The following is a 72,089-nucleotide window of genomic DNA, read 5'->3' on the forward strand; positions in this document are numbered from 1 at the left end:
GTGTAAGGTTTCAAATGGATAGTGGAGCTGATGTAAATACCATCCAGGAAAAATACGTAAATAAGAATCAGATAGAAAAGGCAACGCAAAGATTACTAATGTGGAATAAGACTGAAATGAGACCCATAGGGAAAGCCACTCTAACGACGAGAAATGAGAAAACTAACGAAACATTTGAGGTGGAATATATAGTTGTACCAAATAATCTAGCATGCCTTCTAGGTCATGAAACTTTAACAAGAATGAAGTTAATCAAAGTCAATAAAGATAGGTTCATAGCATCAGTAGTGAATAACCAAGAAGAAGACTATAGTCCAAAGTTTACTGGTGATTTGGGTGACTTAGGAGAAGTGTCTTTAAAAATTGATAGCAGCATTAAGCCCAAGGTTCTGCCGTGTAGAAAGATCCCTATTGCTTTACAAGAAAGAGTTAAGGAGGAGTTAAAGACCCTAGTGCAGAGAGGAATCATAGAACCAGTGATAGAGCCTACAGAGTGGGTGAGTCAGATGGCAATTGTGGAAAAAGCTAATGGAAAAATTAGGATCTGCATTTAATTTAATTTAGAGTCTATTTCTTCCTTTTTTTTCGAGAGAGATATAGAGAGTAAGGAATCATATTTTGAAGTATTCTCGTTTAGCTAACATTAAAAAGTGATCAAATAAACGATTACAATTAATAAAACTATAAGAATTAACAAGTCTATGTTAAAAAAACAAGTTACATGGCAAGATGAAATAATAGTTTTCGAGATCTGAGTGTGACAGACGGACAGACGGACATTTTGCACAAACTTAATAGCGGCTTTTCCCCTTACGGAGGCCACTAAAAAGACTAAACCAATTTTTTTAAATAGAACTCACTGTAAGCTAATATATTGCCTATTTCCTTCCTATGTCCTTGACATTGTGAACGTTTTCTTGCGTTTGGAAAGACTGTGTGCAGCTAATGACGTAAGCACATTTCTCATATTGTTGACAAGTGGGCGTGACCAACCTCTCAGCCCGTAGGGAAATTTGAGTCGAAGCTGCGCAGTGGTACAGAAGACAAGCGGACACGGTGCTTGAAAGAGCTATCTGTTAGAGAATACTTCGTTATGTTAAAGATTATTGTGAAATCGTCAAGAGGTGAAAGAAACTGAGGGAAACAGGGAGTGGGGAGTTGTGACATCGGAGGAGGGGCGTAAAACTTGGACATTCTACCCTCCTGCCCCCCCCCCCCCAACCGTAACTCCTAACCAGGGAACCTTTTCTTTTTATTCCACTCCCACCTACATCTCCAGAGAGAAAATGTTTTGTTCGCGCCCTAGGGCCCCCACTGACCATTGTGATGCGGTGATCATGTCCAGCCAGTGCCATTGTTGCGCAGTGACCTGATGAAAAGAGACCAGGCTCGGGTATCGCGGTCCAAATATCGGTCCGCTGACACACATCACAGATACACACACACACACACACACACACACAGAAGGCAAGACGGTGCGCAGCCGTGGGAACCTGTCCTCCCGATGACGCCACATCACCGTACAGTTTGGCATGAATGACGACCTTCAATGTCCCCCCCCCTTGCTTTTTTTTTTTCATTCATAGATTTGATTGAATGGGATTCGTCCCCCCCCTCCTCCTCTATCGTTACAAGTTTACGAGTTTCCTCTTCTTAAATCTCTTAATGGATGAGGGGGAGGGACATGTCCTCACAAGATGGCCACATTTACTGGAAGTTATTCCCGCCCCCGTACATGTACCTAGAAGTAAGACAAGGAGAACGCTCCTTCTCAATTTAAAAAATTATTAAATCATTACTAGTTTTGGCTTTTTTCTCAAACTTACAAGTCAAACGTTGGGATTAGGTTTAGGGTGAGGCCCGGTTAGGGTTAAGCTTTGTGTATATTCTGTTATTTTGTATATTGTTTCTTTAATCAGAAATAATTGAGTATTGAAACACTTCGTTACCACTTTTAAAACTGTGATTCTATTATCACTATAAATGGTTGTTTCTGATTTTAAATAAACAAGCGAAACATTAAATTCACATCATTTATCTAGCGAAACCGGAAAGGGGAATAGACGATATTAGTTTTGTGTGGTCTGTCCGTCCGTCCGTCCTTCCCGTTTAGATCTCGTAAACTAGAAAAGATATTGAAAATCCGACATCATTATATTTTAGACCATTCGAAGTACTGATGCTACAGTTACTTTTTTCCTTTCTGAAAGCGAAAAATTGAATTTTTAAAATTAAATATGCAAGCAGTTTTTCATAAAAATACACTATTTTTACAACTATTGACTATTAAAAGTAACAAACACGGGAGGCTATTTAGTAAGGGAGATGACTATTTACCATATTTTAACACATTAATGCAAACGGTTTTAAATTTTTTGTCAAAAAAAAAAAAAGAATTTTTTAAAATTGTAGAGTTAAGTTAAGTAAGTTCTGTCATAATAACATTTATTTTTTAAAAGAAAAAATCTATTTAGTATTCATATAAGTGAAGCATGATTTAAAACAACAATTAATAAGTAGTTTTTCATATTATCACGTGAACTACAATAGTGGACTAGAGGCATAGAACACTGAACTAAAAGCAAGGGGATATTTTTTACGGAAATTTTGTTTTCTTAAGGCTTTGAATAAGAGATTGACCCTTTACAGAACAATCAATCAGATAATCATTATGTAACGTCAGTCAGGCTAGGTTCACATCAGACTTCCTCATTATCACCTATCCCTTGGTCCGCTGGACTGTTGGGGCCACAACAAAAGATAGAATTTCATTATGATATTCTTTCTGAAAATATTGAAACCTTCCATTTTACCTGCCTGGGTAGACCACTTCGGGGGCCGATTAAGAGTTTTTTTTTTCCACACAAACTGTCTTTGTAACCTTGTTTTACAATCAATGTAAGAACTACAATTGCATTGATTTGTCAAATAAAGTTATCTCATAACTGTTCTGTCTATTCGCCATACATATTATCAAATAAATCAGGTCAGTAAGAGAGTATTTCTGTCAAATAACTTGCTGGTAGATGTATGCTTGTTGTCAAATAATAATAATAATAATGCAGCTAAACAAAATATCTAGTGTGAAGAAAAAAGAATTGTCGTCGGCTTAACTTTTTATTTTGTTCGTTTGTTTGTTTAGCTCCTTAAAAAATGAAGATGTTTAGATTGTTTGCTATGCAAGCCACCCGCAGGACGGAAGAGGCAGGTCTCGAGCTGCCTGGTCCTATGGTATGTGCTCTTGACTGTCGTCCTGATGGCCCCGGGTTCGAACCTTCAATGAGAAACGTGTAAAATGAAAACCAGAACATTGTAAAACATTTCGTTCTCATTTTTGTTTTATTTTGTTTCCTTTATTCTGAATATCAAAATCAATGATGTGGTTTATCTTTGCACCACAGACAAGGGAAGTAAGTGATGTTAAGATGTTTGTGTCTGTGATGGTCTCCCTTGCAGTATCCCTTTTTAACTCTACTGTTTAGTTAAAAAAAAACAACTCTTTTACATGTCCTTTGTGTAAAGTTTTATGCAGCATTAGGGCCACTGCATCTTCTCATTACCTTGATTTGCTTAGGATCTTGGTATCTAGATAACACCACAGGGTATCTACCAATAGAAGATATCAAATACAGAGCTGTAGGCTTATTAGGCAGACGGATATATATCATTTATATACGATCACTATCTCGAACACACTCGGACGCACCAACATCTAAACATGCACAGACACACGTTTAAATATAAACAGACATACGCCTAAACATACACACACACACGCTTAAGCATAAACAAACATACACAAGAACATACACACAAACACGCGCAGACATGTCAAGGATAATGAAAACAAATTGATAAAAAATTATAAATTTTTATTATCATACAACAGAAGTAATAATGTGAAATATCTAAATTGTTATAAATAATGAATTTTTTTTTGTTACATCGTGAATCTTATAAGCTCACAAAACAACAGATCAATCTTTGTGAATATTTAAAAGGTATCACGTGACCTTGGAGGCGAGGTGGATGAGTGTTAAAGCGCTTGGCTACCGACGTAGGTGTCCGGGGTTTGAATTCTGATGAAGTGGGATTTTTTTTATTCCGGGATCTTCATGGCGCCCACAACACAGTCACAGACGGCACCACTATCCCCAGCGCCTCCATCACCCAGCTCTGACAATAGCTGGGGAAAAGTAAAGCTGGTTGGTCGTGGTGCTGGCCACAAGACACCTTCGTTAACAGTGGTCCACAGAAACAGATGACCTTTACATCACCTGCCCTGTACATCACAAGGTCTAAAAGGGTAACGTTACTTTATCACGTGACCTTAAGCTGAGTTACATGACCAAAATGCTGATATTTGATGAAATAAGAAACATTTTTGTTAGATTAAAAAGTATGCTGTAAACTAAGCCATTACACATCAAAGCACATGGCCAGTTTTATTTCTTATAGAGATAGAGATGCAATGGTCTGTAGCACAGACTCAGAACATTTAGGCTAAAAGCCTAGATCTAACAGATATTCTATTTTTATTCTAAGAAACGAACGAGTTATCATTCTCTGTCACTGCCAGATGTTATTTGTATAATTATTATATTTTAAGTGAATGATGTTATTTAAATGACTTGAATATTAAAGAGAATTTCTGAAATTTTCCCCTCCTAGCTTTAGGTTTAAAATTAGTCACTAACTCCTAGATGCCATTTTAAAAGAGTTGCTATTCTTAATTTCTAAGTGAGTTGTTTTTTTTTTTTAGTTTTATTGTTTCCTTTATTTGAAATTAAAGTAAAAGTGAACATAAATGATTAGTATTCAAGATTAAATGAGGTCACGAACTTTAAACTCTTAAAGTAATTATAATATGCCTAATGAATTGTTTATCGTAAAAGTCAAGACATTCAATTATTTACAACTTAATGTATTTATGAAGAAAAAAAAAGTATTCGCGACAATTTTCGGAATTGCTGTACTGTAAATATTGTACAACTGCCCTCGGAGAGCTCTGGCTTACTTCAACACATCCTTCCATCTAGATCTCTCCTGAGATTTTCAAATTGGAATGTGTGGCTAAGTTGTCATAAACCGCTTGGGCTAACTATCACAGAGCATGGAGCTCGCATCCCTCCTCGAGCAGAGCTGTGGTTGCTAGGTGACAGATATCCCCCCCCCCCCTTTCTACCCACATCTAAAAAAAAACAACAACAACTGAATCCTAGCGAACTTGAAAGATGCACTAATTAAAAGCTTTTAAAAAAATTACGACTTTATAAACTGTGAGTCATGAAATGTGACAATACAGTCCAAAAAAAAAAAAAGCCCATTTGGATAGCAACTGGCATAACTATGTAGGACAAGTCAAGATCAAAAGCCTCTAGTTAGTAATAAGACCTTTAGGCTACTTGTCTCAAGAAATGATTTGTACAATAGAATCTCTAGTGCCAATTATAAGTGCTCCAACGAATACCAGCTTTACCTTATTTAGGTAAATAAACCCAGCTCGCAGAGACTACTGAATTAAATTATAAATGCAGATCACGCGAATTTATTTATACATTTATATTTACAACATATAAAAATACCAGATATGTCAACATTCCAGTGATCGGTATTTAGGCCTGATTTAACAAAAAGGAAAAGAAAACAACTGGTCAACTGCCAAGTCAAAATAATTTCTGCAACTATGACTCACAATGTTTATCAATTTAAATACGAAGAAACAAGAAGAGTAACTGATGTAAACATGACATTGTCTGTGATTATGTCCCTTGCGATATTTTTTTGCCTTTCTTTCATAGCTGTAGATGTGAGATAGATGAGATCAATTTAAAATGTTTCATTACTATCTACTAGGTTGCAGTGATAGTTTAGTTGTTCATAGTTGTTTATAGCAATAAGACCTATAAATATATAAAAATCAAAGACAAATTTGAGTTGTTCATATGTTTTCTATCTGTAGGTCACGCTTCCTGGAATAAAAATAGATAAAGGGAATGAATCCATATTTCAAGGCTTGGAAGAGTTCTTTCTTTTTTCGTTCAGAACTAAAAGTAAGTTTTGTGCCCGTGTCAAAGGTCAGTTGTATAAATTAGCTCCTGTTACTTTAGGTCTTGGAATGTATCCTAACCTGGAGAAAAAAAAAAGTTGACATTTCAAAGACATGGCTGACATTAGTTGTTTCTTTGGTTTGAAAAATTGTTGACTTGTGTCAAGATGAAATTTTTCAGTTACGTAAATATCTTGACCTTTTTTGACCTTTGTCCGTTTCTCTCTGTCTCTAGATCACTATCTTCCTCATCCTATGTCTTTTTATCTATCTCTATGCTTTGAATATCTCTAATCCCTTTCTCGTATTTTCTTGCTCTCTCTCTCTCTCTCTCTCCTCGTATCTCTCTCTCTGTATATATATATATATATCCAGACTTGGGCGGAACTTGTTCTCTTCTTCCTAATGTCGACATCATTCTCAGTCGTCTCTAACAGTGCGCACCTTCTCAGTCTAGTCTCTAACAGTGCGCACCTTCTCAGTCTAGTCTCTAACAGTGCGCACCTTCTCAGTCTAGTCTCTAACAGTGCGCACCTTCTCAGTCGTCTCTAACAGTGCGCACCTTCCTAGTCTAGTCTCTAACAGTGCGCACCTTCTCAGTCTAGTCTCTAACAGTGCGCACCTTCTCAGTCTAGTCTCTAACAGTGCGCACCTTCTCAGTCTAGTTTCTAACAGTGCGCACCTTCTCAGTCTAGTCTCTAACAGTGCGCACCTTCTCAGTCGTCTCTAACAGTGCGCACCTTCCTAGTCTAGTCTCTAACAGTGCGCACCTTCTCAGTCTAGTTTCTAACAGTGCGCACCTTCTCAGTCTAGTTTCTAACAGTGCGCACCTTCTCAGTCTAGTATCTAACAGTGCGCACCTTCTCAGTCTAGTTTCTAACAGTGCGCACCTTCTCAGTCTAGTTTCTAACAGTGCGCACCTTCTCAGTCTAGTATCTAACAGTGCGCACCTTCTCAGTCTAGTTTCTAACAGTGCGCACCTTCCTAGTCTAGTCTCTAACAGTGCGCACCTTCTCAGTCTAGTCTCTAACAGTGCGCACCTTCTCAGTCTAGTTTCTAACAGTGCGCACCTTCCTAGTCTAGTCTCTAACAGTGCGCACCTTCCTAGTCTAGTCTCTAACAGTGCGCACCTTCCTAGTCTAGTCTCTAACAGTGCGCACCTTCCTAGTCTAGTCTCTAACAGTGAGCACCTTCCTAGTCTAGTCTCTAACAGTGCGCACCTTTTCAGTCTAGTCTCTAACAGTGCGCACCTTTTCAGTCTAGTCTCTAACAGTGCGCACCTTCCTACTCTAGTCTCTAACAGTGTGCACCTTCCTAGTCTAGTCTCTAACAGTGCGCACCTTCCTAGTCTAGTCTCTAACAGTGCGCACCTTCTCAGTCTAGTCTCTAACAGTGCGCACCTTCTCAGTCTAGTCTCTAACAGTGCGCACCTTCTCAGTCTAGTCTCTAACAGTGCGCACCTTCTCAGTCTAGTCTCTAACAGTGCGCACCTTTTCAGTCTAGTCTCTAACAGTGCGCACCTTTCTACTCTATTCTCTAACAGTGTGCACCTTCCTAGTCTAGTCTCTAACAGTGCGCACCTTCCTAGTCTATTCTCTAACAGTGCGCACCTTCTCAGTGCGAACCTTCTCAGTCTAGTCTCTAACAGTGCGCACCTTCCTAGTCTAGTCTCTAACAGTGCGCACCTTCTCAGTCTAGTCTCTAACAGTGCGCACCTTCTCAGTCTAGTCTCTAACAGTGCGCACCTTCCTAGTCTAGTCTCTAACAGTGCGCACCTTCCTAGTCTAGTCTCTAACAGTGCGCACCTTCTCAGTCTAGTTTCTAACAGTGCGCACCTTCCTTGTCTAGTCACTAACAGTTCGCACCTTCTCAGTCTAGTCTCTAACAGTGCGCACCTTCTCAGTCTAGTCTCTAACAGTGCGCACCTTCTCAGTCTAGTCTCTAACAGTGCGCACCTTCTCAGTCTAGTCTCTAACAGTGCGCACCTTCTCAGTCTAGTCTCTAACAGTGCGCACCTTCTCAGTCTAGTCTCTAACAGTGCGCACCTTCTCAGTCTAGTCTCTAACAGTGCGCACCTTCTCAGTCTAGTCTCTAACAGTGCGCACCTTCTCAGTCTAGTCTCTAACAGTGCGCACCTTCCTAGTCTAGTCTCTAACAGTGCGCACCTCCTGCATGGCAGGGTTATAACAATAGATATATATATATATAAATATATATGCATCTCTCTCTCTGTGTATCTTTCTATTTATACCTCTCTCTCTCTCTCTCCCTCTCTCTCTCTCTGTACATATGTCTTTCTTTCTCTCTGTATCTCTTTCCCTCCCTCTTTTTCTCTCTCTCTGTATCTCTCTTTTTCTCTTTATCTCACTCACTCTCTCTCTATCCTCTCTATCTATCTATTTATCTATCTTTCTGTATTTCTCTCTCCCCCCTCTCTGTATCTATATCTCTCTCTCTATCTCCGTATCTCTCTCTCTCTCTCACTCTCTAATACTTCTTTAGATCGCATTTCAAATGTCTTGCCACACTAATGATAGTTGAAAAGTACCCCAGTTTTTTGTTAGACTAGATAGCATCAGTAGATCTACTTATAAATGTACATATGTACTAAAATGAAGTGCTTTTGGCTGAGTAGTGTGTTCTTTTCTTTTTACTGCTCCTTACAAATGTACAGTCCGTGAGAAGTTATTTGGCCTGGTGCAATTAAAAAAAAAAAGAGCTCGCCTTTGGAACCTTTAGGTAAAGCATACACAAACATTCATGACGACTACTGTTGATGGGCTCACGAACGGGCTGGATAGTAGGTCAATAATGTTGTCCTCGTCACGATCTTCGTTTATGCAAAGAAGGTATTTGTGCCATGGACTGAAAAGGCATCTCTTTTTTTTTATATTTGTCAGGATTTGTTTTGGAGACCAGTTTTATCTCTCAAACTATTATAGAATGTTGGAGACCAGTTTTATATCTCAAACTATTATAGAATGTTGGAGACCAGTTTTATCTCTCAAACTATTATAGAATGTTGGAGACCAGTTTTATCTCTCAAACTATTATAGAATGTTGGAGACCAGTTTTATCTCTCAAACTATTATAGAATGTTGGAGACCAGTTTTATCTCTCAAACTATTATAGAATGTTGGAGAGCAGTTTTATCTCTCAAACTATTATAGAATGTTGGAGAGCAGTTTTATCTCTTAAACTATTATAGAATGTTGGAGAGCAGTTTTATCTCTCAAACTATTATAGAATGTTGGAGAGCAGTTTTATCTCTTAAACTATTATAGAATGTTGGAGAGCAGTTTTATCTCTCAAACTATTATAGAATGTTGGAGACCAGTTTTATCTCTCAAACTATTATAGAATGTTGGAGAGCAGTTTTATCTCTCAAACTATTATAGAATGTTGGAGAGCAGTTTTATCTCTCAAACTATTATAGAATGTTGGAGAGCAGTTTTATCTCTCAAACTATTATAGAATGTTGGAGACCAGTTTTATCTCTCAAACTATTATAGAATGTTGGAGAGCAGTTTTATCTCTTAAACTATTATAGAATGTTGGAGAGCAGTTTTATCTCTCAAACTATTATAGAATGTTGGAGAGCAGTTTTATCTCTTAAACTATCTTACATAAACTGGCACCTCTGACGGCTATTAGCAGCAATAACAGCAAGCATGTATGTATCATTTGTCGCTCTACATCTGATAGTATGTCACCACATTTAAACTTAGTGACATTGATTTACCTTTCAAATAGTTGGTTATTAGTGTGTTCACAAAACTTGGCGTAATTTAAGTTTTAATTTCTGAGATAGCATTCATAACTAGAACATTACTTTTGTATATAGTGAATCTCTTATAAACCAGATTTCAACAAGTTATGTCACACAGAGAGAGAGAGAGAGAGAGAGAGAGAGAGAGAGAGAGAGAGAGAGAGAGAGATGCCAATAGAAGAATGTTTTTTAAAGATTCCTTACCAAGGCTTGTCCAAAGTGCCCGTGTTGACATAGCCGTCATACTTCCCGTCATTGATGCTGTAAAGAAGTTACAAGTTATTTATCTATTTATTTATTTATAAAATTAATAATAGGGTGTTGTCACAATATCACACACACACACACAGATAACTATCTATGAAACAGTCTAGAAATAGATATACATAAATATTAAAACACTTTTTTTTCAAATCTATTTAATTAGTCTTCATTTGTGTGTGTGTGTGTGTGTGTGGGGGTGCCACTTCCACTATACCCGTCTATTGACACTCACTGCTCTAGTCTACTGTCTTGTAGCTAGGGATGTTATTCTAAGTTGAGGTTTTAAAATAGAAGGCCAACACAAAAAAAAAAAAAATCAACTAAAAGCAATCACAATGTTAGGAAATCTCACTTTAGATGAATTTGGAGGAGACATCACTCTCTACACATACATACACACACTCTCTCTCTCTCTCATTGTTATGACCACACACTAAACACTAACATCGTATATAGCAAGCACACATACATTTTAATCTAATTAAATTGTATTGCATTACATACATATACACATACATACTAGCTGCACATTGTTCATAACATACACACATTAAAGCACACATTCCCATTACACATATACACCTTACATTATATGCATACAGACTCACACACTAGGCTATATTTGCAAACGCACCACATACATAAGTACAACACTCATGCACTACAAACAACGAACAAACTAAAACAAAACACTACATTCCCGTTACGTGTTACATACATACCAGCACTCTGTACACACACACACACACACAAAACCTAACCTAGAACTTAATAAGGCGGATTCAATGTCCACGTGTCAGGCTAAAAACAAAACACAGGTAAGGGTGACATTCAACCTGGTCAGAGGAGATTGTAATCTTGAAGTTTTGAAATTTCACGCAGGTAAAATGTTGGGGTAGGGGAAGCCTTAAAGTGTTTTTCTTTTTCAGAATCCCAAAACTTACAACACACTAGGACTTGTTTAACTCAGACTTGGGAAGTCTAAAAATATAATTACATACAGAATGAGACATAAACACAGAAAAATGGCATATTTATATCGCTTATCATTGTAGGAAAATCTGGCCAGTTGAGTGAAGACAGATCATCACTGAGGATGGTACAATGCCAGCTTGTTACTATTGACTATATAGACTAAGAGAACAACACTACGCCAGATTGTCAAACGATTGAGCTATTGAAATTCATATGAGTCAACAAAATAGTTTTTTTTTGCTCTGTTTTAGCCTAGTGTTATTTTGAATTGTGTAGCAAGACCAAGATCTCTAGTTGTGAGGATAGATTTAGCGGATTCTTTATCTTCACAGTAACACAACACATTCCGACATTAATTTAAACACATTTAAGTCAGCCACACGTTAAAATAGGATCACTTTTTGGGACGAATTGGGTGTCCACATAGGCCATGACACGATTCGGCTCACGATCTGCGTGGGCGTCCATCCATACACGCCTCATACTACACTGACACCAAAAGGAGTGCCGGTCCATCAGATAAACTCTGTGTATGTCTGTTTAGGCGAGTGTGTTTATTGGATTGCGTAAGTGCATGAGTGAAGTACTAATAAACAGTGTGGCCAAGTCAATGCACTTCTTCGATAAAACATTTACGGTAGATACATGTAATGTCAATGACTGTCGTCGACTTTTTAAAAATTCAGTTGTTTTTTTTACAAGATCACAACTTGAGGCAGAAGGAACTCGGTTCAAACCTAGGACGACCACGTGTCGACCAATACAACATAGTGAGCAGCCCAACGAGTCCTTCACATTTCAACTGAGATCTACTCACGTAATCTTATTAGCTAGTTTATCGAACGTTGCGATGTCAATCAATGCAATTAAATCCTTCGTATTCATAGCAAGAGGTCAGCGAGTACAGTGACGTCATCACGTTACAGTTGACTGACTGACATACTAATTGGTTCCGTTATTGAGTTTTAAGTGTAAAATGTTATAGCCTACACATGGTATATTTGCAAATTTATATTAGCCAGACCTAGCTTTAGCCTACATATTTAGTCACAATTTAAATAGACAAAGCCGTTATCCTTCCGTTCTGGCGACTGTCTTTGACCGTAGAGTCTCTCGGCCTCTAAGCAAACCCCACGGACTACCGGCTTATCTGCCCATGAGGCGAAAATATTGCCATATTTCTACAACATAGTCTCTCATTGTTTCCATAATATGGCTAGTCAATTTTTTTTTTACTTTTAAGACAGACTAGTCAAGTCTTTTTCAAATACCTATAGGTCTAATCAAAGTAAAGCTTTACATAAAGTGACTACTTTGTGATTGTATGTAGCCACAGCGTGGCAAGGACTGATCATATTGACTCTGTTCAACGAACCTTGACGCCTTTCCATTTACACCCAAAAGTATACTCCACACTGAGTCCACACGATAATCAGTTTAAAAGTAAAAACTACCAATACTAATTTTTTTTTTAAATATATTAAATGTAAACATTACTTCATGAGAGAACACAAACTCAAAATCGTCCCCCCCAAGTGGTCCACGCAGGCAGGCAAAAAGGCAGGTTTTAATATTTTCAGAAAGAATATCAGAATGAAATTATATCAAAGGCAGAGAAGAATGGAGAAAGAAGGTTGACAGATCTTGTGTGGTGCCCCAACGGTCCAGCAGACCAAAGGATAGGTGAAAGTGAATGTGAAATTAGAGCCTGGCCTAACTGATGTCTTATAATGATTATCTAAGTGATCTAATTATTGTTTTGTAAAGGTCCTTCTCTTATTCAAAGCTTTAGCTAGTTTTGTATTTCTGTAAATATGTGGCTTGTGTCCTTTCGGTAGTACTGTAGTTCTCGCGATAATATGAAAAACGACTTATTAATTGTTGTTTTCAATCATGCTTCACTTATATGAATACTAAATAGATTTTTTGTTTTTAAAAATAAAAGGAAACATTTTTTTGTAATTGTAGTAGTCAGTTTGACAGAACTTACTTAACTTAGTAATACAATTTCAAAAATATTTTTTTTTTCACACAAAAACTAAAACCGTTTGCATAAATGTGTTAAAAATATGGTAAATAGTCATCTCCCTTACTAAATAGCCTCCCGTGTTTGTTACTTTTAATAGTGAATAGTTGTTAAAAATTATGTAAATAGTCTTGTCCCCTAATAAAGAGCCTCCAGTGTTTGTTACTATCAATAGCGAATAGTTGTAAAAGGATCATCCTCACCTCAAAACTGTCACACAAAAAAAAGTGATTAATCTGCCCGTGACATCTCCCAGATGAAAGAGTATGAATGGAGATAAAAGACTCAAGTAAGCGCAGTAGAGCAAGAACGTTTCCATCGAAATTGAAATAGAATTGAAATTTTTAACATTCCATTTGGATGTCACTTGCTAGTCGCCAAATGTTTTTAAATACATAAGTATAACACTTCTAGTGTCCACCTTATCATTACTTTGGCGTTATAATATTTGTTACTTCCCTCAATAATGTTTTTGTGTTGCACTTATTTCACTAAGACACAGCCACAGCCACAGCCACAGCCACAGCCACAGAGCACAAGTTCAGTGCTCCTCCTAACAAAGAGTTGATACTTCAATGTGTGAAACAATTTTAAGATAAGTTTTTGGAATTGTTAGAAGGTCATTCATAAACATTATATTATCGCAGACTTACTCTTGGTACGCTAAATACGTGACGGGATACGAGTCTCTCTCGCTGTACGGACCATCATAGCCGTTACGTGGACTTGACCCATGGTAGCTGGACTCATACAGCCTGGACACAAAACAGGAAAAGAATGAGATGGTGAAATTTTTTTTTTCTTGGTGACCTGAAATTTTTTTTTTGTTTTCAAGTTTGTAAGTTTATTATGCAGAGTAGTGCTAAAAATATTCCACCTTTGTTGTCCAGGCAAAAAAAACTAATATTCTAAATGGAAGATAATTTTAAAATTTTAAAATAAAACTAGACTTATTTAAAGTACTTTCTTTCTGTGACACTCTAGGGCAGATCAATGCGAACTAAACATTCTATAGGTTTCATTTCATTCGCTTAGGAAGTTTAAAAAACAATTCAAAATTAACAAGTCTGGTAGGTAAACAAACCAAGATGCAGTAATTAGAAATACTTTTTGTTTTAAAGTATTATTTTTTTAAAACGAAGCACGCATGAACTAATTAACCTTATCGAGAGAGAGAGAGAGAGAGAGAGAGAGAGAGAGAGAGAGAGAGAGAGAGTTCTATTACTTTACAAATAAATTACAGAATTACAAAATAATAGAAGTAGTGCTTTCTACAATATGGATAATAGAAGTAGTCACTTGCTACAGTATGGATAATAGATGTAGTGACTTGCTACAGTATGGATAATAGAAGTAGTGACTTGCTACAGTATGGATAATAGAAGTAGTGCGTAGTATGATCGAGTGTGGTATTTCCACATTCTATTTTATAAAGAAACAAAAATTTCGATCTAGAAAGTCTCTAAGAAACAAGAAAAATATCTTTTTAAACTTTAAACAAAAAAGAGTGCACCAATAGGGCAAAAACTATATCTACCAATATGTACAAGTTATTTCACTTACTGGATATCAAGCAAAATAATGAACTACCAATAATTATTTGACTAATTGAGTATTTTGTTTATTGATTCATGTTTTGTTAGGTACACTAAATAAGTGTTTAAAGTATCAACTTGATCGGAGAATGTGTGAGGGAGAAATAGCGCTAACAATTATTTATTGGGAATAAATCCAACAAATTCAGCCATATATCTGAATACTGAAGTATTAGTTTCCCTTGTTATATTAAACAAAATAACTAATTACCACTTATTAATTGAATAATTAGTTACTTTTTTATTGATTCATGTCTTATCTATGTTAATAGACAGACAGACAGATAGACAGACAGAGTGAGTTGATAAAACTTTGTAATAAAAACAAGCGATGACCTACTTTTCTTCGTTGTTGTTCAGTTTCTTTTTATAGCAGCAAAAGTAGGCCACCAAGATGGCCACCAATATAACAATAATGAAAGCACCTGCAGCAACGGACGTTCCGAAGATAACCTTCTCGTTCGTGTTCAAGTCCCAGGACCCTGCAAGAGGAGTTGGAGATTGTTAGCATTGAGAACGAAATCGTTGGCGAATTAATGCCCTATAGGTCTATTCTAACACTAGTAGTGTCCCTTAGATGCAGTATGAAGTGAATCCTGCCAAAGCCATACAGTCTTAAGACAGGACATTATGTCCAAAACGTTTATAAGGACTTACTTAACTTAATCATGTGCACTCCCAGGGGAGCATAGGGCCGCAACCACACCTCTCCACCGAGATCGGTTCTGAGCAGCTTTCTTCATCTGCTCCCATGTCATTCCAGTACCCTCAGCTTCACTGATGACTGACCTCTTCCAGGTTTGCTTGGTTCTGCCCACTTTCCTCTTTCCTTGTGGGTTCCAGTCAAGTGTCAGCCTTACAACATTGGTAGCTGGTTTTCGCAGGGTGTGTCCTATCCAGCTCCTTTTTCGTTTTGTGATGTCTTGGGCTATGGGCTTTTGTCTAGTTCTCTCCCACAAATCGATAGTAGTTAATTCTTAATATCCGGCCTAGGCATCTGTTAACAAAGGTATGGAGCTTTTCTATATTTGTTTTAGTGACTCTCCAAGTTTCTGAACCGTATAGAAGGACAGACTTAACGTTTGTATTATAGATTCGTGTCTTGTTGTGTAGAGATAATGCCTTAGCGCGCCAGATACTTTGAAGAGTTGAAAAGGCAAACTTAGCTTTATTGATCCGAATTAGTATATCATTATCAGCTCCGCCGTCTTTACCAACTCTACTTCCCAGATAAGTGAAGTGGTCCGTATCAAGGATGTTCTCTCCCTGTAGCATGATTGGGTTTTCTTGTCTGTTGTTGATCCTCATAACTTCTGTTTTCTTTTTGTTTATTAGAAGTCCAGTCTTTATCGCTATTTCTGAGAGTCTGGTGAGTTTGGTCTGAGCATTTTGTTTATAAGGAACTCTTCTGTATTTCCCCAGTCAATAAACCTAATAAATATAAATATATCTCTCTCTGTATTTCCCCAGTCAATAAACCTAATATATATATATATATATATATATCTGTAATATCGTTTGGCCTCTCTTTTTTTTGTCTTGTGCCGTGACCTATTATTAGCGCACATCAAATAGAAATCTATTTTTTAATGAATGCACAAGGAAGTGCAATGTTATTTTCTTATTGTGTAATGAAACAAAATTGGAAATTAAAAAAAAAAAAAAAAAAAAAGATTTTTTTTATATCCTATGTATATTGTCGGTCTTATGTTTGGTTACTAGTTCAGGGGTCGGCAACCTTTTGAGTCGGTAGAGCCAAAAATTACAATTTACTAAATTTCAAAGTTTTTAAAGAGCCACAAAGTTTTTTCTTGCCAATCATAAATAGTACTCGGATAAATAAAATTGTTTGATGAATAAAAACGAATCTATTTAGTCATATGAAAAAAAAATCTACTTAATTATATATGACTAGCATTTTTCACAACAAATTAGATTATATATATATATATATATGGGATTATTAGATAATTACTTATTATGAGTGTAAATAAATTAAAAGAATTAAACATTTACATACAACACTAACTTGTACTTCAATAACAAAACAATTGAGCCAACAAATTCAATGGGGGCGATGGCTTTGGTTTTATAAAGTTTGTATACATTTGGCTCATAACTTGTTTTTAGTTTCAAACACGACTCAAGATTTTCAATTGTTACTTGGCTATTCACGCAAGAGAACGCTTGCTCGCATGAATATGTCGATCCGAATATAGTTAATACTCCAATTGCCAACCTTTTCGCTGCACTGTAGCAATCTGAAAGACAATGCCATGTGTCGAATACAAGTGCTTCATCTCGCAGCATTTCTTTGAAAGCTGTCCACTTTTGTTGCGTTATGTACATACATTTCTGGACCTCCAACTCTTGCAACTTGCTTTTCTAATCTGTAAATTCTCCACTCCAGAAAGCTTTACTTTTTAAAGTCCAATATAAATTCCAAATGGCTCAATATGTATTTCTTTACTATTTGTGTTCAGGATATTTACTATGAATGCTAGAATGGTTTTGATGGTTTTGAAATGCTCAAATCTCTCAACAAATTCATCTGTAATTTTTAAAAAATAATTGTGATAAAGTAATTCCTGTCAACAGTTGCACTGGTTTTATCGCGATATTGATTTAGAAAGTGAAAATGAAGTCATTTATCGCTCTGATTAAGTAAAGTAAAGTTCTCCTTTCAGACCTTGCGATCTTTAGGGCAGATGATGTAGAGGTCATCTCCACATTTACTTTCTCCAACTAATGTCAGGTAATTATTAAAACTGGGTGAATTTAGAAGCGCTAAAAAATATCCAGAGATTAAAAATTCCCAAGTCTTCACCACGATTTTAATTCGGGACCCCGGTTCGGAAGCAAAGCTCTTTACTGCTAAGCCACCGCTTTTATCTCTACCAATACATCGGCTGGGTTTTCATTTTCGTGTAGTTTTAGATTCATCCCATTTACTTTTCCTGATATATCCATCATAAAGTAAAATTTTAGCAACCATTTGTCGTTCTCTAATTCAGGGTGATTAATACCATCCTCATTTAGGAGTTGCTATTGAAACGAGTTTATTTAAATCGATCTTATTGTCTTCAAGGCATTTTTGCACGGCATTCGCTAAATCTTCTCCCTAGTTTGTCACGAGAGCGCTAGCATTTCTTGGGAAGACATTTACCTGACAGAAAGCCAGCTTGTGCCATGTCTTTTATGTCGCAAAGACGTATCTATATCATTGATAAGGCGGAAGAAAGTTGAGTTCTTCCACCTGCAAATATGTTACATTTGAAGACATGGGGAGGGGTGCTGTGAAAATCAAGTACAAGTGGCTGAGAGATTGAATCGGTGCCTAATTTTAGTTAATCGATTTAATTTTTTTCGATAAAATAAATAATATTTGTGTATGGAACTAAAGATCCGCAGCTTAACATCCAAAGAGCCGCATGTGGCTCGCTAGCCGCAGGTCGCCGACCCCTGAACTAGTTGAAATTATATAATTTTTATATGTAGCGTATATTTCTTTCCTAATACAATGGATTAACAGTTTCCGAATACCGAGTTAATAGTGTCTGTCAAGCCCGTCAAAACCTCTAAATACTTCAAAAACTTTTTATTGTTTGTATTTCTAAATGTAAAAAAAAATTATTAATAACATTCTAATTATTATTTATTTTGAATTTTTAAAAAAGTACTTAAAATAATAGTTGTTTAATTTTTTTCAACTTAAAAAAACAAACTTAAATTTCAGGCAGAGACATTTTGTAGTTTAGATTTGCCTTTTATTGGGGTGGCTCCCTTTATCTTAAGATTGGAAAAAAAAAAACAACTTATAATTATTATAGCAATTTGTTGCAGCACCTTATCTATGACATGAATCGCCAATGTAATGAAACATTCAATTCATCTTAATGGCACTGCCCTATACAATCTAGCCTCCTTCAGCACATCTTTCCATTCAGATTGTCTCCATGCCTGAACTCTTAGCTGCTGTAGATCTGCCTCTATATAACCGAATCATTGTAGTCGTGGTCTGCCTTTGGGCCAACGTGAGGTCACGCTTTGGGTCGCCTGTCTTTTGGTTTTCGCCGGTACAGTATTTTTTAGCTTCTCTGTTCTCTAGCACTCTTTCAATGAGATGTAGACAAAAGAGAAATAGGCAAAAGAGAAGTAGGCAAAAGAGAAATAGGCAAAGAGAAATAGGCAAAAGATACGTAGACAAAAGAGAAGTACACAAGAGAGAAATAGAAAAAAGAGAAATAAGCAAAACGAGAAATAGGCAAAAGAGAAATAGGCAAAAGACAAATAGGCAAAAGAGAAATAGGCAAAAGAGAAATAGACAAAAGAGAAATAGACAAAAGAGAAATAGGCAAAAAAGAAATAGGCAAAAGATAAGTAGGCAAAAGTAGGCAAAAGAGAAATACACAAGAGAGAAATAGACAAAAGAGAAATAGGCAAAAGAGAAATAGGCAAAAGAGAAGTAGACAAAAGAGAAATAGGCAAAAAAGAAGTAGACAAAAGAGAAATAGACAAAAGAGAAATAGGCAAAAAAGAAGTAGACAAAAGAGAAATAGGCAAAAAAGAAGTCAACAAAAGAGAAATAGACAAAAAAGAAATAGACAAAAGAGAAATAGGCAAAAGAGAAATATACAAAAGAGAAATAGGCATAAGAAAAGAAGACAAAAGAGAAATAGACAAAAGAGAAATAGGCAAAAGATAAATAGACATAAGAGAAATAGGCAAAAGAGAAATAGCCAAAGAGAAATAGACAAAAGAGAAATAGGCATAAGAAAAGAAGACAAAAGAGAAATGGACAAAAGGGACACAAGATGCTTAAAAAGATGTTTTGTCAGTTCTCAATTATCAGGCGACCAAACCAGATTGTGGTGTTCAAGTTATCGACACCACACACGCAACTATAATGATTCAAAGCTAGGACTTACATTCACATGTAGGTATCGAGTGGCTCCAGTTTCCTGTACTAAGGCATGTCAGCTCCACTATCGAATCTGTCGGTCGATTACCAAATTTGCTACAGCCAAGTTTGACCGTTGTGTTAACAGTCGTATTTAATGTGGACAGCTCCAGGCCTGTGTCCTTCAGAGACGGACATCCTACAACAGTTAAATAGTATACAACAATTAAATAGTATACAACAGTTAAATAGTATACAAAAATTAAATAGTATACAACAGTTACAATCAGATTCGGTGAGGTGGGGAGGGGGTGATTGCTTCAACTGCCCTCCCCACTCTGGCCCTCTGAATAAGGAAGGGGGAGCGGTTCTATTTTTATGGAGATATCATAATTTGTGAACAAAATTAGTTGAATATCTATATAATATAAGCTACCTATTGATATTTGAACCTATTTGTATATTATGTCGCACATACACTCTAATCTCAAATTTAAACATTAGTAATTTTAAATGAAAAAGGTGGGAGGGGCGATACATGCAATTGCCCTTCGCCCATCGGACAAACCAATACTTTTTTCTGTTTGTATTTTAGTTAAGAAATTACAAAATTTAAAAATCTGTCACTAATATAATTTATATATGCTATAAATTAAATTCTTTTATCGAGTCGCCCCACCCCTATTCTTTCATGCCAAATGCAATCATTAGCAGAAATTATAAAAAGGAGCTAGGATTAATCGTATTCACTCTACTGCCCCCTACCCTTTCCAGACGAAAACATGACGTTTTAAAACAGAATAGTCAAATATGGCGACAGAGTTTATGTAATTACACATTATTTACATAATTATTTTAGAAATACTTTATTTTGGAAAATTTAGAATTCATTCGAAATTTTTAGTATAAGAGTAACAATGGAGATGAGTTCTGAACCCAAATATTATTTTCCTAAACACTATTTCCAACCTTTACTCATACTGATATTTTTCTATTGTATAAATAAATTTGAATCATAAAAATTGAAAAGAATTTAGAGTAAAATCTAATTGGTCCACTTAATTTCTCCTACCACTTCCGAAATTGTTTGTTTAGAGCTTTGAATTATAGTTCTGTAACAAAACAAAGTTACAAACATGACTATTGAACAAAATGTAGGAATTAATCGGTTGTTTTGCAATGTAATAAGAACAGTAAATTCATATTAGAATATTTTTCAAAAAAAAATTTATTCAATGGGTCCCTTTTTAATATGATGAATAATGAGCTGTAGACGTCAAGAAAATGCGTTTCTGCAGTGAAGAATAACAAAAAAACGCTTGGCGTCGGGGCTTCGCCCCAAACTCCACTTGGAGAGCTTACAGCGATCCCCAAGACCCCCTAGCTGTCAAGAGAAGATCATCTAATCAAGTCTTTTTGTTTTGTCTTTGGAAGTGTCTTGAATGTCCTAGCAGCGGTGAGAACTCGCATGAACAATAGAGCTTAGTTAGAACAAGTATTTCTCTAGTTCTCATCTGACTTTAATCCAGATCTACTGAAACATGATTTACTTAGACTTTACTCAATAAAAAAAAATTAAGAAAGAAACTAACCTAAAGTAGTCATTGTGGCTATTGTGGTCAGAGTGGCTGGACAATGGCTATTCCATGAAATGCTTCAATGTGTCAACTGTCCATTAAGAACAAGTGCGTGGCATCACAATTATTACATCTGAGGAGAGAATACAAAACTCCATTATTGCCTACTTACATTGAAATGTACTTACATTATACACTGTTGCAATGTGTACTTATTTCTTGACAAGGACACTAATCGGGCAACAACCGTAGTGATAATGCTGTCTACAACATATTTAAATAGCGCCAATATTGGACCACGTCCCCCATTACTTTTTGGTGGGTCGGGTACTGTGTATTAATGTAGCGCTCACATTGTGTCATTGTTATTTCCCTTTGACGGTAGAAACATTTTCTTTAAACATTGTTTCTAAACCCTATCTTTTCTTTCCTATCACAAAAATTTGATTTTGTCCTTAGTGTTCGACTAGCTACACAAATAGGTGCCATCATATGTACCATCATACCATCACCGTTTTTACTTGTTTTTTTAGTTAGTGCTTCCTCTTCAAACGACGTTCTAAATTAAACTCTCTACAGTAGAGAGTGCAGTACAGTAAGTCATGTAAAAAAATCATTTAATTTGCTCTTTAAAAAAAAAGTTTCCCCTTTCAGACCTTGCGATCTATGGGGCAGTACTGTACTTGTGGCCTACCGTTAACGAGGGTGTCATGTGACCAGCACAATGACCAACCGCCTTTACTTTTCCCTGACTTATGTCAGGTACCCATTAGAGCTGGACTCAAGGCGCACTAATATCGCGTACTTAAAAATCCCAGTCTTTAATAGGATTCGAACCCTGCACTCCCAGTTCGGTAGCCAAGCGCTTTACCGCTCAGCCACCGCGCCTCCAATTAGCTCTATAATGTATTTTAAACAGCTAATGAACCAATGATTTTGTTTTAAATTCTACATTAGTTTTTAAAGTGTTGATTCTGATTGGATTCACCGGAGAACATCCAAATGTTAAAGAGCCGTCTCTTCAAAAATAGCGACTGCTCATCAGCCAACACAACACTGCACACACACACAAGATGTATTATCGGCTTGAGTAGACCAAACGCTAGAGAGTAAAGGCTGAAGTTTTCATTAGAGACAAATCTACAGCAGTGTCAACAGCAAGTAGCCGTTCAATGATGTGTTAGTGATCTAAATAAATAAAGAGAGGAGAGACTGACAAGTGTATAGAGTGACTAGGTAATAGTCTGTCAAGTAGAGGGACTTAGGCCTATGTATAGAGTGGCTAGTTGAATCAAATATGTACCTATCAACTCATTACGATTCAATCAAAGGTGTTCACCTAAGGTCAAACACCTGTACCACATGCGCCGCTACATAAGAGAACAAAAAATGAAACCTACAAAGAAAACAAAAGTCACAACGGAAAGGGAGTGACTTGGTATACGCTATGTATTTTATACAGAAATGACTCGAAAAAAAACTCTTCAATAATTCGTATAGTTAGTGGAAAGGGAAGAGTCGAATGTTATATACATGCCTATCTCCCTATTTATCCTGGTAATGTACCCAGTAGAATGATCATTGCAAATGCTAACAAATTTGACAGGATTTTAAATCCAATGATAGTGTTACTTTTTTGTTTAATCGTCCAGCAAACTGTTACTCCACTGCATAATTTTATCTTATGTATTATTTGAGTTGGTCAGACAAAGGTCAGAGTGTTCTCTATGGTGAGATATCTTGTAGTTTTGACGATGTAAACAGGAAAGGCGAGGGCGAGGTCTAGAATCATGCCTGATAACACAATCAATAATGCCCTCCAAGGCTTTCGCTCGATACTAGATCAAGCTTTGTTTGTTTTCGATAATTGCGTGTGTCAGTATGAGTGACTTGCAACTATTTTTGTTTTTATTATTATTAGTATTAATTGGGTAATGAATGACGAGACGTGGGCCACAGCAGAACACAAGAGAAAACAAGGTTCTAGCAAAGCAACACCATCACGCAGACATCAACACCATCACAATAAGATGACTCAATAATAAGTAGGTGTAAAATATGTAGCCCCCATGCAGACATAGCTATGGCCATGACTACAAGAATAGACAGGCAATAAGAACAACACATCACACATACATCAACACATCATCAGAAATCAACACCACATTAATAGACAACAAAAATGCCACCTTGCCAAATAATATCACATCAATCGACAATCGACATCGACTTCACATCACCAGTCTAACATCACATCACCAGTCCAAGAACATCACATCAACAGATAGACAACACCACATCACTAGTCAAACAACACCACATCACCATTTAAACAGCATCACATCACTATATAAACAACACTAGGTCACCAGAACCAGAAGACAACAGCACGTCACCAGTACATTAAATGCACCTAGTTAAATGAGGTTTCAAAAGTGAGCACTATCTCCTTTCTTGTGTAGCAGAAAATAATTGTAAAGACTAACAATAACTTTTCAAAGTGAATAGATTAAAGTTGAGGAGAGCATGAAGAGGACTAAGGCAGCTGTATAAGCGAATGTTCTGTGATACTTTGCATTTCTTTTAGATTTCATCAACAACCTCTATACCCAGACTGCAACACTTAGAAAAACTATCTTAAGAACAATTGTTTTTATGTAAAAGCAGTCACGATACAGAATTATGTTTTAGTGTCACGTTCGTTCAGAAATATGTTTTAGTGTCACGTTCGTTCAGAAATATGTTTTAGTGTCACGTTCGTTCAGAAACATGTTTTAGTGTCACGTTCGTTCAGAAATATGTTTTAGTGTCACGTTCATTCAGAAATGTGTTTTAGTGTCACGTTCATTCAGAAATATGTTTTAGTGTCACGTTCGTTCAGAAATATGTTTTACTGTATCTTGGTATCTCACGTGCTTTCCGCGGCTAATCCTCGAGTTACTCTCTTGTTAAAGAAATCAAATTTCAACTTTCTGGTCTGCACTTTTAAGCCCAAGGAATTTTGTATTTCGAATCTCGGTGAAGACTTTTTTGTTAACTTTAGCATTTTGAAGACGTCCATGAGTCTGTTGTCTGTTAAAGAAAGTAAAGGCGGTTGAATTTCGCTAGCTGACATCCTTGTGACCTATGAAACAAATGAGCTGTACACTTTGCATCAACTGCTTCAAGGACCACAAGGACTTATAGAGGAAATCAGGATTCAGCTAGTCTAGAGACATTTCCAGTGTTCCTATGTGCGTGTTGGCTTCCTTCAGTTGTAGAACGACTATGGTTCATCTCAAACACTTCTTCATGTGACTGTGGAGCCCTATTTTGGAGAGACACTCCCGTCCACATATATCGCAGGTTAAGGTGGCTTTCGCTTTGGTAGTTGAGGAGCCGCCCATTTTTTTCATATGGCATAGCATATATACTGCCAATATGCCCTGGCAATATCTTATTATGGTATGTAATCTTATCTTATAAATTGCAGACATGTCTTCAATGAAAAGAAGATAATAACGTCATACACGAATCCATGTGTCAGTCTAGTCGTGCATGTTAATTAGAGACTCTATCGAATCATTAACTTTCTTGGCTGACACAGCCTGAACATGACATGCTCGAATGGTACTAGAGAAGAAAATGCACTTGTAGTAATTGAGTTATAAATGTGCCAAGTGGTTTTGGTTATAGGAAATTAGCAGCTTGATATAAGTGTCTGAAGCAAGCAGTATAGTCGAGTTACCAACTTTATAAGGTACTTTAAAAACTAAACGAAGTCTGTTTTAGTTAGTGTTCCTAATCTCTCGCTCTTACGTCTCACCTCCGCTCCACAGGTGTACATGAATCTACCAGGCAAAGGGTTAATTAAGATGTCATCACGCATTCCTACGGTACGGTTGGTGTATGACTAATTTATTCAGAACTCATTCATTACAAGGGGAGGATGTTGTTGCTAAGAAACCAAAGCTTGCTGATGTGGTGGTTTAGTCCACGGGAAGTAACAACTCAGGATTTGTATAGACATGGACATTTACATCTACTTAACCATGGACATTTAGATCTCTTTAACCATGGACATTTAGATCTCTTTAACCGTGGACATTTAAATCTCTTTAACCATGGACATTTACATCTACTTAACCATGGACATTTAGATCTCTTTAACCATGGACATTTAAATCTCTTTAACCATGGACATTTAGATCTATTTAACCATGGACATTTAGATCTATTTAAACGTGGACATTTAGATCTATTTAACCGTGGACATTTAGATCTATTTAACCGTGGACATTTAGATCTATTTAACCATGGACATTTAGACCTATTTAACCTAACCATGGCTGTTTAGATATATTTAACCAAGGACATTTGAGCTAATTGGTCACGTAACCTTCCTCCCAAAAAACTTTTAATGCAGATTAAAAAGATTACAAAACAAATACAAATTGTGTAACACACACACACACACACACACTGAAAACCACATGACCAGACTAACAGGATTTAGTTTTTATCAAATTTTTTAAAAAGCTATATGGCTATTTAGGAAAAACGTTAATATGTGATAGTTAGAATTAACACTGGAGACTGAAGTACTTATGAAAACTTTGTACTGATCAAAAGTCAAATCAAAAGTAAATGTACAAGGAGACCACAGTCCAGAGCGCATACCACTTGACTAGGCAGTCCACTTTTTATTTAGAATATTAGGTTGACATTTTATCAAATAATAATATTTTAAAACTGTTCGTAGTAAAAACCAAGTCTCATATGTAGATGATTTAACTTTGTTTAGACTGGTATAAAATGGAAAATAAGTTTTATAACAGCAAGTTGCTATATATTACATCAGTAGAAAATGACACTGCATTAAGTAAGTGTGTGTGTGTGTTTGTTTTTCTGCTTATATGTTTACCTTTAGGTTCCCAGTATATCGAGAAGAACTTAACAAGGCTGTTTGTCCATTTCAAACACAAAACTCAAGTCAAGAAAGTCTCCAACATGTCTACAATGTGTTTCTCGAGATCTAAACTTGTAAGACTGTGTCCTGTTGGCCCAAGCACACACTGATACATTCAAGACTGATTCAATCAATAACACACCATTCAATGATCAGCATTCAAAGCGCTCAACGATTTCCAAAGGCGGGTAATGATGAGCTCTAGCAGACGTGGAGTTGAGTGAATGGTGAAATGTCACTTAGAATGTGCACACAGGTTACCGTGGGCTTGTGGGGCGGTACTGAAGTAGCTGGGGTCAGACCTGATCGTAATAGAAATTATGTTCTTTTTTTTTCTGTACCCTGTCGATCTGACTGCTACAAAAACGCAAGTCTTTAAGATCAATAATCGCGTCATGACTTCGTTAGAGTGATTGCAAGTGTGTATGTAAAAGTGTGTGTGTGAGAGAGAGAGACAGAGACAGAGAAATGGCTTTGGGGAGGTCCACTTGACCAAGTTAAGTAGTCAAGTACTCATGGCGCTGTCAATGATCCATGAACGATGTTTGAATTCTGTTACGCCTGTAACAAAACATAAGTTAAATCCTGGATGGCCGTGTGGCATGCGTTCTGGACTGTCATTAGATGGCCACGATCATTGCACGATGGCCCCTGGATGGAACCCTGCCTGGCGCCATTACCCGCTTTCCTGTTGAAAGTTTTGGGCTAGAATGTAATTATCCTTAACTCTGAAGTAACATCTGTAACATATATAATATATTTATATCATTCACCTAATTGTTGAATGTTCTCTTCCTGACATCAACGATTGGTGACTATCTCAATAGTATAATTTATTGACAGCGTACTGATGAACAGCTTACCTCTTGTAAGTCAGTTTCTAAAGCTAAAGGCTTCCCTCACTTTCAGATTTCAGAACACTTCATAAGTCTTAAGGCGTCTCCTGGTTTTTGTAGGTAGGCCCGCCGCCATAATAATTGGGGCCCCATAACAATGGGTACGTGTTGTCCCTTCTGCCTCCCCCCCCCCCCCATGTTAGAAACATTCAAATACGTACACAAGGTGCATAAAAAAAGGTAAGCCCCTCCCCCCCCCCCCATTCTTTTGAAGCCCTGGATTAGAGTCCCGTTTTTTCTTCGTCCCCCCCTCCCCTGCGGAGGGCTACGTTCATGTTGTCATCCCTAACAGAGGTGCTACATTCAGAGCGCCCTTCATCCAAATCTTATTGCCGATGTGGACAGTCTAAACATTCTTCTGCACAAGTCGCTGGAGATCTCAAATCGAGGCTTCCTTTCAACAGTATCAACAGTCATTCAATTTATAAAATGCAAATATTCCTCACCCAAACTTTAAAAAAACAACAACAAGAGAATAACAACTAAAAATGATCACGTGACCAGCTTGGAAATCAACACGCGTCCACTTTCTCCGTTTCATTTCTCTACTAGCTAGATAAAACAAAACAAAAATCAAATATTCATTTTCTTTCAAGTGATTCAAGTTGCAAGTTAAAAATTCTATCATCAAAACAACCTATTTATCAATTCATCTGGAGACTCTGACCAACTTAGATTCTCATCTTCCCTCCCTATGTACTAAGTGGCTGCACTCCTGTAATACCTTCACGGTGTCATGCACTTATGTCAGGGGTTCTCAAGTATTACAGTAGCATGACCTCTTTTGATTTTCAATTACAATGAAACCTGTTTCCCGAATACTCAATGCATTAACTTTGAGTGATCATACTCGGTGAACTTTGGGCCATTATGGCCAATGACATTACAGTTTACCTAGGACAGCGATCTTCGGATCTTGTTGGCAGTGAAGTGCCATTGCGCTTTGGCTCACTGTAGCCAGTGAACTTTGGGCCATTATGGCCAATGACATTACAGTTTACCTAGGTCAGCGATCTTCGGATCTTGTTGTCAGTGAAGTGCCATTGCGCTTTGGCTCACTGTAGCCAGTGAACTTTGGGCCATTATGGCCAATGACATTACAGTTTACCTAGGTCAGCGATCTTCGGATCTTGTTGTCAGTGAAGTGCCATTGCGCTTTGGCTCACTGTAGCCAGTGAACTTTGGGCCATTATGGCCAATGACATTACAGTTTACCTAGGTCAGCGATCTTCGGATCTTGTTGTCAGTGAAGTGCCATTGCGCTTTGGCTCACTGTAGCCAGTGAACTTTGGGCCATTATGGCCAATGACATTACAGTTTACCTAGGTCAGCGATCTTCGGATCTTGTTGTCAGTGAAGTGCCATTGCGCTTTGGCTCACTGTAGCCAGTGAACTTTGGGCCATTATGGCCAATGACATTACAGTTTACCTAGGTCAGCGATCTTCGGATCTTGTTGTCAGTGAAGTGCCATTGCGCTTTGGCTCACTGTAGCCAGTGAACTTTGGGCCATTATGGCCAATGACATTACAGTTTACCTAGGCCCAGCGATCTTCGGATCTTGTTGTCAGTGAAGTGCCATTGCGCTTTGGCTCACTGTAGCCAGTGAACTTTGGGCCATTATGGCCAATGACATTACAGTTTACCTAGGTCAGCGATCTTCGGATCTTGTTGTCAGTGAAGTGCCATTGCGCTTTGGCTCACTGTAGCCAGTGAACTTTGTGTTTCCGTAGTTTTTACAAAACCTTTATTTTCAGCTCGTACCTTCGTGGAAACTAAAACATTCAGGGTGAAAAACTTAAGAACCTCTCTGGGCACGGATCTCGAAAATGGCTCTAACGATTTTCCTAGAAATTTGATAGTTAATGTATATTGTTTGGAAAAGAATTACTAGCTTGCTGGCCACACTGGGAAAACTCCAGTTTGACCGTTATAATTTTTCAAAGTTAAAAAAGAAATACATTTAAATTTGACTAGAGAACTAAAAAATATTGACCTTGAACGGACTAAACGTCTTCGAGTATTTTTGTATTGTCCATTATAGTATTCAAGAGTTTAATAAATGAATGCTCAAGAACATTTTACGCGTATTTATCATTCGAATATTATCAAGTGTAGTAGATTTATATTGTCGCTTTTACTTGGATTTTTCACGAGAGTAGGGTGGGAGGGTAATGGGGCTAGGTACATGGCTGCCTGGTCGTGCGGTTTGCGCGCTGGACTGTCGTTCAGATTTATCGATGGTCCAGGGTTCAAACCCTGCCCGCTCCCATCCCCCGTCGTCCTCATAGAGGGAGGTTTGGAATAGGAAGTAATTATCTTCAACTCTGAAGGAACATCCGAAACATGTAAAACAAAACAAACAAACAAATCTTACATTAATTAGTTAGTAAAAGCAAAATACTCGCTCTAAAAGTCGTATACAAGAGGTATTGTCTTTTTTTAAAAAGTATTTTTTCAAATGTTTTTATTGCTAAACTCTTTTTCCCCCGATCATTCAAACTCCCCCCCCTTCTCCCAAGAGATTGGTGGCTTGATTTTGGGGCCTTGAAAATGACCGATTCTAAAGTATTAAAGAAAATCACCGGAAGGCTTAGAACTAGGTCATGACAAGAGATTGTCTCTTTTTTTTAACACACCTGTTAGATTGACGCTCACTCTATTGTAATGTTAATGTTTTTTCACAGCAAAACTGAAAGTGAGATTTTCCTAAAAAGAGTATAAATGTGTTGTTATATTTTATAAATATGTTGTTATATTTTATAAATATGTTGTTATATTTTATAAATGTGTTGTTATATTTTATAAATGTGTTGTTATATTTTATAAATATGTTGTTATATTTTATAAATGTGTTGTTATATTTTATAAATATGCCCTTATAAATAATAAATGAATTTTTACATTTTTTAAAATGTATTTTTATTATATTATGTAATTGACGTTCATGCTATTTTTGAAAAGCTATTTTAAATAGAATGGTTCAATCTCATTAGTGGGCATTTAAAAGACGAATATACGTCCGCACTGCATACAGTTCCTTGATACGCACAGAAATCACAACCAAATTGAATCCATACCCTCAGGTATCAAAGTAGATTTCGACACTGAACCACAACCCCCATTTCTAATTAGACTGAAAACAAAGACCCAGGGATCACTGTCGTGGTGGAATATGATTTAAAACATAAGAAGTAAACATCCTGATTCGACGCTCTCCATACAAACACTACACAGAAACTGGAAAGACCAATGACGAAGTCACAATGGGAGGATTCCTACCAATGACATCAAAGAGAAGACCACTCTCAAAAACAACTGATAATTTGAATATTGTTTTTGTTGTTGACGCCTGATCTTTCTACCCAGTACTGTCCCTTACATATAAGGCCGTTAAGACTTTATAAGCTCGCAGCCCAACGGGAAATTATCATTCCGGTTGTCTTGGAGCCGAGAAAAGACATACAACAAAATATCATTGATCACGTTTAATCAAAATTAAGGTGAGTCAGATTGTATTACAAATCATAAAATTAAAAATTCTGTTTTTCATCTGCTGGGTGTGATCTGTATTTCAACCCCGATTATTGACCAAACTCTTGTAATAAAAGTCAGTACTTTGTAGTTCATAGTTCACATTAAAATGTTCATATGACTTCAATTCTGAAGGAACACCCGAAACATGTAAAACAAAACCAACAGCCAGAGCCGGCCCTAACAATGGCGGGGCCCCATGCCAAACGGATTGCGCGGGGCCCAGTCTGGGAAGTGATAAGGACAGTAAGAGAAATAAATTCGTCATTGTATTTCATTCATTCTTGACTAAGTGAACTATTAAAGTAAATAAAGTATTGCAACTTCTGGTGTAGGTTCAAATTGGCCTATTATTACATTTTTCTTAAATGAAAGCTGACAATGCCTTTTTTTTTTAATTCGTCTGTATGATTGGTGTTTTCCATATTGAATGACACCCCAAAATGACAATTTTGCCTATTTTTTAGGAGATTTTAGTCATTTCAGGAGATTCCCAGGACTTGTTCGTTTATTTTGCAATTTAAGGAGATTTCCAGTTATACAATTTAATTTAATAATTTACACCCAGAATTAGCGCGTGTCCTATGAAAGTGCGGAGCCCACTGCGGCCGCATAGGTTGCAGTGGCCTAAGTCCGGCCCTGCCAACAGTTACTTGTACCAAAATAGTCACTGTACGCGCCTGTTCACTACCCGCCTCCTTTCGTGGTGCTGAGAATATCGAAATGAAACCAGACTTTTATTTTACCTACATTGTTTAATGAACAGCGGACCCACAGGGGCGAGAACAAGTTTGTGAAAGCACATTCCGGATCCCATCTAGGAAGCCTACGGCGATCCTCCCGTCCACCCCCCCCCCTTGCGTGGTCTGCAACTGGGTAAAGAGGCTCGAACTTGACTAGAGTAGCCCCATGAGTGAACTCACTTAATTCAGAGACATTGCAAGACAAGAAATGAATTATTAAAGGTAACAATAATACAAACAAACAAAAAGACAATGAAAAATTACTCGTAAATACGGTAAAAGAAAATATTGAGAAAGATAAAAGCACATTTTTATTCCATCGATTAGGACATATTCGTACAAGTTCTTAGTCTTCTCTAGTGCCATTAGAGCATGTAACGGGTTGCCTGAATCAGCCAGGAAAACCGATGACTTACAAGAGTTTAACATGCGTTTTAAAATCTTTTCTTTTCAAGGAACTTCTATAAATTATATAAAAAAAATAAGCAATAGAAAAAAAAAGATTACTTTAAAAACAAAACAAAGCTTTGTAAGGGAGGGAACCGATAAGTCACTGCCATTTATCTGAACATTACGTTCTTTATCTTTACCTTTCTGTTATCTAACACAGACAGAGTGAGTTGATATACCAGACAGACAGAGTGAGTTGATATACCAGACAGACAGAGTGAGTTGATATACCAGACAGACAGAGTGAGTTGATATACCAGACAGACAGAGTGAGTTGATATACCAGACAGACAGAGTGAGTTGATATACCAGACAGACAGAGTGAGTTGATATACCAGACAGACAGAGTGAGTTGATATACCAGACAGACAGAGTGAGTTGATATACCAGACAGACAGAGTGAGTTGATATACCAGACAGACAGAGTGAGTTGATATACCAGACAGACAGAGTGAGTTGATATACCAGACAGACAGAGTGAGTTGATATACCAGACAGACAGAGTGAGTTGATATACCAGACAGACAGAGTGAGTTGATATACCAGACAGACAGAGTGAGTTGATATACCAGACAGACAGAGTGAGTTGATATACCAGACAGACAGAGTGAGTTGATATACCAGACAGACAGAGTGAGTTGATATACCAGACAGACAGAGTGAGTTGATATACCAGACAGACAGAGTGAGTTGATATACCAGACAGACAGAGTGAGTTGATATACCAGACAGACAGAGTGAGTTGATATACCAGACAGACAGAGTGAGTTGATATACCAGACAGACAGAGTGAGTTGATATACCAGACAGACAGAGTGAGTTGATATACCAGACAGACAGAGTGAGTTGATATACCAGACAGACAGAGTGAGTTGATATACCAGACAGACAGAGTGAGTTGATATAAAGCCTTGTACTAAGAGGATTAGCCATCTCAACCGTTCCCTATTGGTCTCATCGTCTCCTGTAACGACCGTTTCCACACGAGCGCCACTGTGAGGCCGAGAAGCCTTGTCCAGGTAAAAAAAACTTAATAAACACACACACATACATATTTAAGTTCTACTTCTCGTGTGTATCTTTTGTGAGTGATTTTGAACTCAAATTGCCAAGTCTTTCGTAATTGAGTCTCATTAATAATAAGCAAGCATGTGTCAGATTAAGACTTAAGATTTACTTTGACATAAAAATCCAGATGTGACCTACACAGATTTCATATGACACTGCAAATAATTCAATTCTAATTTCTCTCACTCCGCAGGTTTTAGCAAACAAAACAAAAAGGAATTGAATCAGAATGAACACGTTGGTATCGTCCATCTTGCTGGCTGCTATCCTGTTTGCATTCGCTTTTTCTTTGCTATCCGCCCAATTGTTAGATTCATCCGAGTCATTGGATTCAGACTCAAGACAAAGTTCAGAAATGGAATGTTTTAACCAGTGTGTCACAACCAGGGCCTGCGGTACGAACCTTACCTGTTTGTTCAACTGTGGCAATCTTTGTGATTAATTAATTGAGCTTGTACATTCCTAAACCATGAGACATTTTATTAAAATTTTAATTGTATATAGAAATTAATGTTTATTAAAACACTTTGTACTTTGTTGTAATTATATCAGAACTTCTGGCGCCTAAATGGCTCGCGCCTAATAAGGCCCTCGCCAAAACGGCTCAATACTTCCAAGAGTTTAAATAGATTGATCAATCAGATTGCAGGTTGTATAGTAATTAGTTTAATGGACTAAGTGGGACAGTAACACAGATACTTTTGAGAGTGTGTACTTATGTCACTGAGTCTGTTATTTGTGGGATTTCATGCTCGCATGCAAATTTTTGTCCATGATGTCTATCGACATTGGGTGAGTGGTAAAGCGCTTGGCTTCAGAACCGAGGGTCACGGGTTCAAATCCTGGTAAAGACTGGGATTTTGAATTTCGGGATCTTAGGCTCCTCGGAGTCCACCCAGCTCTAATGGGTACATGGCACTAGAAGGGGAAAAGTAAAGGCAGTTGGTCGTTGTGCTGGCCACATGACACCCTCGTTAACCGTGAGCCACAGAAACAGATGACCTTTACATCATCTGCCCTATAGACGGCAAGGTCTGAAAGGAAAACTTTACTTTTTACCTATTGACTTACGTTAATAACACAAATTTATTTTTTTTGAAAGGGAATAAAAAAAAATATTAAAAAGTACTTTTAAAAATAAAGCGTATATAAAGGAAAGAACTTACACGTACAGTCGTATTTCTGAATACTGTAAGATTTATTTCCATTTTTTCATAATTCAAAAATAATTACCACAAGTTAATAAACCTATTGGTTAATTTTTTTAAATTAATTTTATGTGTTGTTTGGGAGAGTAAATAATTGTGTAAGTTTCCACTTGATCCGAGAATGTGTGTGGGAGAAATAACGTGTTGAGCCAGACAGACCAAGTCACATGATAGAAGCTTTCTAAATATGTGTTGCGAAAAAAAAATATTTCTAAAACTAAACATTTTAAGTATGAATTCTTGCATGGTGGCTGTGTAGTGGCTGTGTGCAAACAAACAATACACATAAAGTACTTCACACCTATATCAAACAAACAATAAACATAAAGTACTTGACACCTATATCAAACAAACAATACACATAAAGTACTTCACACCTATATCAAACAAACAATAAACATAAAGTATTTGACACCTATATCAAACAAACAATACACATAAAGTACTTCACACCTATATCAAACAAACAATAAACATAAATGTACTTCACACCTATATCAAACAAACAATAAACATAAAGTACTTCACACCTATATCAAACAAACAATACACATAAAGTACTTCTTACCTATATCAAACAAACAATAAACATAAAGTACTTGACACCTATATCAAACAAACAATAAACATAAAGTACTTGACACCTATATCAAACTAACAATAAACATAAAGTACTTGACACCAATATCAAACAAACAATAAACATAAAGTACTTGACACCAATATCAAACAAACAATACACATAAAGTACTTCACACCTATATCAAACAAACAATAAACATAAAGTACTTGACTCCTATATCAAACAAACAATACACATAAAGTACTTCACACCTATATCAAACAAACAATAAACATAAAGTACTTGACACCTATATCAAACAAACAATACACATAAAGTACTTCACACCTATATCAAACAAACAATAAACATAAATGTACTTCACACCTATATCAAACAAACAATAAACATAAAGTACTTTACACCTATATCAAACAAACAATACACATAAAGTACTTCACACCTATATCAAACAAACAATAAACATAAAGTACTTGACACCTATATCAAACAAACAATAAACATAAAGTACTTGACACCTATATCAAACTAACAATAAACATAAAGTACTTGACACCAATATCAAACAAACAATAAACATAAAGTACTTGACACCAATATCAAACAAACAATAAACATAAAGTACTTGACACCTATATCAAACAAACAATAAACATAATGTACTTCACGCCTATATCAAACAAACAATACACATAAAGTACTTCACACCAATATCAAACAAACAATAAACATAATGTACTTCACACCTATATCAAACAAACAATACACATAAAGTACTTGACACCTATATCAAACAAACAATAAACATAAAGTACTTCACGCCTATATCAAACAAACAATACACATAAAGTACTTCACACCTATATCAAACAAACAATACACATAAAGTACTTCACATCAATATCAAACAAACAATAAACATAAAGTACTTCACACCTATATCAAACAAACAATACACATAAAGTACTTCACACCAATATCAAACAAACAATAAACATAAAGTACTTCACACCTATATCAAACAAACAATACACATAAAGTACTTCACACCAATATCAAACAAACAATAAACATAAAGTACTTGACACCTATATCAAACAAACAATACACATAAAGTACTTGACACCTATATCAAAGAAACAATAAACATAAATGTACTTCACACCTATATCAAACAAACAATAAACATAAAGTACTTCACATTTATATCAAACAAACAATACACATAAAGTACTTCACACCTATATCAAACAAACAATAAACATAATGTACTTCACACCTATATCAAACAAACAATAAACATAATGTACTTCACACCTATATCAAACAAACAATAAACATAAAGTACTTCACATTTATATCAAACAAACAATACACATAAAGTACTTCACACCTATATCAAACAAACAATAAACATAATGTACTTCACACCTATATCAAACAAACAATACACATAAAGTACTTCACACCTATATCAAACAAACAATAAACATAAAGTACTTGACACCTATATCAAACAAACAATACACATAAAGTACTTCACACCTATATCAAACAAACAATAAACATAAAGTACTTGACACCTATATCAAACAAACAATAAACATAAAGTACTTGACACCTATATCAAACAAACAATACACATAAAGTACTTGACACCTATATCAAACAAACAATAAGCATAAAGTACTTGACACCTATATCAAACAAACAATACACATAAAGTACTTGACACCTGTATCAAACAAACACTAAACAAACTCTATAAACATATCCTATTATTTGAGCAGACGAGATGTGAAAGAAGTGAACAGACTTGACACACTTTTAGATTTCAACTTACCGAAGCTCGAACATAACAAAATGTCCTCGCCTTCGCACACTAAGTCAAACTAACAATATCACCTAGAGACCCTGGTCAACGGACACACATGAAGGAAGCCTGAGACTTCGGTCGGAACATTATCTCTGATACTGACCAGTCACTAATGACTTAATGAAACCTTTCGCCACGACGGCACGTTTCGCCCGCCCCGCCTTATCGTCTGCTAACTTCTCTGTGTGAATATTTATGACGTCGAGATTGCTCTACGCTGCAAGAACTTACATAGACTGACAAGGCAAGAACCTACATAGACTGACAAGGCAAGAACTTACATAGACTGACAAGGCAAGAACCTACATAGACTGACAAGGCAAGAACTTACATAGACTGACAAGGCAAGAACCTACATAGACTGACAAGGCAAGAACTTACATAGACTGACAAGGCAAGAACCTACATAGACTGACAAGGCAAGAACCTACATAGACTGACAAGGCAAGAACCTACATAGACTGACAAGGCAAGAACCTACATAGACTGACAAGGCAAGAACCTACATAGACTGACAAGGCAAGAACTTTTATAGACTGACAAGGCAAGAACTTACATAGACTGACAAGGCAAGAACCTACATAGACTGACAAGGCAAGAACTTACATAGACTGACAAGGCAAGAACTTACATAGACTGACAAGGCAAGAACCTACATAGACTGACAAGGCAAGAACTTACATAGACTGACAAGGCAAGAACCTACATAGACTGACAAGGCAAGAACCTACATAGACTGACAAGGCAAGAACCTACATAGACTGACAAGGCAAGAACCTACATAGACTGACAAGGCAAGAACCTACATAGACTGACAAGTCAAGAACCTACATAGACTTACAAGGCAAGAACTTTTATAGACTGACAAGGCAAGAACTTACATAGACTGACAAGGCAAGAACCTACATAGACTGACAAGGCAAGAACTTACATAGACTGACAAGGCAAGAACTTACATAGACTGACAAGGCAAGAACCTACATAGACTGACAAGGCAAGAACCTACATTGACTGACAAGGCAAGAACTTACATAGACTGACAAGGCAAGAACTTACATAGACTGACAAGGCAAGAACTTACATAGACTGACAAGGCAAGAACCTACATAGACTGACAAGGCAAGAACTTACTTAGACTGACAAGGGCCCTTAAACGTACTTGATTCATTGATGATATGAAGTCTTTTCTTAAAATGGCTCACAATCACCATTTCTAATCCTGTTCTCATGCACACACGCACTACACACACACACAAATATACACATTGACACGTACAATGTACTGGAACTAGTTTGAGATATATTCATCTGGTCCAGATCCAACCTAAAGTTTCACAAAATGTATGAAAAACTGGAGAACTGCCGTGAAGATTATACAACAATTAATAAGAATGAGAAAGATAAAAGAACAAAGACTTGATAACAATATTCTGTGGGAAATAATATACTTCTACTTTTCTTGTATGTGAAAAGCCCCTCCTGTCTGAAGCTGACTGGTCTAAACACGTTACTCGCTTTTGCCCCATTCTCCTGGTAGTGAAAACAGTTCCGCCGGACTCAATATCTGAGCCACACGTCTAAAAAAAATACTTCGGCATTACTAGTTCATTACACCAATGGATTACAGATTTTCTGATAGGGAGAGAACAATGGCTTTAAATCAACATCAATAACAGTAAATTCAGGCGTACCTCAAGGAACAATTTAAAAAACTAACCAATTACAAAGAGAATTAGAATTACCAAAATTGAAATAATTAGAGCACGTCTTTCCACCCAGAAAAATGCCAGGTTCAAAGAGTAACAAAAAAAAATAGAAATCACTTATTTTATTCATGCTAAACCAGTTACACAGACTATACAAACTCTAAATATCCAGGTATTATAATAAATAAAACGCTAACATGGAACCTTCATATTCATGCAATTATTTTTAAAAATCTAAAAAAAAACAAACACATTAGGATTTATTAAAAGAAATTTTGACAAATGAAACAGGAACATAAAACTAAAACCTTATTTAATTTTAAGCCAATATTGGAATATTCATTCTCTATTTGGGACCCCTTTCAGACCATGCGGTCTATAGGGCAGATGATGATAAGGTCATCTGTTTCTGTGGCCCACGGTTAACGAGCAGGATGTCATGTTGCCAGCACAATGACCAACCGCCTTTACTTTCCCAAACTTAAGTCAGGTACCCATTAGAGATGGGTGGACTCAGGAGCGCCCTAAAAATGTCGAAATTCAAATTCCATAGCTTCACCGAGATTCGAACCTAGGACCTCAACTCGGAAGCTAAGCGCTTAACCATTCAGCCACCGCTTAATTCTAGTTTATTGTTTTAAATTTTAATTTAGTTCTCACCATAGATATAGATAAGCAAGTGTGGCAAAAAATATGTGGTCAGAATCTAAGCGGTTCGCGTAAGTTAGCGCGCAACTATGTGTCCCTGAATGAATACTGAGCTTGACGAGTTCTTTTTATTTTTCGGGGGGGGGGGGCCTAGATACTTATTTCATCTGTTACCTGGTTTTAGAGATCCGTGGTTCGAATCTTTGTAGGAGCTTATGTTGCTTCACTTTCTTCCCCAATCCCTGTTGAACCCTAGTGCAGCTATTCTATGTTAATCTCAAGTTTGTTCATGCCTTGTGCCAGTACTAAAGCTTCGAACTCCATTCACAGATTGGGCGTTATGCTCTTCCATTTATGATAATGCACTCTTCCACAATTCTTCGGACTCTTCAGACAATGACTTGTTTCTCTATATTTAGTACAAACTGAGTGACCTATTATGTCCACATGAGACAAAGATCATCTCTTTATCTACTGAAGTTCTGCGTACAAAAACAGAATCACGACAGACCTGGTGACGGAGATAAATGGCCCTTACATTTGGAAGACATGTCATGGCCGCGCGTGACGGCGACTAGTAAAAGCGACAACGGGTGTAGTCAACCGGGAGTTAAATGTAAGAGCAGAGGAAGACTATCTGATGTAAGGGCAGAGGAAGACTATCTGATGTAAGGGCAGAGGAAGACTATCTGATGTAAGAGCAGAGGAAGACTATCTGATGTAAGGGCAGAGGAAGACTATCTGATGTAAGAGCAGAGGAAGACTATCTGATGTAAGAGCAGAGGAAGACTATCTGATGTACGGGCAGAGGAAGACTATCTGATGTAAGGGCAGAGGAAGACTATCTGATGTACGGGCAGAGGAAGACTATCTGATGTAAGGGCAGAGGAAGACTATCTGATGTAAGGGCAGATGAAGACTATCTGATGTAAGGGCAGAGGAAGACTATCTGATGTAAGGGCAGAGGAAGACTATCTGATGTAAGGGCAGAGGAAGACTATCTGATGTAAGGGCAGAGGAAGACTATCTGATGTAAGGGCAGAGGAAGACTATCTGATGTAAGGGCAGAGGAAGACTATCTGATGTAAGGGCAGAGGAAGACTATCTGATGTAAGAGCAGAGGAAGACTATCTGATGTAAGAGCAGAGGAAGACTATCTGATGTACGGGCAGAGGAAGACTATCTGATGTAAGGGCAGAGGAAGACTATCTGATGTAAGGGCAGAGGAAGACTATCTGATGTAAGGGCAGAGGAAGACTATCTGATGTAAGGGCAGAGGAAGACTATCTGATGTAAGGGCAGAGGAAGACTATCTGATGTAAGGGCAGAGGAAGACTATCTGATGTAAGGGCAGAGGAAGACTATCTGATGTAAGGGCAGAGGAAGACTATCTGATGTAAGGGCAGAGGAAGACTATCTGTTGTATTCATGAATTGTTTAAGAAAGACTTTACCTTGCTATCATTTTGTAAACTGGTAAACCTGCATTTTAATGTATGTAAATATTTCGTACTAATACATTTGAAAAGGTGTGGCTTAAATGTTGACACGATTTTAATTTTTTAAAATTTAAATATTGCATGACCTATATTTGGGATAATCTCTCTCAAACCTCCCCCTCACACACACACACGCACTTGAATATGAAGGGAGTAAAGGAAAAGAAACGGAATAGAAGTCGAAACGCAATCTAAGATAATTTATTCACATACAAGGAAACTATGCCTTCAAACAAATATACTCGATTATAATGTCTAAAGATCATCGAATCAGCCGATTATAATAGGGTAAAGTTCAATTCCCAAAATGTGGTTGATAGCCCATCTTCATTTTTTTAATGTTTTTTTTTTCTCGAGCTCTCAAGAACTGGTGAACAGATTAGGTCGTATCAAGGGCTATGTACTAAAAATAGAATCACTACACTATTAACATTCGTCTTCCTGTGTGACAAAAATAACTTCAAGGGAAATAACCTTACACGCAGCTTTCTTGTATTGTTGAGAGTAACTAGAATGAAAAAAATAATAAAATATAATAACAGGATTTCCGGGGCCTCTTGATTTTTCAGAGCTTCCTGGAAATCTCCTGTAATTTCAAAATATACGAAAAAAGTCTCTTGAAAACTCATAAAAATCTAATGAAAAATAGATAATTTGTCATTTTGGGGTGCCAATCCTACGTGCGACAAAATAATAACAGTATTGTCCGCTTTTATAAATAAAAAATTTATGAAAAAGACGAATACATTTTCTAATACAAAATCTAAGTATTGACAATTTGCTTAATTAACCCTACCAAGACTGGACTCCAAGCAAACCATTTCGCTTAGGGCCCCGCAATTGTTAGGACCAGCCCTGATGGCATGGAGTCTGTTGTAATTTTAATTTTAGGGTGAGGATGGGTGGAGTTGTCAAAATTTTAATTGCTGTTAGCATTAAAAATTCTACATTTTTAGTGCCGTCACAGACCTACATTGTCACGACCTACATATCCAGGAGTTTGAGGCTGCACTTGGTCAGTTCATACCAAAAAATGTGGATGAAAAAAATAACAACATTTGTTCACTGATCACGTGATCACTGGAGGAATTTACCTCAAGCATTCATGCTGTTTATGTGTACAATACCAGATAGACAGTCAGACAGTTAGACATATTCAGACCGACAGGCAGTTAGGTAGACAGACAGACAGACAGATAGATAGATAGAGAGACAGACAGACAGACAGACAGACAGACAGACAGATAGATAGATAGATAGATAGATAGATAGATAGATAGATAGATAGATAGATAGATAGATAGATAGATAGATAGATAGACAGAGGAAAAAAAGATAACGCCCTGTACCATATGTACTATTATGAGACAAATGTATAGACATTGATGGGAAGACATTTTATGTGTCTCGTATACACACCCAGTATTAAAACGTCCACATGATACCCACTCGAAAGTATCTAAGCACACACACACACACATGATACCTAACATACACTCACATATATACTGTGGCATTTTACGTCTCGAGAGACAATCTGATCTCTTTGCAACGTCTCATGTGACTAAAGAGGCCAATCCTTAATACACAACAGTGATCACATGTTGGTGTTTGTAATCACCAGAAGCTGTAGCACTCTCACCCTACTTCTGGTGGGAACGCCATCCAGGACCCTTCATTTACACTTGTTCTCCATCTGGATGTATCACTCACATGAATAACTCTCACAAAATACACATGCTTCCACTGCCCTCCACAACATATATTTAAAATGTTTATTTGTAGAATAATGTATACCAATTTGGTTGCGACTAGTTGGACATTGGGTCTGATTCTACAAGAGTCTAAAACTGTGGTCAGAAAGGCATCACTTCGATCGATAGTTTTAAGGTCGTTTAAAATAGTAATCTCATTGTTCTTATATTGTACATAACGTTTTCCTTTTTTTTAAATGTCTCTTGTATGTCTTCTATTCACATATCAGTTTTATAAGTATTTTAATTATTTGTTTCTCTTTCTTTTTCTCTTTGTCTCTTTCTTTCACAATCTTTCTTTTCTCTCTCCCCTTCTTTCTTATTTTCTCTCTTTCTCCCTCTCCTCATTTTCTCTCTCGCTCTCTCTCTCTCCATTTTCTCTCTCTCTCTCTCTCTCTTTCTCTCTCTCCATTTTTTCTCTCTCTCTCGCTCTCTCTCTCTCTCCATTTTCTCTCTCTCTCTCTCTTTCTCTCTCTCCATTTTTTCTCTCTCTCTCTTTCTCTCTCTCCATTTTTTCTCTCTCTCTCTTTCTCTCTCTCTCTCTCTCTCCATTTTTTTCCTCTTTCTCTCTCTTTCTCTCTCTCTCTCTCCTTTTTTTTCTTTCTCTCACTTTCTCTTTCTCCCTCTCCTCATTTTCTCTCTCTCTCTCTCTCTCTCTCCATTTTTCCCCTCTTTCTCTCTCTCTTTCTCTCTCTGGGTTTCTTTCTCTTTCCTTCTTTCTTTCACCTTTTCCCTTGTCTGTTCCTCCACCTGCCATCACTCCTCATTGCCTATCAGTACTGTGCATGGATCAGTAATCTATAGTTAGTAAATCAATAAATCAATGCCTCTGTTGTTTCAGCCTATCATCTCATCTACTATGCATGTTGTCCACGCCCAGAGAACTCTCTAGATTCGATGAACTGACTGTTGGTGTCTAGTGTACGAAGAGGTGAGTGGTTAGATAAACAAAGCTTTCTGACGACTTGGCTTTAAAGAGACACACAAATAACAACTGGGGATTCCCTTGGAAACAGAATGCATTGCAATAAATAACAGATCCTACTAGTTCTATTATAACACAAATCTGTTTAGAAATAAAGACTCTCAGTGGTCACGGAAGAATGTTTCATCAAGTCAGATTTAATGTATCACTTTGTTGATTATGACAGTTTGTGCTAGTTTAACAAGGACAAAGTCACATGACACTAACTGACCAAAACCTTGAAAATATATATTTGAATAAATAAAATATGCAATATTCCGATACTATTAGCAACTTTAAAAAGAAGCACATTATAATATCTTATAATTAATAAAGTCATATACAAATTCGTATTGTTTCTTCTCTTAAAAATCATAAGTTCCTAGTTATATTTCTACTGTGTAATACCAAGGGTCCTAGTTATATTTCTACTTTGTAATACTAAGGGTCCTAGTAGTTATTATTTCAAAGGGAATTTAAAAAGAAATTAATGTGGGAATGTTATGTAGTAGGCCTATGTCATGTGTGTGTGTGTTTCTGGTGTACCATGAGGAAAGAAGAGCGGATGCTTTGCTTGTGTAAGCTGGAATGATTAGTTCACGAGGAGGTTTGACACGTAATTCAATTGAATAACAAAAAAATGGTGTCAGAGTTGGAGACAGGTGAGATACGCAAAACCATTCTAGCACCAAGTTTAAACTTTACACAATTATTTGTTGTACCTAACAAATCAGTGAAAAGATCAACATGAATTAAATGAATTATTGTAATTAGTTATTTTGTTTAGTATCGAAAAAGTGAACCTATATGCTATTTGTTGAGAGATGTGAGCTGCATATTTGAAATTATTTCCTTTATAACTTTTTGGACACGTTTTTATCTCCCATTTCCCATTCTCGGATCAAGTTATTCATATAGTCAATGACCATACATGAATCAATAAAAATTAACCAATGAGTCAATAAATTAGTGGAAGTTAATCTCCAAACAAATAATGCATCTAAAATGTGCAGTATTGAGATATATCCACATAGACAAGCTTTGGCTTTTTGTTTGTTGTTTTTGAATTTGTCTTTTGCGTGTTTAGTGTGTATAAATTATCAGTCGACTGGTGTTTGTAGTTGCATTTAATTGTAAGTTGTACATAAATTGTACATTCATAAATATACGTTTTATTCAGATTTGTTTTAGAATAAGTCTGTTCAAATTTATTTTAAGTTAATCCCATTAAGAATTTTGTATGCGTACATCGGTTAGTTGATAAACCTATAAGCGACAGAAAAAAGAATACTTTTTGATACCAAAGCTTATCAAAGGGAAATTAACTTCTGATTACTACAATTAAACCTGAGAACTACAGGGTTTATCTTGATCCGAGAATGGGAAGTGGGAGAACAAAATGTGTCAAAACGTAATAAGGGGACTAAATCCATATATATTTATTTATTTATTTATTTATTTATTTATATATATATATATATATATATATATATATTCATTTATTTATTTATTTACACACACATCTCTCATTTAGTAGCATTTATTTCCCTTATTTCGAAACCAAACAAAATAATTAATCACCAACAATTACTTAACTAATTGCTTTAATTTTCTGATTGGTTCATGTCTTGTCGTGTCAATGGATAATAGTACAAACTCTTAACTTGTTCCGAGAATGGTAAGTGGAAGACAAAATATGTTCAGACGTTTTACCAGACAGAGAGAGTTGATGGAAGCTTTATACAGACTAACGACTGACTATCAACAAGGGAGCAGGGGGAAAAGTGGGTGAAACTAATTTTGAAGAATTTTGTCACGATGATCTACATTAATCCACAACCAGGGTGAGGGGGGGGGGAGAACAAGGGAGACAAATCTGATTAATTCAATGTTATTTAAAGTTACGCTGCATAAAGACTTTGATCATAATGAAGTTGTAGTGGGGAATCTAAAGTTTTAATAACTGAACTTAACATCGAGAATCAATAAAAGTTAAAATGTTTGGTTACTGTTTACCTCTGACACGAATCTGTCCTGGTGCATTTTCTCGTTGACATCAGTGTTAGTATTAATTTCATCTAAAATCCTAACACAAGGTTGTTATGGCAATCATTTTTTATTTCTAAAAAAAGGAGGTGGTTTCTTTCTTGCAATTAATTATTAGTTAGCGTGTCGTTTTTTTTAAAAATTATCTTATTTGATCCAAAAGGGAAAAGTTTCTGTCAATAAAAAAAAGATCAAAACATAAAACAAACTTTGGGCGAGAATTTTTCTTTCAAATTATTTTAGTTCTTAATTTATTTCCAATGCAATAGAACACTCAGATGTAGGGATACGTTCACATGAGAACTTAGCTCAGCGTAGCTATACGTATGTCTTCTCTGGTTCAAAAATATTATGGTGCGCCCCCTTTAGTAATTCTGAGTATCAAATCGAGTCATCAAGTTTCAGTATATTTGCAAAAATACATTCTTGTACAAATACTAATGTCATTAGACTCAATTCAGTAACGATAACTAACAAATAATACTGGAGATATATTTAAATTTTTACTAATATTGTTTTCCTTTTTTTTCTTCTTACAAGTGTCCTAGGTACTAATTTACATGGGTCAGGGCCCAATAAAATACTTCGCACCTTGGTTATTAAAAAAAAAAAATAAAGGGCTGAACTCTTTTGAAACAGAAAGTGAATATTTATTGTTAGGAAAAGAAAAGACCAGGGAATATTGTAACATATATTTTCAATATTGCACTAGAAGGAAGACTCGTGGAGAAACTTACTGAATTATAAACAAATAACAAGGAAACAAGAGAAAGCGTTACACTCTAAATATCAACACATTATACAAAAGGAATTTATTTCAAAGATAAAATCCATTGCTCACAGAGTTATTAAAGTTATGTATGTATGTGTGTGTGTGTGTAAGTGTTACAACTAAATAGTGCGTATAAACAAATTCTTGTCGTGTGGTTAGCGCTCTGGGAGTCGCCTTGATGGTCGCGAGTTCAAACCCACATACCCTACCGCCTAGCATGAGATCTACGCTAGGTCGTAATTATCCCCATTTCAAAGAGAACCTCCAAAAATGTGCAAAATAAAAATCTTTTTGAAATCCAAAAGTAAAATCTTGCTGAAGGCTTTAAAATAAAACGGAAATTGATTAGCCCAAAGTAACAGATACTGCTTAATCTATCTTGTTCAGTTTTGTGAACTATAGTACACAGAGACTTGTGAAGATAGGAAGTCCGATTTGACTATTTACAAAATGTAGTACAAATGATTTCACTATATTAATGTGTGACAGTGTGTGTTAAGAATAAAAAAACAACAAATTTATTCAGCACTTACCTAATCTATCTAAAACAATTTCTCCTCCAGTTGTACCTGTACCTGTCTCCCAGGTAAACTCAGACCGGGACATGAATGCCTGTGTCAAGAGTTGTCCGTGAGCTGGCAAGAGGAGACAACTGTGACAGATGATGTGGCCTCCCCTTGAAAACAATCACGCCTAGAACAATGGTTTTTTGTTTTACTTTTAATTTATTATGAGACCCTCTCCCCCTCCCCCTAGATGGGACAGTACATCGCGGAGTTTCCCCGCCGATATGTAGCCTAGGTATTTGTGTGTGAATGTATGGATGTCTATATGTGTATTTGTGTGTGAATGTATGGATGTCTATATGTGTATTTGTGTGTGAATGTATGGATGTCTATATGTGTATATTTTATGTGTGTGTGAACGTGTGCCTGTGTGCTCTCTGGGGGGAGGGGCATTATTGAGTCCGTAGTAGTTAGGGTTTGATTTTTTAGTGCACAAGGAGCTGCGCTTTTTTTTTTTTTAGATCAGAGGCGTCGCTAGAGTTAGTGGCACTCGGTGCATTACTGCAAATCCCAAAATCATTGTATCCTCTAATTGTATCCACTAATTGTATCCACTAATTGTATCCTCTGATTGTATCCACTAATTGTATCCTCTAATTGTATCCACTAATTGTATCCACTAATTGCATCCACTAATTGTATCCTCTAATTGTATCCACTAATTGTATCCTCTAATTGTATCCACTAATTGTATCCTCTAATTGTATCCACTAATTGTATTCACTAATTGTATCCACTAATTGTATCCACTAATTGTATCCACTTAATTACTTAACGTTCAAAAGGTTGTTTGGGTAGTTGTAGTCTATTTTATTTAATGGGAGGGGGGTGTTCGTCTGCTCTGGTGTCACGTCCTCATGTCTCCAGGTGTTTTGCTTACACTGCGCTTGACCAACTGGAAGTGGAATATTTATTGGCCGCGATCATACGTCGAATGTCAGTGGGTTTACCCCGTGTAGCACTTGTACTTTCCTACTTGCATCACGGGTCAAAGTGGCGAACTGTTGAAGTGTTTGCGGCGCCAGTTTACGTTGGGCTAGAGTGTCTGTCTGGGCTGAGGTCATCTCGTCCTCACTGTCCAGTGCATTCTTTGTTACCAGCTTTCTCCACATGGAGCGATCGAGGACAATGTCTTTCCAGAAGTCAACATCTCTCTCTCCACATAGTGCGGTCTAGAGCTAGGACTTACCGGAAGTCAACATCTCTCTCTCCACATAGTGCGGTCTAGAGCTAGGACTTTCCAGAAGTCAACATCTCTCTCTCCACATAGTGCGGTCTAGAGCTAGGACTTTCCAGAAGTCAACATCTCTCTCTCCACATAGTGCGGTCTAGAGCTAGGACTTTCCAGAAGTCAACATACATGTCCGCTGCTTTGAGATCCCGTCTGATGACATCCACATATTGGAGATGGGAAAGACCACGTAATTTAGAATGTTGAGCACCTCGGTAAGTTAATACCCGAAAACTATGGTTTTGTTTTTGTGTTTGATTTTTTAAATATATTGTATATTGTAAATTATAGTAGGTGCTCTTCCTTGAAAGTACCGAAAGTGAACTCAAAGGTGCTAGATAACAACTTCATTAAATCCACCATCCAACCGGCTTCTACATACCTACATACATTAAAGTAAAGTAAAGTTCCCCTTTCAGACCTTGTGGTCTATATGGCAGATGATGTAAAGGTCATCTGTTTCTGTGGCCTACGGTTAACGAGTGTGTCATGTGGCCAGCAAAACGACCAAGCGCCTTTACTTTTCCCCAACTAATGTCAGGTACCCATTAGAGCTGGGTGGACTCAGAGGCGCCCGAAGATCCTGAAGTTAAAAATTCCAGTCTTCACCAGGATTCAAACCCCGGACCCCGGTTCGGTAGCCAAGCGCTTTACCGCTCAGCCACCGTCCTCCACCTACATGCATACGTGTAACGAATTTCTTGTGTTTTTTTTTTTATTTCTAAAGCCTGTATTGGGTCTATCCAAACAAAAAAAAATCCGAATAACACAAAGGTTTCTTTTTTTGTTTGGTTGGTTTTGTTTTCTTTGCCAAGGGAAGTAAAGCTTAAAATATTAGTATGTCAAAATATATCATGGATTGCATCCCTTCATATTCTTGTCTCAAACAGATTAAACAGTACAGTTAAAATCAATTTCCTTGAGTCAACTGTCAACAATTAAGAAAAAAAGTATCAGAATTGTATTTAAACAAAGCTTATATTACTGTTCATTCATGATCTCTACCTTATGGATTCAAGAATAAGGTTACAATTTTTAAAGTAAAAATACTGATAACATTTTTGCATGTCCGAAAGCCACCAAAAATTTTGAAAAAGGAGAAAAAAAACATATTTACAACATCTGATTGACATCAATTGTCACATTGTTATCTTTGTCAAGTGGGTAAAATGACGACATACATATGGGACCTAAAACAAATATTACTTTTCCTGAATGATCTCATAAAATACTTTTTTTTCAGGTGTCATTTGAACAAGGAAGTTCATAACCTGAACATGTGAAAATATTACCTGAAAAAGAGAAATACATTATCTGAACAATTGAAAATTACCTGAACAATTGAAATACATTATCTGAACAACTGAACATTTAAATATATTATCTGAATGATTGAACATTACCTGAACAATTGAAATACATTATCTGAACAACTGAACATTTAAATATATTATCTGAATAATTGAAAATAACTTGAACAATTGAAATACATTATCTGGACAATTGAACATTGCCTGAATAATTGAAATCCATTTACTGAACAATTGAACATTACCTGAACAATTTAAATACATTATCTGAATAAATAATTGAACATAACCTGAACAATTTAAATACATTATCTCAACAATTGAACATTACCTGAACAATTTAAATATATTATCTGAATGATTGAACATTGCCTGAATAATTGAAATCCATTATCTGAACAATTGAACATAACCAGAACAAGTGAAGTGCATAGCCTGAACAAACCTAGAAATGAGCTCAAGAATAGTCTCTATGAACCAGTTCGACTAAATGAAGAAACGTGCATGCATTATTTACATATATTTACATATTTACATGTATTTACACATTTCCAATGTTTTACTCAATATAAGTCAAACTTACAAAGATTGGTCAAGTGTCTGACATACATTCTGTTCAAGAGAGTGTCACATTTATAATGTCACATACACCAGCCTAACAGTTTGTTTTTATATTTTAATTTGTATTGTATTTTTTTCCCAGCCCGGTCTTAGCACTCCTTTGGCTTCCGTCACCTAGAAATACATTTCACTGTCCACTTTGTGACTGGAATGTTCAGTCTTCAAACTGAAGCCAAACCAATAATCTAACTAAGTCAGACGAAGCCTGTACAAAATCATCTCCATCAGTTGTGCTGCTATGGCTTTTGAGACCAAACTTAGAACAACAGAAAGCTTAGATTTGTTTTTTGTTTTTTTAAGGATTTTAGTTCAAGAACAATTACTCTGTCTATGGCAATATAAAAGTCTAGTAAATTTTGAAATATAAAGTACTAACGTACAAAATATCAAATTAAACTGTGAAGACAGCTTGCCCACCAATGCGCCGAACGGCGCAGCAGGAATTAGGTGTGAGTCTAAGTAATTAAGTGAAGCATGTGGTAAAATTAGCTACAGTAAATCTTTTCAAAAGCATTGAAAGGCCATATAAGCATAGCAACATTGCCTGAGTCATGCTTGTTGACTTTTAAAATTATAACTCTAGTTGAAATATTAACAATATTAAAGCCATGAAATATGGGTCGACTTTGGGGGCCCGCCTCCGAGTTTGGGTGTATGCCCTTACTTCTTTATGCTTTGAAAAAAAAAATTCACTGTTTACTATTTGAGTTTGTACATATCATAAACTATGACCCTGTTACAATAATTTGTTACACTCCGACTTATAAGTTGGTAATGGGGAGTTTGTACCATAAAAACTTTCACACACTGACCCCTCCCTTTCTCTTTCATAAACAATTTTTGGGCATTTTTTACTAAATCCATTTCCAATGACTTAAAAAAAAAAAAAAAAAACTCACCCCAACGTTTTGCTCCCCCCTCCGGGCCACCACTCTTCCAATTCAAGTGGTGATGTATTTGTACTTCAAAAAATTCATTGCTTACGTCCCTTCCATAACCTCTCCGAAAAAAAAAAGTTTTAAATAATTTAATTTATCTTTTTAGTGGTGGGGGGAATTCCTTTTGTAGTGGCATTTAAACACTTTTTAAGTATATATTGTGAAAATATAATTTTGAAAAAGGGAAGAGACATGAATAAAACAAAAAAAAAAAGATGTTTAATTATCAACATTTTTCCTTCTCATATGAGTCTCCGTAAAAACAGGTCAATGTCAAGGTTGTTTTTGTCAAAACAATAAACAGCTAAACAGCATGTTTATATTCCCAGAAACAACATTCATTCTATTTGGTGTCTTTAACTCTTTTATTCCATCAAGACGTATTCTGTTATTTTTCCAACTTAACCCATCGATTAGCTGATTTGAAAACATTTAAACAATGTAACCAGATTTCTATATATGTTATTTCCAACGTGAACTCCGACTCTACTGTACTACAACATTGGTCAGTGATGGTCAAAATACAAAATACAGGTCGTACTTCCACAAAATAGAAGTTTAAAAAAAAAAACAATTATCATTCCATCACGTGGGCCTGCAGAAACAGATGACCTTTACATCATCTGCCTTATAGACCGCAATGTCTGAAAGGGGAACCTACTTTCTGGGTGTAAATCGATTGTTACCTTTAATAAACAAGAGTGTCTGTTTTTACAGAACAAAAAAACAACAACTGTATGAAACATGAATAAATACGTCGATAAATAAATTCTTGTTTTGAGACTCGATTGTTAGATTGAGGAGAATATTTACCAAAAAGCGACAAGAAAATAAATCGGCAGTGTGGCCAGCTACAAAGTTGATCACATTGTAAATAGTAACCTGAAGAAATTGCTTGCTAGCAATAATTTAAGAAATGTAACCCAAAAAGAAGAATGCGGTTGAAGCTGTTCATCTTTCTCATGAACATTACAAGGCAATTAAAAGCTATGGATAAATAGTTTCATTTAAAACTAATACAAAGCAGATTTCTAAATGTTTTCTATTGTCGCTGACGAGTCCATCTGATACAACTCAAAATCTTGGTATTTATTCGTAGTACAAACAGCAGTTTCGAAATGAGTAACTACGAGGAGCCTGGGACCACCACTAACGAAGTCCTGTCAAAGAAGTTTGAACCTTCACAGTGGATCTCTCTCCTACATGGAAGAAATGAGTGGGAATGACTACTGATGGTGCCCCAAGTATGGCTGACAGCATGAGTTATTAGAAAAGTTGTCAAGTCAATCTGTTTAGGATATTAAAGTCTGGTAAGTGGACTAACCAATTCAGCGGGTGAATTTTTCTTAGACGGGTAAGATAGAAGTTCGGTCCTTTTAAGGAGTCCGGTACTTTGAAGAATATAAAAGTTTGCGCTGTAGACTTTCAACTTTCTTGATATGTAAAGTTCTCTTTCTTACCAAGCTCTTCCTTGGAGTCTGCCAGAAGTGGCAATAGCAATTTCAAGAACGAAGTCTATTCTGGCTTATATATGGTCGATGTCTATCAACAAATTGGGTGTCAAGGACCAAAGAAATAAAATAAAGAGTAGGGGGGGGGGTGTTTGGCTCTCCATTTAAAGATAGGCCTGGTCGTGTCTTTTACGCTAATATATTTTTTTTTCTACAAGATATTAGTTATTGGCTTACTGGGCAATGAAGTCCAGCTAACTAATTGAGAGGAACGAGGTCCACTTTATGCATAACTATCCGGTAGTGGTATTCGACCGGCGCCGAATATCGCCGAATAGTGAAAAAATGCCGAATATCCGGCAGAAGCCGGAGCCGGAGGGACTATCCGGTGTACAACTAATTTAAGGTATTTTAATAGCCGATGACATCGCAGTGAAAACCTCAACCAAGCAGAACGTAAAAAGTGGCACACATTTTGTAGTGATATGGTGACAAATATAAAAAGACTGAAGTTCAGCACAATCTTTCTTTTAAATAAAATAAAATTAAGTTATAGCCTTTATATAGCGCTACTTTCATGCTTATAGCATGCTCCGAGCGCAATGGTCCAATCTCATTTGTGGACCAGTGGGGGTTGGGGAATCTGGTAAAAGGTTTTCCGTGCTGCCTTTAGGCGCTCAGTTAATACAAGTTATCAAGGAGCCGGGGATATTAATACACACGACACACCACAAGATACTCAGGCTACACTATCCAATACACAGAATACACTACAAGATACACCATACAACAACCAGATTATTTAGTATACACTGCATGATAGACATGTATCTGAGACTACATTTCATACACGTGACTTCAACATAGACATAGGGATAAGAAAATAATGAAATGTGAAAAAAGAACAAGCAAAAATATATTAAAAAATACTTTAAAAAAAATAAAACAGAGCCTATCTAAAAAGGAAGAACTTAGCCTTTCAAACTATCTATCAATACCGGACAGGTTATTTCCCTTATTTGATATCTAACAAAATAATTAATAACCAATAATTAATTAACTAATACGTCATTTTTTTTAAATGATTCATGTTTTTGCTTATTGAATTGTGCTTTGTTAGGTACAATAAATAATTACTTAAAGTATCAACTTGACCAGAGAATGCGTGAGGAAGAAATAGCGTTAACTATTATTTAAGGGGACTAAACCCAACAAATTTAGAAGTATCTGTAAATACTGGAAGATTAGATTCCCTTGTTGGTATCAAAGAAAATAATTAATTACCAGTAATTCACTGACCAATTGGTTACTTTTTTTTTTATTGACTCCTGTCTTGTCTATGTCAATGAATAATTGTTCAAAGTTTCAACTTGTTCCGATGATGGGTGTGGGAGAAATAAAGTGTACTCTCTTTTTACCAGACAGACAGACAGACAGACAGAGTGAATTGATATAAGCTTTGTAAGTATGAAATTGAGTATATCTTTGTATATGAGGATTAAAAAATGAAATCTGATTAGTCAATGTCAGGGATCCATGTTTATGGTGATGAAATGACATAATCCCTCATTACGAAATACATTTTTTTAATCTTTCAAGTAAAGTCATGAAAAAAAAAGATTGAACACAGACTATGAAGCAATAATACACATTCTAATCTACTTTCAATAATAAATAAACAGTAGTAAACTTAATATGAAGATTGGAACTTATAAACTAACCAGACTGAGTGTTTTTAAAACTAAAAAATAAGATTGTCTCCTCTATATTAAGTTTTTCCAACCGAAATTCTAGTAACTGAAACGTAATAGAAAGCTTTTATTTTAAGTATTGATCCAGTTTTTTCATCTACTTAAAAGTGCAATTGTTAACCTACAAAAATAATCATAACATAATTACAACTTGACTTTGATTGATAAATGTAAATTCCCTCGGCCCAAGGTGAACGTTGTGCTTTTCGTTCTCGTGTTAGGCCAAAGATATCAGTTTAAATAGTTACACTAGTATCATTGAGTATACTATTATATATTTATCATTTCGCATTCTTAGAATATGTTGTTATTGTTTTGTTCCAATCCTAGCTATAACTTGTGCATATGTTTATTAGTACAAAGAAGTACTTTCCCCTAACTTGACTGCTTTACATAGTTTTAGGCTCCCGTACATGTCATTGTTAAAGTAGTGACTCAAACAAAACAGATGATTTCAATGACTTGAGTCAATCATGCACCATGTAATCATAGATCACTACCTGAATGAACTGGATGATTTACTGACCAAACACTTTTTTGTTTGAATGTTTCAATTGTTCAATGTTCACATCTGCAGTCTCTAATCTAGCATTCCCGGAATAAGGAAATGTCTAGAATTTTTAGCATTTAGGTAAGTGTGAGATACAATGATTGGAAAGTGAGCTAGAGTCTTAAGACTTAACACACTCACACACAAGCACTTTCTCTCATAAACTGTCACACACACACACACAGATCTAAATCCTCAATATCTATTATATATATATATATATATATATATATATATATATATATATATATATATATATGTCGATCACTTGGCCTGTTGGACTACACCTAGGGAAAGTTAAATTCCTTTATTGAATGAGGTCGTACGAGCCTCTAACATGTCTGTGCTGTAATACATCACTTCTTATCGACGTCCATTGGATGCAATCAGGCCCCGAGATGATGTCCCTTTACTGTTTCACTTTCTTTCTATGGTCCACTCAACCAAACCACTATCCCCCCATCTTTCTATGGTCCACTCAACCAAACCACTATCCCCCCATCTTTCTATCACATTTTTGTTTTTAGCCGGAATCAGAAAATCAAATTACTGTTGACGGGCAATGACCATTCACAGTACTGACCACCACATCTTAGCAAGACTGGTCCCCCCCCCCCTTTCCACACCCAAGATCCCATTACACGGCTTGATTTGATACCCGTCCTTTTACTCCATACCCCCCCCGACCCCCTTGCCTTTCTCATACGTACTTACTCACGCATCCATACACACGCGCATGCGTAAGCACTCACGCCGGACAGCCGAGAAAAATCTTTCGCGGGAGACACAACTATCAGACTTCCAGGCGACAAGTGACTGGCTCGGCAGGCAGGCGGGCAACCGCACGCGCAGACAGCCTTGTGCATGAATCGAGAGGGTAGGGGGAGATAGGTGAGTATCTGAGAGAGGGAATCGCGGAGTAAAAAAATAAAAACAAAACAACAAACAGAATGATAATAGGTGACTAGTATGCGCGTGAATTATATACGAGATTTCAAGATGGCTGGACTACGAGAGGTCGTTGAACAGTGATCTGGTCTCTAAGTGCTGGTTCAATATTTAGGTAAGCTCTCTGCATTTATGTGTAATTGAACAACTCTTTTACTCCAAATCACTTAAAACTATTAGTGTCAAGAAAACTCATATTCACAACGAGAATCTAAATGATACAACATTTGCTTCATAAATACTTTGGTTGTCCATTGATTCGTCAAAGCAAAACAAAAGAATTTCAAGCGTGGGCAAAGGATTAAAAAAAAAATTAACTCACTATACTTTAAAAAAAAAAAAAAGCAATAAGCAAACAAACACAACGGGAAAAGTGTTTTTTAAATGGCGTAAAAAAACAACAAAGTTTCTTTTTTTTGTTTTGTCTACTTTTGTTTGTTTGTTTGTTTATTGTGTTCTATGTGATGAGATCAGGGGATAGAAGTTTCCGACAAGGAAGATGTTTCTGTTATCAATAATGTGGAAGAAATGGCGGTGCTTCGTTTTTACAGAAACTCAACATTATTTCACATCTATTTAACATCAGTTAAGCCTAAGTTTAACATCAGTTAAGCTTTTTTACTCTGCTTCAGTTTAACACTTTAGTCTTATTTCACAAGTCTAACTCAAGTTAAGCTTCGGTTTAACACCAGTTTTGCTTAATATTAGCTTCAATTTAACAGTTAATTTCAAGCTTAAATTTAGCTTCAGTTTAACAACAGTTTAGCATCCTTCCAGCTTCAGTTTAACTATATTTAACATTTGTTCAGCCTTAGCTAAACAACAGTTTAACATTTAACTTTAAAATCTTTCGTTAATCTTCAACCAATAAATTACCATTTCTTAATTAACCCGCGGTCACTTCTAGACTTAACGCTTTGTCCTCTCCGTGACCTTAACTCTACGTCTGCTAAGCTCAAGGGCAGACCAGAGATCACACGCTTCCATTAGTTCCTGGGGACATTGGAAGACTTTTTCCCCGAGAGTATGCAGACCACGATGTTACATTTGGTAGTCTAGTCTCGACCAGGCCCTCCAGGGCCACCCTCTGCCACTATCCACTGTCAGCCACGAGATCCATATTTTATCTTATTATATCTAGATCTAGGTCCTTATTAAAAGTTTGTGTGTGTGTGTGCAATGTGTGTATGTATGGGAATGGAGTCATCAGTTCCGTTGCTCCCGCCGGATATGACATCTCTTATTCTCAGCACGTATTTTAATAAGAGAATATTTGGCGCCTTCTCATTTTTGTTTAAATTTATGTTATTATATTTATCCTCCACCCACGTCTTACATTCAGTCTTATATTCAGTCAATTAATGTTACTGTAAAATCATTTCCCATAATTCTGCTATCGTTGTTGTCTCAGGACTAACTATGCAGAGCGTTCTTTTATCAGGCCATCTTTCTAATAGTATGGTCAGACAATGCCATTTAAAAACAGTTCTGACAACACATTCAGTGCACATTGTGTAATACATAGCCATGTACAATCACGCATTTCCATTCAATTTCATTGGTTTTTTTTTAAATATATTTTTTAATCCAATTTCACTCCCCCCCCCTTTCCCGTAATTTCATAGTTACTTTTTCTTTTGGTCTCATCGGCCATCTTAACCCCAGTTCTGTTTGTTTTGTTTGTTTTACATGTTTCGGATGTTCCTTCAGAGTTGAAGATAATTACTTCCTAGTCCAAACCTCCAGCAGGACGACGGGGGTTGGGAGCGGTTAGGGTTTGAACCCGGGACCATCGATGAATCTGAACGACAGTCCAGCGTGCAAACCACACGACCAGGCAGCCATCTTATTTCCTTATCTTATAAATTACAGACGTCTTTCAAAACAAGATAATTACGTCCTACTCGCAGCCATGTATTAATCTAGTCGTGAATGTTAGAGACTTCAACTGTACTGTTCCATTGGATGGCTGATTCAGGCAACCCGTTCCATGCTCTAATTGCACTAGGGAAGAACAAGAACTCGAAATGGAAATTGAATTAAAAAAATAAGTCTTTATTTGGTGTGTCTTTCTAAGTAGGCCTATCACTTATTAGTATTATTTCAAGAAATCTTCAAAGTTGATATCTCTAAATGTCTGGGGGTTTTTTTTAATACATGCTAATTGCTATTGCAATTAATTGAACGAAGAGGTCAATGACAAAGTGGTCAAAGCATTTAAAATGAACTTAGCCTAGTATTTATTAGACCCTGGGCGATATTTTGATGTTGACATTCTCGGTTGCTACGGGATACGTGGTCACGTGTGCAGAGAAATCGAAGAATGAAAACTTTCGTAAGTTCTTTGTTGACGTGTTGAGATCTCTGTTGTTGTAGTTCACTGACATACATATACATTCACATATATACATATACATCATGGGCGTAGCCAGGGGGGGGTTCTTGGGGTTCAAACCCCCCCCGAAATGAAATCCCCCCCCCCCGCAGGGGGGGGGGGCGGAATTAAGTGACTGATTTTTGCTTTCATTTTGTTTATTTTAGGTGAGATTTTAATACTAAATCATCACTTACCACAGCAGAGCCGATGCAGTTTTGAGTTAAACACTCTCTACCAGGGGGTTTTGAGTTTAAATCCCCCTTCCAGGGGGTTTTGAGATTTTAAAAACCCCTATCAGGGGGTTTTGAGATACAAATCCCTCTACCAGTGGGCTTTGAGTTTAAAACCCCCTACAGGGGGTTTTGAATTTTAAACCCCCTACCAGAGGTTTTTGCAGTTAAATCCCCCTCTTCTATAAAACAAAACAAAAAAAAAAATGCAAACAACAATCCCCAAATTCCAACAGCACAGTTGAGGAAGATTTTGATTTTAAAACCCCATCCAAAATTTACGATAACCCCATCTTCAATATAAAAATAGCAAATTACACACTCAAAATTCTATGAGCGTAGCCAAAAGGGTTTTGAGTTTAACCCCCCTCCCCCTTCCAGTTGGGGTTTGAAGCTAAAAAGTACCTCTTCAATATAAAAAAAAAGCAAATTACACACTATAAAATCTATGAGCGTAGCCTAAGGGGTTTTGAGTTTAAATCCCCCTCCTCCAGATGGCTTTTTCTTTAAAGTTTAAAACCCCTCCAGATGGTTTTGAGTTTAAAATTCCCCTACAGAGCGTTTAGAGTTGAAAACCTCTCTCTTCAATATTATTTTAAAGCAAACTACAGTCACCAAATTCTATGATCGTAGCTAAATGGGGTTTTGAATTAAAAACAAAACAAAACAAAAAAAAACCAGAGATTTTTTAGTTTAAAACCCCTCAACAGATGATTTGACGAAAAAACTTTCTTTTTCGATATAAAATCTAAAGCGAAATACAGGCATGCAATTCCAAGAGCGTAGTTAAGAAAGGTTACAAATTTCTACCAGTGGCTTGGGCTCCATTAATTAAGTGTGAATAGTCTTCTGCCGAAATTGAAAATCATTAAATGTGTCTCAACAAAGATGGCTAAGACAGATTTTAGGAGTCAGTCATAGAGATCGAGTCTAAATCAAACAAATCATATGCCGAACTGGGAGTCGAATCCTTAGTAAGGTTGTGACAGAGCGTCGCATGAGGTTTTGCGGGACATGTTCTCACACAAAATGAATTACGAAAAATAAGAGTTGCGGAAACAGCTTGCCGGAAAATGCGCCGAACGGCGCGAGAGGGTTTAAAGTCAGTAAGAATAGCACATTAGGTTTTTGAAATAAAACTTTTTAATAGCAAGATAATGCACTGTAGATACCTCAGAATATGCATTTTGTTGGCTTTCAATACCAGAAATAGTGCTCGAACTCCCCCAGACCCCCTTGCTAGCAAGGGCGGGGAGTCTACAATAAACAATAAACGTCTTCCGAAAGGGTCAGAATGTAATAAAGATTAATTAGGTATACACACATATATATATATAAAAAATTTTCGCGGGGGGTGGGGGAGGTCGGGGGGGGGGGGGAATCCCCCCCCCCCAAAACCCTCCCCGAAAAAAAATCCTGGCTACGCCCATGATATACATACATGTAAAACAGCACACTTTTTTTTTCCTTGGCACAGTCTGCAAAAGAGCTCACAGCTCAGCAGCAATAAAGCTGGCTAGAAGAAGAAGAAGAATATACATACATGTACATACATATACATACATATACATACATGTACATACATACACATACATACACATACATATACATACATGTACATACATATATATACATATACATACATATACATACATGTACATACATACACATACATATACATACATATACATACATATACATACATATACATACATATACATACATATACATACATGTACATACATGTACATATATTTACATACATGTACATACATTTACATACATACACATATATATACATACATATACATACATGTACATACATTTACATACATACACATATATATACATACATATACATACATGTACATACATGTACATACATATACATACGTCTAGAAACTAAACTGTTAGCGAAGCTTTTGTAAAAGTTCCCCTTTCAGATGCTGTAAAGGTCGTCTGTTTATGTTGGCCACGGTTAACGAGGGTGTCATGTAGCCAGCACAACGACCAACCGCCATTACTTTTCCCCAACTAATGTCAGGTACCCATTAAAGCTGGTAGGACTGAGAGGCGTCTTAAAGATCCCGAATTCTTCGCCAGGATTCAAACCCGAGATTGATACAGAGGGATAAAAAGAATGATATAGAGTTTATAGTGGGAATGATAGAGAGAAGTAGAGATAGTGATACAGAGAATTATAGAGAGAAGTAGAGATAGTGATACAGAGAATGATAGAGAGAAGTAGAGATAGTGATATAGAGAATGAGAGAGAGTAGTAGTGATAGTGATACAGAGAATGAGAGAGAGTAGTAGTGATAGTGATACAGAGAATGAGAGAGAGTAGTAGTGATAGTGATACAGAGAATGAGAGAGAGTAGTAGTGACATCAAAATGACTAAGAGGTGATAGAGAGAATCGCAGGGAGTGCAATAGACACAGTGATAGAGACATGGAGAAATCGAGTGTGATAGTGATAAAGAGGTCATATCTAATATATAGAGCAAAACGTAAGGGGGCTATATGTGTGTATGTTTGTAAGTAAGTATCGCATAGAAATCAAGACCATTTGACGAATCTTGATAAAATTTGGCATAAATGTTCCTTAGATCAGGGTGGAGACCTTAGTGTATGTTTAATGTCCCTCTCACAACCGGAGGGCCCTAAAAATAAAAATGCCTAAAATCATCTCTGTTATAGAAGGCAACTTTTTGACAAATCGTTTAGAGAGAATGTGAGAGAGTGATGGGTATAGAGAGAGAGAGATGCCTACATTGACTATTAACACCCGATTATAACAGTCGAACACGCACACACAGATACAAAACAGACGCACACACAAACACACAAGCAATACAGCCACACATAAAACGGTTCGATTGACAAGCTCTCAATTGTCTAAGTGTTCTTCTACTTTATGTTCAACTTTATGTTCAATTTTATGTTCCGTTCAATGAGAAATAAATACAGCGACAGAAATGGTTTCGAAACACAACACTTAGCTTTAGTAGTAGATGTAGGTACAGAGTGGGCGGGGGCTTTTGAGGAGGGAGATAATTAAAGGGAAAATGTTTGAAGCTTGAAAGACGAGAACGAAATAGAGATTGAAGGAGAGAGAGAGAGAGAGAGAGAGAGAGAGAGAGAGAGAGCGTAGGTATTCACATCACTTTTATTTAAACGCTGTATACAGATATACATTAACGATGACCCTCTGGTCAAGCTAGTAGATCTAGATCTTTTAGGGAAACTTGGTCAAGAGGTGTGCAAATAGGAAGTACCCTTTGCAGGCTCGAAACTTGGACTGCAGTAACTGGGGTTGCTGTAACTAGGGCTGCTGTTACTGGGCTTAAACTGGGGCTGCTGTAACTGGGGTTGCTGTAACTAGGGCTGCTGTTACTGGGCTTAAACTGGGGCTGCTGTAACTGGGCTTAAACTGGGGCTGTTGTAACTGTGGCTGCTGTAACTTGGACTGCTGTAATTGGGCTTAAGCTGGGGCTGCTGTAACTAGGGCTGCTGTAACTTGGACTGCTGTAATTGGGCTTAAGCTGGGGCTGCTGTAATTGGGCTTAAGCTGGGGCTGCTGTAACTGGAGCTGCTGTAACTGGAGCTGCTGTAACTCGCATTGCTGTAAGTGGGACTGCTGTAGCTGTGGCTGCTAAAACTGTGGCTGATTAAACTCTGGCTGCTAAAACTGTGGATGATTAAACTCTGGCTCCTAAAACTGTGGCTGATTAAACTCTGGCTGCTAAAACTGTGGCTGATTAAACTCTGGCTGCTGAAACTGGGGCTGCACAAAGTGTGAGACCGAAATGAGCTTGGAAGGGATTTGCACATCATTGAGAAAAAATTCTATTCAAGGTAAAAGACAGAGAAATGAGGAACGACGATCGACAGATCACGTGTGGTGCCCCAACGGTTTAACGTACCAAAGGAGAGGTTAAAGGGTTATTTTGCCACTCGTAAAATTTCCAGAAAGATATTGTAGAAGATTATTTATAAGACAAAAAATCTTTTTTTACCATACTATAGTATACATAGTACACATCTCCCCTTCCCTCTATACGAACAAATAATTTTGACTGTTTCACGGACACATATTATAATCTATGGATGATGGCTCTATAGTCGTATGGTATCAACTCGGTACGTGTCGTCTCGATGGTCCTGAGCAGGGCCGGATTTAAGCACGCGGTGGCCCAGGGACAGAATTGTTGCTTAGGTTCCTAAACATAATAATGCAGCCATATTATACAAGAAAGAGTAATTGCACATGAAATGTAAATTGTTTACGTTCAAAAAAATATAATTATTTAATATGCATATTTTGGTAACCAAAATGTAAAATTGTAGGGCTGACACAATCTAGTAAATCCGAAGTATATTAGGAGAACACAAGCACACTATAAGCGTACACTCCATAGACACGACATGTTGCCAACTGTAAGATTTAAAGTATTGTTGATAAAATCCTTCTTCACACACACACTATAATTTGAACGATACATAAATGTAATTACACAATACACTTCAATATCAAATCTAATGGACCAAAATAAAAACTATTTTTTTTTTGCATTAAAACTAGGTTGGAGCTCAAACACATACAAAATGATATAAAAGACAAACTAAAATGAGCATATTGAATGTGGATAGAACGTCTCGAGACAAAACAAAACTTCCTGCTTCGATTCCCATGGACAGGATCAATCAATATATTAAAAACAAACAGCTTAGATTCTAATACGATTGAACTTGCGACAACCAAACTCTCTGACCTATGACCTTGTTTTTCGTCATGAGGCTCTCAGATTGAGATGAATCCGTCTGATGGATAGGATAGGTCCACATTCTTTTTTACTTAGTGGTTTTTGGGGTGTTTTTTTTTTTTTTTTGTGTTGTTGTTTTTTTTGGTCTTGGTCTTTTTTTTTTTTTTTTCGAAGCTCGGGGATTTTTTTTTTACATGTTTTTTCTCTCACTGCCCATTCTCGGATCAAATTAAAATTGTGCACACAATTAGTCATAGTCAAAGACGAGACAGGTAGAAAAGGTGGAGAAAAGCCTTACAGTATGGCAGTGATTATGCAGTGCTTTCCTTACATAAACTTTGTTCTTCAGTGTGTTTTTTTTTAAATATATTTAGCTTGTTGTTTTCTTATTGATTTTGGTCACTTTTTGTAAGCCAAGTTTTAATTTATGCAAATTTTAAATGGTATGATTGCATTCTTACAATAATGACAAATAGTTCATTTGTAGGCCACTTAGTAGAATCGTACCCTTAAGGCGGACTCAAAGATAACTTTATTGTTGAATAAAATAATGTCTGTTTACCGGCACAGATACATCAAGAATACATTAATCTAATTCTAATAATTGATTATTACTTCAATTAGAAAGACTTCTAAACGATCTAACATTAGAAATGTGTTTATTGCGGTTGGTCTTGGAGCTCATTCTTTAGGTTGAATTGAAAGTCACAAACAATTCAGTAATACTTACTTAGACTTAGATGCTCCCGAGCCGTTAGGCGCATTGGGCAGCTAGTTTCCTCCAAAAAGCTCTGTCACTGGCAATGTCTAGAGCCTCTTCCCACCTGGTGTCCACTGTTCTGACGTCCTCCATGAAAGTGTGGCGCCAAGTTATACGAGGACTATCTAGTTATAGTTTTGCCGCAATGTATGAAAAATCCGCAATAAATTTGTTTCTAAATTTGAAGTGATTGCGTCCCTTCTTGTTCAGTTCCCCCCCCCCCTTTCCCAGCCCCTGAAGGACGATCTTCCAGGAATGTTTAGAATTTCTAATCTATGAATATTAATACGTTCAATCTACATAATTAACTTATCTCCAATGGATCTAATCTACTATGTGTTCTGTTCTCTGGCGGGGGCGAGTTTCTATCACTGCCCTGACTCTTGCATCTCCAACAATGTCAAAACTACCAAATACATGGCAACTCAGCCCCCCCCCCCCCACGTGCAGCACAAAGTGCACAAAAGAACATACGCGAAACGGTGGCATTTAGTTATATCCCCAAGGGCACTAAGAGACACCAGGGAGGCAGTTGAAGGCATATAGTTATAGCACCAAGGTCACTAATAGACATTAGGGAGGCAGTTGAAGGCATTTAGTTATAGCACCAAGGTCACTAAGAGACATTAGGGAGGCAGTTGAAGGCATATAGTTATAGCACCAAGGTCACTAATAGACATTAGGGAGGCAGTTGAAGGCATTTAGTTATAGCACCAAGGTCACTAAGAGACATTAGGGAGGCAGTTGGAGGCATTTAGTTATAGCACCAAGGTCACTAATAGACATTAGGGAGGCAGTTGAAGGCATTTAGTTATAGCACCAAGGTCACTAAGAGACATTAGGGAGGCAGTTGAAGGCATTTAGTTATAGCACCAAGGTCACTAATAGACATAAGGGAGGCAGTTGAAGGCATTTAGTTATAGCACCAAGGTCACTAAGAGACATTAGGGAGGCAGTTGAAGGCATTTAGTTATAGCACCAAGGTCACTAAGAGACATAAGCGAGGCAGTTGAAGGCATTTAGTTATAGCACCAAGGTCACTAAGAGACACCAGGGAGGCAGTTGAAGGCATTTAATTATAGCACCAAGGTCACTAATAGACATTAGGGAGGCAGTTGAAGGCATTTAGTTATAGCACCAAGGTCACTAATAGACATAAGGGAGGCAGTTGAAGGCATTTAGTTATAGCACCAAGGTCACTAAGAGACATAAGGGAGGCAGTTGAAGGCATAACACCAAGGTCACTAAGAGACATAAGGGAGGCAGTTGAAGGCATTTAGTTATAGCACCAAGGTCAGTAAGAGACATAAGGGAGGCAGTTGAAGGCATTTAGTTATAGCACCAAGGTCACTAAGAGACATTAAGGAGGCAGTTGAAGGCATTTAGTTATAGCACCAAGGTCACTAAGAGACATAAGGGAGGCAGTTGAAGGCATTTAGTTATAGCACCAAGGTCACTAAGAGACATTAGGGAGGCAGTTGAAGGCATTTAGTTATAGCACCAAGGTCACTAAGAGACATTAAGGAGTCAGTTGGTGGTAGTTAGTTAACACCAGGGGTACTTTATGGAATATGCCCGAGACAGTTGTTGGTATTTACTACAAACACATATCAAAGATACAGTTACTCAGCATGATTTGGTTATTTTTTTTCTTGACAATAATTCATATGAAAAGGACATTTTTACAAGTACATTTGATAGATGTCAAAATCTTGTTTAAAAAAGCTTAAATGAAATTCACTTTGACTGTATGTCTCTCTGTCTCTCTGGTAAAAAGTGTGTACACGTTATTTCTCCCACACCCAGTCTTGGATCAAGTTGAAACTTCGCACAATTATTCATTGACATAGACAAGATATGAATCAATAAAAAAGTATTCAATTAGACAATTAATTACTAGTAATTTATTATTTTTGTTTAATAGCAACAAGGGAAACTAATGCTTCAATATTCAAAGAAATTTTTAAATGTGTTGGGTTTTTTATTTTGCTTGTTTTAAGCATCCTTAGCTCGCACTGCTCAAACACACTCACACGAACAAAGACAATATAGAGTCTGACCAGTACACAGTATTTATACTATGCCTCCTATCATGTCCTGGTGAAAGAATGTACCCCATAGCTACTAATAGCCAGTATGTATTATCTTCCATACAGACACAACGAACGGGCATCATATGTTCACTGTTTGTCGCTTTTTATTTCATTTACATGAAGTCAGTGGCGTAACATGAAATTTGGGGACCCGAGGGGCTTGACCTTTTTTTGGGCCCTGCATTTTGACAATCGACATCATGACATGAAATAATGGCGTAGTATGTAATGTAAAAACAAATTTCGGAGACTACTTTGGGGGCCCCGAGGGGATTTTCAAATTTGGACATTCCCTAGCCCTGCCACTGCATGTAGATCTAGTCTTAATTTTTGTCATCAACAAAGGTCAAGGTTAGAGAACGATATGCACGTGCTTTGTTTGACATATGGCATTGTGAATAGTTGAAGCTGGTTTTTTTTTTCTCGACCCTGACCTCAATAATTAAGATAGCCTTATTTGGGGACCTGTCTTATACATCCAATTTCACCAATACACACACACACTCATCACAACACTTCCACAGCAACACACACACCCACACTCACCAGCACACACACCCACAAACAACATAGACATGCATCCATACATCCACACTTCAACTCAAAGACATCCACGCTGACCGCATACACATCCACACTAACAATGCGAGGAAATAAAAAAAAATAACAAAGCTGACACACACGAAATATAAATCGACCTACTATCGCGACTCGCACTAGCCTGATAGCAATGGGAAAAATGTCATTCCATCGCTAGACGGCTCAATTATTAACGACCGATATTTGATAACTTTACATTCTTTAAGCGCTTTGTTTACAGAAGGGGCGGGGGGGGGAGCGAGATAAACAGTTGTAGTTCACCCCCAGGGGCGTCACGAGCTCTTGACCAATCAAAGAAATAACAAAGGGAGAAAATCCATGAGGGTAATGTAACGTCATCTATGTTGAACCTCCTAGTCTTGTAGGTGGCTGGACGTGAGCAGGGCAGAGTAAGCACTCTACGTCACAGAGTAGGCACTCTACGTCACAGAGTAGGCACTCTACGTCACAGAGTAAGCACTCTACGTCACAGAGTAAGCACTCTACGTCACAGAGTAGGCACTCTACGTCACAGAGTAAGCACTCTACGTCACAGAGTAAGCACTGTACGTCACAGAGTAAGCACTCTACGTCACAGAGTAAGCACTAGTACGAGTCCATGTTTTGAACCTATTTGTTCAGATCTAGTGTACCTTCTGGTTGCAGGCAAAAGCACGGAACTTCGTAACAGAAGTCCACACTCTGAGAGACGCTTAGCTTGACACTACTATAGAGACCACACGACTTTGTGGGCACCAGAATCTCGTCCTACTTGGTGCTGTCTTCTTTAGCTACACCGCGCTGAAAAGACTCATTTCTGGCCACACTATCTGTTGTTAAGTTCAACAATGTATTCATAAACTTTTTACCTCTTTTGAAATTCTAATTTGAATTTTAAAAATATATGAGATTTTGATCATCCAATGTGGACACAGTGTGAAGATTTAAAAAAAATGTTTGCGTACCAGTGCTTCACTTCTCTCTAAAGATGTGGAGTATGTTGAGACACACTTCAAAAACTCTGGAATTGGAGATGTGGAAGAGTATGTTGAGACACACTTCAAAAACTCTGGAATTGGAGATGTGGAGGAGTATGTTGAGACACACTTCAAAAACTCTGGAATTGGAGATGTGGAGGAGTATGTTGAGACACACTTCAAAAACTCTGGAATTGGAGATGTGGAGTATGTTGAGACACACTTCAAAAACTGGAATTGGAGATGTGGAGGAGTATGTTGAGACACACTTCAAAAACTCTGGAATTGGAGATGTGGAGTATGTTGAGACACACTTCAAAAACTCTGGAATTGGAGATGTGGAGTATGTTGAGACACACTTCAAAAACTCTGGAATTGGAGATGTGGAGTATGTGGAGACACACTTCAAAAACTCTGGAATTGGAGATGTGGAGTATGTAGAGACACACTTCAAAAGCTCCTCCTTCGTTTTCTGGGAACGAATTATCATCAGCTTTTCGCAGTTTGAAAATAATAAATTATCCCTAAAGGACCCTATCCCATAATTTCCTACAGTATTAGCGTATTTTATACACCAAATCTTGTTGTACCATGTTTTAGTATGTTTTAATTTGTTGTGGAATGTATTAACACATTTTTTCTTGTCTTATCAAGTTTAATGTTTTGTTTAGCTAGTCGTAACTTATTTTAGCATGTTACAGTTTGCTTTCGTTGCTATAACAAGTGTCAGCATGTTGTTGTATATTTTTACCAGGGGCGTAACTAGGGATTTGGGGGCCCGGGTGGATTGACCTCTTTGGGGGCCCCTTGCATTTTGACATTCGACATATGACATGAGCTAATGTACTATGAATATATATAAGCTCAAAATCAAATTGGTTCAGTATATCAGTAAACTTAACAAAAAAATAATCCTGAAGACTCTTTTAATGAATATTGCCGCTGTTTATTAGTTAAATAATGCACAAGTGACAACTCTCAATTGATATCGCTTCACGTCGTGCATTCTGTGCAGCAAAGACATCTATAACATCAACTACATCGATACTTTCTAGTATTTGTGACTTCACTGACATTAAAGCCATGATAAGCCTTTCTTGTGTCATTGTGCTCCTGAGATAGTTTTTGATGAACTTGAGCTTTGAGAATGATCTCTCGACGTAATGGAAGTGGCCTGAGTTAGCGGTATTCGGAGGAGGTTGCAAAGTTTGAGCACACGTAATTACCATATGAAGCCTTTTTACCTAAATATGTCTATTGGTGATTGTATTACTGGTTTGTTGATGAAAAGTGCATCAATGACATCACTGAAAAAGCGATTGTCCATTTCTTTCATCATACAAACAGGAAAAGTAACACAGTTTGTCATAAGCGTGTCTTCATCTTATAGGTGTCTTGGTTCAAGAAGAAACCCAAAGGTATCCATTTTCTTTCCAGCCTTTGGAATCTGCCCTTCATCCCCATATGAAATCTGTCCAGCACTTCTGTCGCAACACGTTTGAATTGCAGTTGTATTGACAGTCCTACATTAGAACTCAACTTCCCATCAAGTCTTTTCTTTCTTCTGGTTGTTTTGATTACAGGGAATCCATAGTATTCACTACCTTCTTTTGCTTTTTCGATGGATTGGGTTTTTGTCAGTTTCTCATCATTTTGCAGAAAGCATGAAAGGGTACTAATTTCTTTAGCAGCTTCCCGTATATGCAGTCCAGACTTTTGTAGTTTCTTCTGAACTATATTAATTGGGCGCAGGAGCTTTGACCAGAATTCAAGATAGGCAAAAAATTCTTAATTTTCCACTGCATGAAGAAGATTCTGTGCTAATATTATATGGTATTAACGTCATTGTTGGTTGTTTATGTTTTGTGCGAAAGCAAAAGGATTCAGAGCATACAAAAGTGGGAAAGATCCATATCTCGTTATGCTCGAGTATAGAAATACTCCGATAAGTGGACTGCCGTATTCACCATCACAACTGCTGACGAGTAGAAGACTCAGGGAATCATTCCAACTGATCCCAAACTATTGAAACCATAGGTAGCTGAAAATGCAGAGACATTACTCAACGAACGACATATGAAAAGCAAAGTGAAATGCGATGCAAAAGCTAGACTACCTAAAGATTATTCTGTCAGAGAGTTCGTCTAGGTCAAACATGGCAGAAAGCAGTTGTCAAAAAAAAACATTCATCACCCAGATCTTACATCATAAAGACAAACGATGGAAAATCATACAGAAGAAATCAACGCTTTTTGAATAAGAGTTTCGATGAAGACATCTCTGGGTACTATGATACCGATGAAGACAATGAACTGCAAACTTGTGGAACAAACGAAACAGACAGTTATAGACCAATGTCTAGAGAACTTGTTGTGCCAGCCAAGACAACCTGAGATGAACTCCTATTGAAAAATCAGAGCACAGGAAGGACTAGTCCTCCCGTAGTGCTCTGGCAAGAAACTTAGCCGTCCGGCGTAGTGCCTCATAGCTACCATACAAGTCGAGTGACTGCACAGGCAAGTCCCCCCTTAGCTCGCGGAGCTGGGGACACTCGTACAAGACATGCGACACTGTTTCGACGCTCTCTCCACAGTGACGGCATCGGGAGTCAAAGTTAGTGCGGAACCGGGCAAAGTATGCCCCAATAGGACAATGTTCCGTCCTGCACTGCGCAACTATTGACTGCTCTGACCTCCTCAGTCGCCACCATGGATCGTCGCGATCTGGGTGACGCATGTGCTGCCAGACACCACGTGCTCTGTCGGATTCCTCCCAGGACTTTAACCACTTCTCATGAATGAGTGCTCGGATTTGTGCCGTTGCTTGTAAGTACGTGCTTGGTGCTTCGAGGTGTGTGGCTGCCATTGCACCCTCCCTTGCGAGGGCGTCTGCCGTTTCATTGCCCCTCACGCCGCAATGTGAAGGCGCCCACTGCATATAAACGACAGCTCCAATAGCTCGGCGGATGTTATCTGCGGCGCCGATTGCCTCTTCTATTACGGGCGACCCTCCCCCGCCGCCACCCATAACTAGGAGACTGGAGCGAGAGTCAGTGACCAACACCACCGTAGTGGCGCTAGTCTCGCGTTGGAGCATTCGGGCCCTAATGGCCTCGAACGCCCTAGTTATCCCTGTAAGTTCGGCATCCATGGAGCATGCAGCGTAGCCGCATGGACCAGAGAGCCTATCTGGTTCAGTCCGGTCGGGGTAGACAATAAGGGCCCCATACCCCGATCTATCGGGGTCCCTCATTACCGACCCATCGGTATAACAGAATATGGCATCTGATGGGTAGGATTTTATGGTTATGGATGCCAGATTTTGGAGAATGGCAGGTGTTAAGCGCCTCTTGGTGGCTCCCTCTTGCCCTAACAGGGATAGGTTTATTTGTGGGGCCGGCAATCTCCTCCACGGAGGGCATGTACTGATTCTTCTAATAGGAATTCTATCAGTGGAGAGTCCAGCTGTATTTGACAAATTGGCCGCTATGTGTAGGAACGATCGCATTTTATTGCGGTTCCTCTCTCTCCACTGTCGCACTAAAATTGAGGTGGGTAGCCTAGAGTCGCCCCTTTTATAGCGCTCGTAGGCCGTAAGTACTGCCCTCTCCCTCCTAAGATGTAAGGGTGCCACGTTTGTAAAAATTTCAGCAGCGTTTGTTGGGCTTGTCCTAAAGGTGCCACAAATGAACCGTAGAGCCTGTGCTTGTACCCGGTCGAGTGATTCGAGGGCAGTTTTACTAGCATATACTTGAACTGTTTAGCTGTATTCGATTTGTGATCTGACTGCCCCTAGATACAATGTGCGTAGCATGTCAGCTTTAGCACCCCACTTTGTGCTGGCCAGCTTTCTTAATAGCGCTAACTTCTCCGAGGCTTTTCGTTCAACTTCCTGGACGTGCTGGAGCATTGACAGTTTTCTATCCAGGGTCACCCCTAGATATTTTGGCGTATTTTCACGCTGGAGTCGCAGCCCACCGAGTTGAAGCTCGAATGGAGCCTTAAGGATGTCGATTCCTAGGCTGAACAGGGACCAGGTCGTTTGGGCAACGTTTATCTGAATCTGCCATTTGTCGCAATACGAGGAGATGGTATGGAGGTCTGCTTGAAGTGCCGCCTGTATTTGGTCGGCTTTCTTCCCGGTTGACCAGAGGACAATATCGTCAGCATATAGCAGTTTTTTGGACCGTAGTGAGCTGGGCAAATCATTAAGAAAGGCTATGAAAAGTGTACAGGACAGGGCGGAGCCCTGAGGCAGGCCATTAAGTTGTTGTTTTGGCTTGCTAAGGGAGTGCTGGTATTTTGTACGTGTGCTCCTCCCTGACAGAAAGGATTGTATCCAATTGTATATTTTGCCCCGCACACCCATAGCTCTTAGCTTAAGATAGAGGCCTTGCTTCCACACACGATCGTAGGCCTGTTTTAGGTCTATGAACACCGCGTATGTGCTCTCGGACCTCTGGAACCCGTCGGCCACCTCCTGTGCGAATGTCGTGACCTGGTCGATCGGGCTCAAGCCTGCCCTAAAGCCGGCCTGTTCTGGCGCCAGGATACCGGCACTCTCAAAGCACCAAACTAGCCGCTCGTTAACCATTCGCTCAGCAACTTTGCCAAGGGTTGAGGTTAGTGAAATGGGTCTGTAGGACTCCACGTTAGTCGCGTCTTTTCCCTTCTTAAGGACTGGTACAATGACAGCACTCTTCCAGGCCCCGGGCAGTCTGGACTCTGCCCAGGTTCGATTCATAAACTCCAGGAGTTTATCTCTCGCAATGCCCCCAAGGTGTTTTACCATCTCGGGGGTAACCTTGTCTGGCCCCGGAGCTTTTCGATTTTTGCACTTAGCTATCGCTCTGTCCAGCTCAGCACGACAGAAGGGCGCGTTGCACGTTGCTTGGCTTTCCGGCTCATCCGGCTCCCTCTCGAGCCTCTTACGTTCTTTGTTGAGGGCTTTGGACATGGCAGACTTCTTTTCGGGCTTGCTGATTTTAGCAAAATGTCGATTCAACAAGCCGGCCATTTTGGTTACCGTCGAGACCGGCCCTCCGGGTGACAATAGAGGGGCAGCCGTTCGCGCTGTGTCTTTGGCCTCTAGGTT

The 72,089-nt window shown here is 37.5% G+C and overlaps 1 protein-coding gene and 1 long non-coding RNA gene across 4 annotated transcripts; one reads left to right on the forward strand and one right to left on the reverse strand.

Moving 5' to 3' along the window:
* Positions 1-3,855: 3,855 nt before the first annotated feature.
* Positions 3,856-46,538, reverse strand: LOC129925142 (uncharacterized). 3 transcript variants are annotated; one of them, XM_056023643.1, is made up of 7 exons: positions 46,381-46,538; positions 21,171-21,288; positions 19,607-19,777; positions 15,019-15,160; positions 13,737-13,838; positions 10,023-10,079; positions 3,856-6,130 (listed from the first exon to the last, which is right to left on the reverse strand). In XM_056023643.1, the coding sequence occupies exons 2-7, from the start codon at positions 21,181-21,183 to the stop codon at positions 6,079-6,081; spliced, it is 537 nt and encodes a 178-aa protein (XP_055879618.1). In that variant the 5' UTR covers positions 21,184-21,288; positions 46,381-46,538; the 3' UTR covers positions 3,856-6,078. The 3 variants fall into 3 exon arrangements, with proteins under 3 accessions (XP_055879618.1, XP_055879621.1, XP_055879620.1); XM_056023646.1 differs by lacking the exon at positions 46,381-46,538 and adding an exon at positions 36,427-36,569; XM_056023645.1 differs by lacking the exon at positions 46,381-46,538 and adding an exon at positions 26,059-26,214.
* Positions 30,214-33,317, forward strand: LOC129925143 (uncharacterized). The gene is made up of 2 exons (XR_008776925.1): positions 30,214-30,500; positions 32,986-33,317. It is a non-coding gene; the product is annotated as an uncharacterized LOC129925143 (long non-coding RNA).
* Positions 46,539-72,089: the final 25,551 nt, after the last annotated feature.

The sequence above is a fragment of the Biomphalaria glabrata genome, chromosome 3 (assembly GCF_947242115.1).
Source record: "Biomphalaria glabrata chromosome 3, xgBioGlab47.1, whole genome shotgun sequence".
NCBI lineage: Eukaryota > Metazoa > Mollusca > Gastropoda > Planorbidae > Biomphalaria > Biomphalaria glabrata.

Coding starts and splice junctions, on each gene's coding strand:
- LOC129925142 (XM_056023643.1), bottom strand. Junction 15,161..19,606: donor CTCGATACCTACATGTGAAT/GTAAGTCCTAGC, acceptor CTCCTCTTGCAG/GGTCCTGGGACTTGAACACG. Junction 10,080..13,736: donor ACGTATTTAGCGTACCAAGA/GTAAGTCTGCGA, acceptor ACTTCTTTACAG/CATCAATGACGGGAAGTATG.